The sequence below is a fragment of the Lissotriton vulgaris genome, unplaced genomic scaffold (genome assembly GCF_964263255.1).
Source record: "Lissotriton vulgaris unplaced genomic scaffold, aLisVul1.2 SCAFFOLD_792, whole genome shotgun sequence".
Taxonomy (NCBI): Eukaryota; Metazoa; Chordata; class Amphibia; order Caudata; family Salamandridae; genus Lissotriton; species Lissotriton vulgaris.
Window position 1 is genome coordinate 375,238 of NW_028253550.1, and position 72,089 is coordinate 447,326.

Sequence of the window (72,089 nt, forward strand, 5' to 3'; positions counted from 1 at the left end):
CCTCCAGCGCCCATGCAGCGGCCCTCGAGGCACACACCCCTCCAGCGCCTATGCAGAGGGGGTCTAGCTGCATCTGTGAGGGGCCGCTTGGCACCCCCCTCCTGCGCCTATGCAGAGGGCCTCTAGCTTCATCTGTGAGGGGCCTCGTGGCACACACCCCTCTAGCGCCTATGCAGAGGGCCTTGCAGGACACACCCCTCCAGTGCCTATGCAGAGGGCCTCTAGCTGCATCTGTGAGGGGCCTCGAGGCACACACCCCTCCTGCGCCTAGCAAAGGGCCTCGAGGCACACACCCCTTCAGCGCCTATGCAGAGGGCCTTGTGACACCCCACCCTCCAGTGCCTATACAGAGGGCCTCTAGCTGCATCTATGAGGGGCCTCGAGGAACACACCCCCACCGGCGCCTATGCAGAAGGCCTCGCAGCACACACCCCCTCCAGCGCCTTGGCAGAGGGCCTCTAGCTGCACCTTTGAGGGGCCTTGTGACACACACCCCTCCAGCGCGTATGCAGGTGGGCCTCTAGCTGCACCTTTGAGGGGCTTTGAGTCACACACCCCCTCCAGCGCCTATGCAGGGGGCCTCTAGCTGCATCTGTGAGGGGCCTTGTGGCACCCCCCTCTAGTGCCTATGCAGAAGGCATCTAGCTGCATCTGTGAGGGGCCTCATGGCACCACCTCCCAGCGCCTATGCCGAAGGCCTCTAGCTGCATCTGTGAGGGGCCTCATGGCACCCTCCTCCAGCGCCTATGCAGAGGGCCTTGCGGCACACACCCCCTCCAGTGACACACACCCTTCCAGCACCTATGCAGGGGGCCTCTAGCTGCATCTGTGAGGGGCCTCGAGGCACACACCCCAGCGCCTATGCAGAAGGCCTCGCGGCACACACCCCTCCAGTGCCTATGCAGAGGGCCTCGTGGCACATACCCCTGAAGTGCCTATGCAGAGGGCCTGGTGGCACACAACCCTCCCGTGCCTATTCAGAGGGCGTCGTGGCACACACCCCTCAGGTCCCTATGCAGAGCGCCTCAAGGCACAGAGTCCCTCCAGCGCCTATGCACCCCCTCCGGCGCCTGTGCAGAGGGCCTCTAGCTGCATCTGTGAGGGGTCTCGAGGCTCCAGCGCTTATGCAGAGGGCCTCGCGACACACATCCCTCTAGCGCCTATGCAGCGGCCCTCGAGGCACACACACCGCCAGCGCCTATGCAGAGGTCATCTAGCTGCATCTGTGAGGGGCCTCGTGGCACCCCCCCTCTTGCGCCTAGGCTGAGGGCCTCTAGCTGCATCTGTGAGGGGCCTCCTGGCACACACCCATCTAGCGCTTATGCAGAGGGCCTCTAGCTGCATCTGTGAGGGGCCTCGAGGCACACACCCCTCCTGCGCCTAGCAAAGGGCCTCGAGGCACACACCCCTCCAGCGCCTATGCAGAGGGCCTCGAGGCACACACCCCTCCAGTGCCTATGCAGAGGTTCTCGAGGCACACACACCCCCAGCGCCTATGCAGAGACCTTCTTCCTGCATCTGTGAGGGGCTGCGTGGCACACACCCCTACTGCGCCTATGCAGAAAGCCTCTAGCTGCATTTGTGAGAGGCTTCGAGGCACACACCCCTCCTGCGCCTATACACAGGGCCTCTAGCTGCATCTGTGAGGGGCCTCGTGGCACCCCCCTCTCCAGCGCCTATGCAGAGGGGCCTCTAGCTGCATCTGTGAGGGGCCTCGAGGCACACATCCCTCCTGCGCCTATGTAGAGGGCCTCGTGGCACACACCCCTCCAGCGTCTATGCAGAGGGCCTCGAGGCAAACACCCCTCCAGCGCCTCTGCAGAGGGCCTCTAGCTGCATCTGTGAGGGGCCTCGTGGCACACACCCATCTAGCGCCTATGCAGAGGACCTCTAGCTGCATCTGTGAGGGGCCTCGTGGCAACCCCCCTCCAGCGCCTATGCAGAGGGCCTCTAGCTGCATCTGTGAGGGGCCTAGAGGCACACACCCCTCCTGCGCCTAGTAGAGGCCCTCGAGGCACACACCCCTCCAGCACCTATGCAGAGGGCCTTGTGGCACACACCCCTCCAGCGCCTATGCAGAAAGACTCGAGGCCCACACCCCTCCAGCGCCTATGCAGAGGGCCTCTAGCTCCATCTGTGAGCGGCCTCGTGGCACACACCCCTCCATCGCCTATGCAGAGGGCCTCTAGCTCCATCTGTGAGCGGCCTCGTGGCACACACCCATCCATTGCCTATGCAGAGGGCCTCTAGCTGCATTTGTGAGGGGCCTCGAGGCACACACCCCTCCAGCGCCTATGCCAAGGGCCTCGCAGCACACACCCCTCCATTGCCTATGCAGAATGCCTCGCGGCACACAACCCTACAGCGCCTATGCAGAAAGCCTCTAGCTGCATTTGTGAGGGGCCTCGTGGCACCCCCCTCTCCAGCGCCTATGCAGAGGGGCCTCTAGCTGCATCTGTGAGGGGCCTCGAGGCACACACCCCTCCTGCGCCTATGTAGAGGCCCTTGAGGCACACACCCCTCCAGCACCTATGCAGAGGGCCTTGTGGCACACACCCCTCCAGCGCCTATGCAGAAGGACTCAAGGCCCACACCCCTCCAGCACCTATGCAGAGGGTCTCTAGCTCCATCTGTGAGCGGCCTCGTGGCACACACCCCTCCATCGCCTATGCAGAGGGCCTCTAGCTCCATCTATGAGCGGCCTCGTGGCACACACCCATCCATCGCCTATGCAGAGGGCCTCTAGATGCATTTGTGAGGGGCCTCGAGGCACACACCCCTCCAGCGCCTATGCAGAGGGCCTCGCAGCACACACCCCTCCATTGCCTATGCAGAGGGCCTCGTGGCACACACCCCTCCAGTGCCTATGCAGAGGGCCTCTAGCTGCATCTGTGAGGGGCCTCGAGGCCCCCCTCCAGCACTTATGCAAAGGGCCTCGTGACACACACACTCCAGCATCTATGCAGAGGGCCTCGCGGCACACACCCCTCCAGCGCCTATGCAGAGGGCCTCTAGCTGCATCTCTGAGGGGCCTCATGGCACCCCCCCTCCAGCGCCTATGCAGAGGGCCTCGCAGCACTCACCCCTCCAGCGCCTATGCAGAGGGCATCTAGCTGCATCTGTGAAGGACCTCGAAGCACACACCCCTCCTGCACCTATGCATAGGGCCTCGAGGCACACACCCCTCCAGCGCCTATGCAGAGGGCCTCTAGCCGCATCTGTGAGTGGCCTAGAGGCAGCCCCCCTCCAGCATCTATGCTGATGTCCTCTATTTGCATCTGTGACGGGCTCGAGGAACACACCCCCACCGGCGCCTATGCAGAATGCCTCGCGGCACACACCCCTCCAGCACCTATGCAGAGGGCCTCAAAGCACACACCCCTGCAGCGCCTATGTAGAGGGCCTCTAGCTGCACCTTTGAGGGCCCTCACTGGCACACACCCCTCCAGCGCCTATGCAGGGGGCCTCTAGTTGCACCTTTGAGGGGCCTTGTGGTACACACCCCTCCAGCGCCTATACAGAGGGCCTTGCGGGACACACCCCTCCAGTGCCTATGCAGAGGGCCTCTAGCTGCATCTGTGAGGGTCATCGAGGCCCCCCTCTAGCGCTTATGCAGAGGGCCTCGCAACACTCACCCCTCCAGAGCGTATGCAGAAGGCCTAGAGGCACACACCCCTCCAGCGCCTCTGCAGAGGGCCTCTAGCTGCATCTGTGAGGGGCCTTTGCCGAGGGCATCAAGGCACACACTCCCTCCTGCGCCTATGCACCCCCCTCCAGCGCCTCTGCAGAGGGCCTCTAGCTGCATCTATGAGGGACCTCGTGGCACCCCCCCTCCTGCGCTTATGCAGAGGGCCACTAGTTTCATCTGTGAGGGGCCTCGTGGTACACACCCCTCCAGCGCCTATACAGAGGGCCTTGCGGGACACACCCCTCCAGTGCCTATGCAGAGGGCCTCTAGCTGCATCTGTGAGGGTCATCGAGCCCCCCCTCTAGCGCTTATGCAGAGGGCCTCGCAACACTCACCCCTCCAGAGCGTATGCAGAAGGCCTAGAGGCACACACCCCTCCAGCGCCTCTGCAGAGGGCCTCTAGCTGCATCTGTGAGGGGCCTTGTGGCACCCCCCCTCCTGCGCCTATGCAGAGGGCCACTAGCTTCATCTGTGAGGGGCCTCGCGTCACACACCCCACCAGCACCTATGCAGAGGGCCTTGCGGGACACACCCCTCCAGTGCCTATGCAGAGGGCCTCTAGCTGCATCTGTGAGGGGAATCGAGGCACACACCCCTCCTGTGCCTAGCAGAAGGCCTCAAGGCACACACCCCTCCAGCGCCTATGCAGAGGGCCTCGTGGCACACACCCCTCCAGCGACTATGCAGAGGGTCTCGAAGCACACACCCCTCCAGCGCCTATGCAGAGGACCTCTACTTGCATCTGTCAGGGGCCTCGTGGCACACACCCCTCCAACGCCTATGCAGAAGGCCTCTATCTGCATTTGTGAGGGGCCTCGAAACACACACCCCTCCTGCGCCTATGCAGAGTGCCTCTAGCTGCATCTGTGAGGAGCCTCGTGCCCCCCCCCCCCTCCAGCACCTATTCAGATGGCCTCTAGCTGCATCTGTGAGGGGCCTAGAGGCACAAACCCCTCCTGCGCCTACGAGACGGCCTCGAGGCACACACCCCTCCAGCACCTATGCAGAGGGCCTCGTGGCACACACCCCTTCAGCGCCTATGTAGAGGGCCTCGTGGCACACACCCCTCCAGCACCTATGCAGAGGGCCTCGAGGCACACACCCCTCCAGCGCCTATGCAGAGGGCCTCGCGCTGCATCTGTGAGGGGCCTTGTGGCACACACCCATCTAGCGCCTATGCAGAGGGTCTCTAGCTGCATTTGTGAGGGGCCTCGAGGCACACACTCATCCTGCGCCTATGCAGAGGGCCTATAACTGCATCTGTGAGGGGCCTCGTGGCACCCCCCTCCAGCGCCTATTCAGAGGGCCTCTAGCTGCATCTGTGAGGGGCCTAGAGGCACACACCCCTCCTGCGCCTACGAGACGGCCTCGAGGCACACACCCCTCCAGCACCTATGCAGAGGGCCTCGTGGCACACACCCCTCCAGCGCCTATGTAGAGGGCCTCGAGGCACACACCCCTCCAGCACCTATGCAGAGGGCCTCGAGGCACACACCCCTCCAGCGCCTATGCAGAGGGCCTCTAGCTGCATCTGTGAGGGGCCTTGTGGCACACACCCATCTAGCGCCTATGCAGAGGGTCTCTAGCTGCATTTGTGTGGGGCCTCGAGGCACACACCCATCCTGCGCCTATGCAGAGGGCCTATAACTGCATCTGTGAGGGGCCTCGTGGCACCCCCCCTCCAGCGCCTATGCAGAGGGCCTCTAGCTGCATCTGTGAGGGGCCTAGAGGCACACACCCCTCCTGCCCCTAGCAGAGGCCCTCGAGGCACACACCCCTCCAGCACCTGTGCAGAAGGCCTTGTGGCACACACCCCTCCAGCGCCTATGCAGAAGGACTCAAGGCCCACACCCCTCCAGCGCCTATGCAGAGGGCCTCTAGCTCCATCTGTGAGCGGCCTCGTGGCACACACCCCTCCATCGCCTATGCAGAGGGCCTCTAGCTGCATTTGTGAGGGGCCTCGAGGCATACACCCCTCCTGTGCCTATGCAGAGGGCCTCTAGCTGCATCTGTGAGGAGCCTCTAGGCCCCCCCTTCCAACGCCTATGGAGAATGCCTCGCAGCACACACCGATCCAGTGTCTATGCAGAGGGCCTCGTGGCACACACCCCTCCAGTGCCTATGCAGAGGGCCTCTAGCTACATTTGTGAGGGGGCCTCGAGGCCCCCTCCTGCACTTATGCAAAGGGCCTCGTGACACACACACTCCAGCGTCTATGCAGAGGGCCTCGCGGCACAAACCCCATCCAGCGCCTATACAGCGGGCCTCTAGCTGCATCTCTGAGGGGCCTCATGGTACCCCCCTCCAGCGCCTATGCAGAGGGCCTTGCAGCACACACCCCTCCAGCGCCTATGCAGAGGGCATCTAGCTGCATCTGTGAGGGGCCTCAAAGCACACACCCCTCCTGCACCTATGCATAGGGCCTCGAGGCACACACCCCTCCAGCGCCTAAGCAGAGGGCCTCTAGCCGCATCTGTGAGGGGCCTCGAGGCACCCCCCTCCAGCGCCTATGCAAAGGGCCTCCAGCTGCATCTGTGAGGGGCCTTAAGGCACACCCCCCCACCGGCGCCTATGCAGAGGGCCTCTAGCTGTATCTGTGAGGGGCCTCAATGCACCCCCCCCTCCAGCACCTATGCAGATGTCCTCTAGCTGCATCTGTGAGGGGCCTCGAGGCACACACCCCCACCGGCCCCTATGCAGAATGCCTCGCGGCGCACCCCCCTCCAGCGCCTTTGCAGAGGGCCTCTAGCTGCATCTGTGAGGGGTCTCGAGGCCCCCCCTCTAGCGCTTATGCAGAGGGCCTCGCAACACACACCCCTCCAGCGCCTATGCAGGGGGCCTCGAGGCACACACCCCTCCAGCACCTCTGCAGAGGGCCTCTAGCTGCATCTGTGAGGGGCCTCGTGGCACCCCCCCTCCTGCGCCTATGCAGAGGGCCACTAGCTGCATCTGTGGAGGGCCTAGAGGCACACACCCCTCCTGCGCCTATGCAGAGGGCCTCGTGGCACACGCCCCTCCAGCGCCTATGTAGAGGGCCTCGTGGCACACACCCCTCCAGCACCTATGCAGAGGGCTTCGAGGCACACACCCCTCCAGCGCCTATGCAGAGGGCCTCTAGCTGCATCTGTGAGGGGCCTTGTGGCACACACCCATATAGCGCCTATGCAGAGGGTCTCTAGCTGCATTTGTGAGGGGCCTCGAGGCACACACCCATCCTGCACCTATGCAGAGGGCCTATAACTGCATCTGTGAGGGGCCTCGTGGCACCCCCCCTCCAGCGCCTATGCAGAGGGCCTCTAGCTGCATCTGTCAGGGGCCTAGAGGCACACACCCCTCCTGCCCCTAGCAGAGGCCCTCGAGGCACACACCCCTCCAGCACCTGTGCAGAAGGCCTTGTGGCACACACCCCTCCAGCGCCTATGCAGAAGGACTCAAGGCCCACACCCCTCCAGCGCCTATGTAGAGGGCCTCTAGCTCCATCTGTGAGCGGCCTCGTGGCACACACCCCTCCATCGCCTATGCAGAGGGCCTCTATCTGCATTTGTGAGGGGCCCCGAGGCATACACCCCTCCTGTGCCTATGCAGAGGGCCTCTAGCTGTATCTGTGAGGAGCCTCTAGGCCCCCCCTTCCAACGCCTATGCAGAATGCCTCGCAGCACACACCGATCCAGTGTCTATGCAGAGGGCCTCGTGGCACACACCCCTCCAGTGCCTATGCAGAGGGCCTCTAGCTGCATTTGTGAGGGGCCTCGAGGCCCCCTCCAGCACTTATGCAAAGGGCCTCGTGACACACACACTCCAGCGTCTATGCAGAGGGCCTCGCGGCACAAACCCCATCCAGCGCCTATACAGCGGGCCTCTAGCTGTCTCTGAGGGGCCTCATGGTACCCCCCTCCAGCGCCTATGCAGAGGGCCTCGCAGCACACACCCCTCCACCGCCTATGCAGAGGGCATCTAGCTTCATCTGTGAGGGGCCTCGAAGCACACACCCCTCCTGCACCTATGCATAGGGCCTCGAGGCACACACCCCTCCAGCGCCTATGCAGAGGGCCTCTAGCCGCATCTGTGAGGGGCCTCGAGGCACCCCCCTCCTGCGCCTATGCAGAGGGCCTCCAGCTGCATCTGTGAGGGGCCTTGAGGCACACACCCCCACCGGCGCCTATGCAGAGGGCCTCTAGCTGTATCTGTGAGGGGCCTTGAGGCACCCCCCCCTCCAGCACCTATGCAGATGTCCTCTAGCTGCATCTGTGAGGGGCCTCGAGGCACACCCCCCCACCGGCCCCTATGCAGAATGCCTCGCGGCGCACCCCCCTCCAGCGCCTTTGCAGAGGGCCTCTAGCTGCATCTGTGAGGGGTCTCGAGGCCCCCATCTAGCGCTTATGCAGAGGGCCTCGCAACACACAACCCTCCAGCGCCTATGCAGGGGCCTCGAGGCACACACCCCTCCAGCACCTCTGCAGAGGGCCTCTAGCTGCATCTGTGAGGGGCCTCGTGGCACCCCCCCTCCTGCGCCTATGCAGAGGGCCACTAGCTTCATCTGTGAGGGGCCTCGTGGCACACACCCCACCAGCTCCTATGCAGAGGGCCTTGTGGGACACACCCCTCCTGTGCCTATGCAGAGGGCCTCTAGCTGCATCTGGGAGGGGCATCGAGGCACACACCCCTCCTGCGTCTAGCCGAGGGCCTCGAGGCACACACCACTCCAGCGCCTATGCAGAGGGCCTCGTGGCACACACCCCTCCAGCGCCTATGCACAGGGCCTCAAGGCACACACCCCTCCAGCGCCTATGCAGAGGGCCTGTACTTGCATCTGTGAGGGGCCTCGTGGCACACACCCCTCCAACGCCTATGCAGAAGGCCTCTAGCTGCATTTATGAGGGGCCTCAAGGCACACACCCCTCCTGCGCCTATGCAGAGGGCCTCTAGCTGCATCTGTGAGGGGCCTCGTGGCACCTCCCCCTCCAGCGCCTATTCAGAGGACCTCTAGCTGCATCTGTGAGGGGCCTAGAGGCACACACCCCTCCTGCGCCTAGCAGAGGGCCTCGAGGCACACACCCTTCCAGCACCTATGCAGAGGGCCTCGTGGCACACACCCCTCCAGCGCCTTTGCAGAAGGCCTCGAGGCACACACCCCTCCATCGCCTATGCAGAGGGCCTCTAGCTGCATCAGTGAGGGGCCTCGTGGCACAAACCCCTCCAGCGCCTATGCAGAGGGCCTCTAGCTACATCAGTGTTGGACAGGCCACATGAAGGGCTCGCTCCCTCCCCGCATGACAGAGCCCGGACACCGGCTCTCCAGGTGCTACCCACAGAAGCAACCCACACTCCGTCCCCTACGGGACTCCTACCCCCGGACATCTCTATATCACGGGCCCGGGCCACCGTCAGCACCATTGCCCAGCCCGGCCGCCATCTTGGACACTGCACCACGAGGCCGCATGGCCTCAGCTCGACCCCAACCCTGGGCCTGGCCAGGCCCTGACATCCCGGCACCACCATCCACCCAGGAGGTGAACGGACCACTTGGCAGGTCAATGGGAGAAAGAAGTGTCGATGGCTCTCCCCCGCCAGGTGCCGATCGCCCCCAGCCTCCCCGGGCGCTGGCTCCACCCCCCTGCTGGGTGTCTGGACTCCCTCATCCCGGACCTCCCGACCTCCAAGTGCGAGGGTCCGGACATCAAAGGCCGCCAGACCTATAACTGGGGCAGCTCCAGAGCAGGAAGGCAGTTGTATCCTGGAGTCGAGAGACACCGAGAAGAACTCATCCTTGACGGACTGCTGGCGCTGCCGCAGCCCTGCCTTGTGAACTGTCGTCCTGCCGCTGGCGCTGCCGCGGCCCTCTGCAACATTCATCCTCGTCGGGACCTGCTGGCGCTGCCGCGGCCCGTTGTAACTACCATCTTCGTCGGGACCTGCTGGCGCTGCCGCGGACCGTTGCCATCTTCGATCTCCCTGGGACCTGCTGGCGCTGCCGCGGCCCGTCCTTAAAGAACGCCGAGCTCGAGGATTGTTAGCTACCCATCATCTCATCGCAACTACCAGACTGGTAATAAGACTGTCCCGCTACCCCCTTTCCCATCCAAGAGACTAGAATCGAGGGGACCCCTGAGTCCAGACCTCCTTGTACCATTCTACCGTACCTCAAGATTGCTTATAAAGAACGTTAAATCTTATCTTTGTGTGGTGTCCATCTGTGGGGGGGAAGTTACTTGTCTGTACGATCGCTGGAGACGGCTCTCCCCGGAGACCTCTCCCCTTGTCCTCGGCCGACCCTCCATGTCCCGTCTAACATTGGTGGCCAGCGGCGCGATCCGAACCAACGCGTAATCGTACAGAAAGCAACTCACCCCACGACTAAACCACAATGCCGGCCCAAGAGAGCGGGTCTACGGAGAAATTCCAAATGGACAAGCTGGAGGAGTACAACCATCGAGAATTAAAACAATTTTGTATGGAACTGGGCATTGCTACCACCGGTCTGAGCACAAAAGATGACTTTAAACACGCCCTAGAATCATGGGCAGAGGCAAACACCGCTGGTCCCCGGGACCAACGCATCGAAGCACCAGAGACTAGCCCCGCTCCTTCCGAAGAAAGTAGAACGGGTCTCTCCCGGGAAGAGATCCAATAGCGAGAAAAAAACAGACTGCATGAATTAGAGTTGGCACGGCTCAAAATGGATGGAGAACTAAAACTAGCGGAACAAAAATTGAACCTAGAACACTTACGGCTCCGAGAAGAGCGGGAGGAAAAACAAAGACAAAGAGAGCTTGAAGAAAAAAGACTGGCATATGAACACGAGCGCAAACTATCAGAAATAGAACTACGTAAGCAAGGCAAGGACCTGGGGGTGCCCGAGCAACCACGCACCCCAGGAACTTCAGAACCAAAGGTCCACATTCCCAAAGATGTCGTCCGAGAGTACTACCGAAACGACGACATACAGCAGTGGTTCAAGGCCTATGAGATCGCCATGTCCTCTCACCGGATCGATCGAAGTGACTGGGGAGCCGGTCTATGGGGGAGGTTCGTCAATGAAGGCCGTGATGCCCTGTTACAGCTCCCGGATCATCAAATGACGTCCTATGATCACATGAAGGCCGCCCTCCTCACTCGATATGGGCTGACACCCGAAATGTACCGCCAGAGGTTCCGCGACTGCACCCGAATCCCGGGTACAACTTGGGTGGAATATGTGAACTATTTCAGCCGAGCCCTTGAGGGATGGATCAAGGGGAGCAACGTAACGACCTACGAGCAGCTTTTTAACCTCGTTGTGTGGGAGCACCTCTCCAACAACTGCTTTGTCGAGCTCAGGCAGCACCTCCTCGACAGTAAATTGACTGATCCACGGCAGCTCGCCGCCGAGGCTGACCGATGGGAAAGCACCCGAGTGGGCCGGGGTGGCCCGAACGAGCAGAACAGGAACAACCAAGGCCATCACCGTCCCCGAGGAGGAGGAGGAGGCCAGGGCCGGGGGAAAGACACCGTCCCGGCCGCTCCCGCTACCAGCACCCCACCCCCGGCCGGCCGGGGCAACCCCCCGATGCGCCCGGGGTTCAGAGCCAATGTCACGTGTCATCGGTGCCAGCGAGTCGGTCACTACGCCAATGACCCGAACGGCCCACAGAACCAGACTCCGAGGCCCCGCCAGGTAGCTTTCGCCGCCCTAGGAGAAAAGCAAGTCTCCGAAGAGCAGGAAGAATACGAACAAGAGCAACAAGAGTGGGAACCGGCCGCCATGGTTCTGGCGTGCCTGGGGGGAAGAGACATGATCCCGCGGGCTCCCCTACCCACCAACACCAGAAAATACAGTCAGTGGGTGAACATAAATGGGCGCAAGGCCGAAGCCCTACGTGACACGAGGGCCAGTGTGACGGCCGTCCGCTGTCACCTGGTGAACCCAGAACAAATAATACCGAACGTTCTCTGCCCCGTCCGTTCAGCCGACAATTCGGAGAGCATGTGTCTGATGGCCTGCGTCCCCTTCGAGTGGGGGGGAGTATCCGGCATGCTGAAGGTGACGGTCCGCGATGATGCCCCCGTGGACTGTCTCCTGGGGAACGATCTCGAGAGTTCCCCGTGGGCCGCCGTAGAAAGAAGAGAGCACCTGGGGATGTTGGGCCTCCCGGACTGGGCGTGCGTAACCACCCGGTCCATGGCGGCCTGCGCCATCCCCCGACCAGAAGAACCCGAATGGCCAGCACCTCCTCCCCCGATCGCTCCAGTGGGGGACGCCGACCCCGCCAACCCCCCTGGACAAACCTAAGAAGAACTCGCTCAGCCCCAGGATCTCCCAGACCTGGCTCAGTGGCGTCAAGAAGGGGGACCCACCCAGGAACAATTCCGTCCAGAGCAAAAGACATGTCCCTCCCTCGAGGGACTACGACAACAAGCACTCGCCCAGAGCGCGGGAGATACTGCCGGGGCCCACTGGATCTATTGGGACAATGATCTATTGTACAGCGAACAAAGAATCGCCGAGTTGGGGGCCAGTCGAGTGTTGGTGGTGCCCCTCCGTTTTAGAGACTTCCTGTTGAACTTAGCCCACGACGTCCCCCTGGCCGGATACTTGGGTCAGGACAAAACCTACAACCGCCTGGTGACCCACTTTTACTGGCCCAAAATGAGAAATGACGTGCTCAACCACTGCCGGTCCTGTCCCACTTGTCAGGCCAGCGGGAAGAGCGGCCGCAAACTCAAGGCACCCCTGCAGCCCTTCCCGGTGGTTACCACCCCGTTCGAAAAGGTGGGAATAGACATTGTGGGGCCCCTGGACCCCCGAACAGCACAAGGGCATCGATTCATCCTGGTACTGGTGGACCACGCCACCCGCTATCCCGAGGCCATCCCCCTTCGAACTGTAACAGCACCGGTGGTCGGCCAAGACTTAATGGGGATCTTCTCCCGGGTGGGCTTCCCCCGGGAAGTCGTCAGCGACAGAGGCACGAACTTTATTTCAAAATACATGAAATCCCTCTGGCAGCAGTGCGGGGTCACCTACCGATTCACAACCCCCTATCACCCGCAAGGTAACGGACTGGTTGAGCGGTTCAACCGCACACTCAAGGGAATGATTATGGGGTTGGAAGAGCCCCTCCGCTGCCAGTGGGATGTGCTCCTCCCGTGCCTCCTCTTCGCCTACCGAGAAGTCCCTCAGAAGTCCCTCGGCTTCAGCCCCTTCGAACTCCTGTACGGACACCCTGTTCGAGGGCCCCTCAGCCTAGTCAAGGAAGGTTGGGAGATGGCCCCCCTGAAAACCCCTCCAGATGTCTACAAGTACCTCCTGACCCTCCGCAATCAGACCAGGCGGTTCAGAGAAATCGCAAAAGCCAATCTTGAAGCCAGTCAGGAGGACATGAAGAAATGGTACGATCAGAACGCCTCCTCCATAGAGTTCGTACCTGGCCAGCAAGTATGGGTGATGTCCCCCACCGAACCTTGTGCCCTACAGCATAAGTGGACGGGGCCCTTCAAAGTGATCGAGCGCAAGAGCCCCGTCACCTATCTCATCGACATGGAATCTCCCCGTAACCCCCTCCGGGTCCTCCACGCCAACAGACTGAAACCCCACTTTGTGCGCTCGGAGCTCAGCCTACTGATGGCTACAGACAGTGGAGCGGAAGAAGACTCCGAGCCCCTCCCTGACCTACTGAGGACCCGTGAGAAAGATGGTTCAGTAGACGGGGTCCGACTGTCAGATGCCCTGACCTCGGAGCAGCGCCAAGACTGTCGGGCTCTTCTGTTGCAGTTCGCAGCCCTATTTTCCCTCACCCCAGGGGTCACCCCCTGGTGCTTGCACGACGTGGACACTGGGGACAGTCCCCCCATCAGACACCGGGCGTACCGCGTGCCAGATCGGGTACGTGCCTGCATCCAAGAAGAAGTGTCAAAAATGCTCACACTCGGAGTCATCGAACCCTCGGACAGCCCCTGTGCCAGCCCAGTCGTGCTGGTCCCCAAAGCTGCTGCCCCCGGCACCAACCCTGAGCTCCGATTCTGCGTTGACTATCGGGGTCTGAACGCTGTCACCCGGACCGACGCTCACCCCATTCCCCGAGCCGATGAACTGATCGACCGCACGGGGGCTGCCCGCTACCTCAGCATCTTCGACCTGACAGCGGGCTACTGGCAGATCGGCCTCACCCCCAGGGCGCAAGAACGGTCCGCTTTCTCCACCCCAGATGGTCACTACCATTTCAAAGTGATGCCATTTGGCATGAAAAACGCTCCAGCAACCTTTCAACGCCTGGTGAACCAGGTATTGGCGGGCCTCGAAGAGTTCAGCGCCGCCTACCTGGACGATATTGCAGTTTACAGCCGCCACTGGTCAGACCACCTCCGCCACCTCCGAGAGGTCCTGCAGGCCCTCCAACAGGCCGGCCTCACAATCAAGGCCAGCAAATGCCAGATTGGCCAGGGGTCCGTGACCTACCTCGGACACCAAGTGGGGAGCGGTCTGGTGGCCCCCCTCCAACTCAAGATCGCTGCCATCCAGTCCTGGCAGCCACCCGTAACGCAAACCGAGGTCTGGGCCTTCTTGGGGCTCACCGGATACTACCGGCGGTTTGTGAAGGACTATGGCAGCATTGTGGGGCCCCTCACGGCACTTACATCTAAGAACCAGCCAAAAAGAGTCGACTGGACTCCCGACTGTCAAGCGGCCTTCGAGAAGTTGAAGGTCGCCATGTGCACCGCCCCGGTACTCCAGGCTCCCGACTACAGCCGGGAGTTCATCGTCCAGACTGATGCCTCCGACCATGGCATTGGGGCCGTCCTCTCCCAGCTGAACACCGAGGGAGTCGACCAACCAGTGGCCTTCATCAGCAGACGTCTGTTGGCCCGAGAACAGCGCTGGAGCACCATCGAGAGGGAGGCCTTCGCAGTGGTATGGGCCCTCAAGAAGCTCCGGACCTACCTCTTCGGTACCCACTTTCGGGTGCAAACAGATCATCGCCCCCTGCAATGGCTAATGCAGATGCGGGGGGAAAATCCCAAACTCTTGCGATGGTCCATCTCCCTGCAGGGGATGGACTTCACTGTTGAGCACCGCCCTAGCCAGGATCACGCCAACGCGGATGGCCTGTCCCGCTTTTTCCGCCTCGACGAGGAGAGTCCCCAAGAAGATGGGTGACTCTCCCCACCTTCAGCTGGGGGGGACGCATGTTGGACAGGCCACATGAAGGGCTCGCTCCCTCCCCGCATGACAGAGCCCGGACACCGGCTCTCCAGGTGCTACCCACAGAAGCAACCCACACTCCGTCCCCTACGGGACTCCTACCCCCGGACATCTCTATATCACGGGCCCGGGCCACCGTCAGCACCATTGCCCAGCCCGGCCGCCATCTTGGACACTGCACCACGAGGCCGCATGGCCTCAGCTCGACCCCAACCCTGGGCCTGGCCAGGCCCGACATCCCGGCACCACCATCCACCCAGGAGGTGAACGGACCACTTGGCAGGTCAATGGGAGAAAGAAGTGTCGATGGCTCTCCCCCGCCAGGTGCTGATCGCCCCCAGCCTCCCCGGGCGCTGGCTCCACCCCCCCTGCTGGGTGTCTGGACTCCCTCATCCCGGACCTCCCGACCTCCAAGTGCGAGGGTCCGGACATCAAAGGCCGCCAGACCTATAACTGGGGCAGCTCCAGAGCAGGAAGGCAGTTGTATCCTGGAGTCGAGAGACACCGAGAAGAACTCATCCTTGACGGACTACTGGCGCTGCCGTAGCCCTGCCTTGTGAACTGTCGTCCTGCCGCTGGCGCTGCCGCGGCCCTCTGCAACCTTCATCCTCGTCGGGACCTGCTGGCGCTGCCGCTGCCCATTGTAACTACCATCTTCGTCGGGACCTGCTGGCGCTGCCGCGGCCCGTCCTTCAAGAACGCCGAGCTCGAGGATTGTGAGCTACCCATCATCTCATCGCAACTACCAGATTGGTAATAAGACTGTCCCGCTACCCCCTTTCCCATCCAAGAGACTAGAATTGAGGGGACCCCTGAGTCCAGACCTCCTTGTACCATTCTACCGTACCTCAAGATTGCTTATAAAGAACGTTAAATCTTATCTTTGTGTGGTGTCCATCTGTGGGGGGGAAGTTACTTGTCTGTACGATCGCTGGAGACGACTCTCCCCGGAGACCTCTCCCCTTGTCCTCGGCCGACCCTCCAGGTCCCGTCTAACAATCAGTGAGGGGCCTTGTGGCACAAACCCCTCCAGCGCCTATGCAGAGTGCCTCTATCTGCATTTGTGAGGGGCCTCGAGGCAAACACCCCTCCTGCGCCTATGCAGAGTGCCTTGTGGCGCACACCCCTCCAGTGCCTATGCAGAGGGCCACTAGCTGCATCTGTCAGGGGCCTCGTGGCTCCCCCCTCCAGCGCCTATGCAGAGGCCATCTAGCTGCATCTGTGAGGGGCCTTGAAGCACACACTCCTCCTGCACCTATGCAGAGGGCCTCGAGGCACACTCCCTCGAGTGCCCATGCACCCCCCTCCAGCGCCTATGCAGAGGGCCTCTAGCTGCAACTGTGAGGGGCCTCGAGGCCCCCCTCCAGTGCTTATGCAGAGGGCCTCGTGACACACACACTCCAGCGTCTATGCAGAGGGCCTCGCGGCACATACCCCTCCAGCGCCTATGCAGAGGGCATCTAGCTGCATCTGTGAGGGGCCTCGAAGCACACACCCCTCCTGCACCTATGCATAGGGCCTCGAGGCACACACCCCTCCAGCGCCTATGCAGAGGGCCTCTAGCTGCATCTGTGAGGGTCCTCGAGGCACCCCCCCCTCCAGCACCTATGCAGATGTCCTCTAGCTGCATCTGTGAGGGGCCTCGAGGCACACACCCCCACGGGCGCCTATGCAGAATGCCTCGCAGCACACACCCCTCCAGCACCTATGCAGAGGGCCTCGAAGCACACACCCCTCCAGCGCCTATGCAGAGGGTCTCTAGCTGCACCTTTGAGGGGCCTCGTTGCCACACACCCCTCCAGCGCCAATGCAGGGGGCCTCTAGCTGCATCTTTGAGGGGCTTTGAGGCACACACCCCCAGCGCCGATGCAGACGGCCTAGTGGCACACAGCCCTCAAGTGCCTATGCAGAGGGCCTCATGGCACACACCCCTGCAGGGCCTATGCAGAGGGCCTCGTGGCACACACCCCTCAAGTCCCGATGCAGAGGGCATCAAGGCACACACTCCCTTCAGCGCCTATGCAGAGGGCCTTTAGCTGCATCTATGAGGGGTCTCGAGGCCCCCCTCTAGCGCTTATGCAGAGGGCCTCGCAACACACACCCCTCCAGCGCCTATGCAGAAGGCCTAGAGGCACACACCCCTCCAGCGCCTCAGCAGAGGGCCACTAGCTTCATCTGTGAGGGGCCTCGTGGCACACACCCCTCCAGCGCCTATGCGGAGGGCCTTGCGGGACACACCCCTCCAGTGCCTATGCAGTGGGCCTCTAGCTGTATCTGTGAGGGGCATCGAGGCACACACCCCTCCTGCGCCTAGCAGAGGGCCTCGAGGCACACACCCCTCCAGCGCCTATGCAGAGGGCCTCGTGGCACACACCCCTCCAGCGCCTATGCAGAGGGCCTCGAGGCACACAACCCTCCAGTGCCTATGCAGAGGGCCTCTACTTGCATCTGTCAGGGGCCTCGTGGCACACACCCCTCCAACGCCTATGCAGAAGGCCTCTAGCTGCATTTGTGAGGGGCCTCGAGGCACACACCCCTCCTGCGCCTATGCAGAGGGCCTCTAGCTGCATCTGTGAGGGGCCTCGTGGCACCCCCCTCCAGTACCTATTCAGAGGGCCTCTAGCTGCATCTGTGAGGGGCCTAGAGGCACACACCCCTCCTGCACCTAGCAGAGGGCCTCGAGGCACACACCCCTCCAGCATCTATGCAGGGGGCCTCTAGCTGCATCTTTGAGGGGCATCGAGGCACACACCCCCAGCGCCGATGCAGACGGCCTAGCGGCACACAGCCCTCCAGTGCCTATGCAGAGGGCCTCATGGCACACACCCCTGCAGGGCCTATGCAGAGGGCCTCGTGGCACACACTCTCAAGTCCCTATGCAGAGGGCATCAAGGCACACACTCCCTCCAGCGCCTATGCAGAGGGCCTTTAGCTGCATCTATGAGGGGTCTCGAGGCCCCCCTCTAGCGCTTATGCAGAGGGTCTCGCAACACACACCCCTCCAGCGCCTACGCAGAAGGCCTAGAGGCACACACCCTCCAGCGCCTCTGCAGAGGGCATCTAGCTGCATCTGTGAGGGGCCTCATGGAACCACCCCTCCAGCACCTATTCAGAGGGCCTCTAGCTGCATCTGTGAGGGGCCTAGAGGCACACACCCCTCCTGCGCCTAGCAGAGGGCCTCGAGGCACACACTCCTCCAGCACTTATGCAGGGGGCCTCTAGCTGCATCTTTGAGGGGCTTCGAGGCACACCCCCCCAGCGCCGATGCAGACGGCCTAGCGGCACACAGCCCTCCAGTGCCTATGCAGAGGGCCTCATGGCACACACCCCTGCAGGGCCTATGCAGAGGGCCTCGTGGCACACACCCCTCAAGTCCCTATGCAGAGGGCATCAAGGCACACACTCCCTCCAGCGCCTATGCAGAGCAATCAATCAATCAATCAATGACATTTATAGAGCGCACTACATACCCGTAGGGTTTCAAGGCGCTCAGAGGGCCTTTAGCTGCATCTATGAGGGGTCTCGAGGCCCCCCTCTAGCGCTTATGCAGAGAGCCTCACAACACACACCCCTCCAGCGCCTATGCAGAAGGCCTAGAGGCACACACCCCTCCAGCGCCTCTGCAGAGGGCCTCTAGCTGCATCTGTGAGGGGCCTCGTGGCACCCCCCCTCATGCGCCTATGCAGAGGGCCACTAGCTTCATCTGTGAGGGGCCTCATGGCACTCACCCCTCCAGCGCCTATGCAGAGGGCCTTGCGGGACACACCCCTCCAGTGCCTATGCAGTGGGCCTCTATCTGCATCTGTGAGGGGCATCGAGGCACACACCCCTCCTGCACCTAGCAAAGGGCCTCGAGGCACACACCCCTCCAGTGCCTATGCAGAGGGGCTCTACTTGCATCTGTCAGGGGCCTCGTGGCACACACCACTCCAACGCCTATGCAGAAGGCCTCTAGCTGCATTTGTGAGGGGCCTCGAGGCACACATCCCTCCTGCGCCTATGTAGAGGGCCTCTAGCTGCATCTGTGAGGGGCCTCGTGGCACCCCCCCTCCAGCACCTATTCAGAGGGCCTCTAGCTGCATCTGTGAGGGGCCTAGAGGCAAACACCCCTCCTGCGCCTAGCAGAGGGCCTCGAGGAACACACCCCTCCAGCGCCTATGTAGAGGGCCTCGTGGCACACACCCCTCCAGCGCCTATGTAGAGGGCCTCGTGGCACACACCCCTCTAGCGCCTATGCAGAGGGCCTCGAGGCAGACACCCCTCCAGCGCCTATGCCGAGGGCCTCTAGCTGCATCTGTGAGGGGCCTCGTGGCACACACCCATCCTGCGCCTATGCAGAGGGCCTCTAACTGCATCTGTGAGGGGCTTTGTGGCACCCCCCCTCCAGCGCCTATGCAGAGGGCCACTAGCTTCATCTGTGAGGGGCCTCGTGGCACACACCCCTCCAGCGCCTATGCAGAGGGCCTTGCGGGACACACCCCTCCAGTGCCTATGCAGTGGGCCTCTAGCTGCATCTGTGAGGGGCATCGAGGCACACACCCCTCCTGCGCCTAGCAAAGGGCCTCGAGACACACACCCCTCCAGCGCCTATGCAGAGGGCCTCGTGGCACACACCCCTCCAGCGCCTTTGCAGAGGGCCTCTACTTGCATCTGTCAGGGGCCTCGTGGCACACACCCCTCGAACGCCTATGCAGAAGGCCTCTAGCTGCATTTGTGAGGGGCCACGAGGCACACACCCCTCCTGCGCCTATGCAGAGGGCCTCTAGCTGCATCTTTGAGGGGCCTCGTGGCACCCCCCCTCCAGCATCTATTCAGAGGGCCTCTAGTTGCATCTGTGAGGGGCCTAGAGGCACACACCCCTCCTGCGCCTAGCAGAGGGCCTCGAGGTACACAGACCCTCCAGCACCTATGCAGAGGGCCTCGTGGCACACACCCCTCCAGCGCCTATGCAGAGGGCCTCGAGGCAGACACCCCTCCAGCGCCTATGCAGAGGGCCTCTAGCTGCATCTGTGAGGGGCCTCGTGGCACACACCCATCTAGCGCCTATGCAGAGGGCCTCTAGCTGCATTTGTGAGGGGCCTCGAGGCACATACCCATCCTGCACCTATGCAGAGGGCCTCTAACTGCATCTGTGAGGGGCCTCGTGGCACCCCCCCTCCAGCGCCTATGCAGAGGGCATCTAGCTGCATCTGTGAGGGGCCTAGAGGCACACACCCCTCCTGCGCCTAGCAGAGGCCCTCGAGGCACACACCCCTCCAGCACCTATGCAGAGGGCCTTGTGGCACACACCCCTCAAGCGCCTATGCAGAAGGACTCGAGGCCCACACCCCTCCAGCGCCTATGCAGGGGGCCTCTAGCTTCATCTGTGAGCGGCCTCGTGGCACACACCCCTCCATCGCCTATGCAGAGGGCCTCTAGCTGCATTTGTGAGGGGCCTCGAGGCATACACCCCTCCTGCGCCTATGCAGAGGGCCTCTAGCTGCATCTGTGAGGGGCCTCCAGGCCCCCCTCCAGCACCTATGCAGAGGGCCTCGCAGCACACACCCCTCCAGTGCCTATGCAGAGGGCCTCGTGGCACACACCCCTCCAGTGCCTATGCAGAGGGCCTCTAGCTGCATTTGTGAGGGGCCTCGAGGCCCCCCTCCAGCACTTATGTAAAGGACCTCGTGACACATACACTCCAGCATCTATGCAGTGGGTTTCTAGCGGCATCTCTGAGGGGCCTCATGGCAACCCCCCCTCCAGCGCCTATGCAGAGGGCCTCGCAGCACGCACCCCTCCAGCGCCTATGCAGAGGGCATCTAGCTGCATCTGTGAGGGGCCTCGAAGCACACACCCCTCCTGCACCTATGCATAGGGCCTTGAGGCACACACCCATCCAGCGGCTATGCAGAGGGCCTCTAGCCGCATCTGTGAGGGGCCTCGAGGCACCCCCCTCCAGCGCCTATGCAGAGGGCCTCCAGCTGCATCTGTGAGGGGCCTTGAGGCACAAACCCCCACCGGCGCCTATGCAGAGGGTCTCTAGCTGCATCTATGAGGGGCCTCGAGGCACACACCCCCACCGGCCCCTATGCAGAATGCTCGCGGCACACCCCCCTCCAGCGCCTATGCAGAGGGCCTCTAGCTGCATCTGTGAGGGGTCTCGAGGCCCCCCTCCAGCACCTATGCAGAGGGCCTCGCCGCACACACCCCTCCAGTGCCTATGCAGAGGGCCTCGGGGCACACACCCCTCCAGTGCCTATGCAGAGGGCCTCTAGCTGCATCTGTGAGGGGCCTCGAGGCCCCCCTCCAGCACTTATGCAAAGGGCCTCGTGACACACACACTCAAGCGTCTATGCAGAGGGCCTCGCGGCACACACCCCTCCAGCGCCTATGCAGAGGGCCTCTAGCTGCATCTCTGAGGGGCCTCATAGCACCCCCCCCGCCAGCGCCTATGCAGAGGGCCTCGCAGCACACACCCCTCCAGCGCCTATGCAGAGGCCATCTAGCTGCATCTGTGAAGGGCCTCGAAGCACACACCCCTCCTGCACCTATGCATAGGGCCTCGAGGCACACACCCCTCCAGCGCCTATGCAGAGGGCCTCTAGCCGCATCTGTGAGGGGGCTAGAGGCACCCCCCCTCCAGCACCTATGCAGATGTCCTCTAGCTGCATCTGTGAGGGGCCTCGAGGAACACACCCCCACCGGCACCTATGCAGAATGCCTCGCGGCACACACCCCTCCAGCACCTATGCAGAGGGCCTCAAAGCACAAACTCCTGCAGCGCCTATGCAGATGGTCTCTAGCTGCACCTTTGAGGGCCCTCGTTGGCACACACCCCTCCAGCGCCTATGCAGGGGGCCTCTAGTTGCACCTTTGAGGGGCTTCGAGGCACACACCCCCAGCACCGATGCAGACGGCCTAGCGGCACACAGCCCTCCAGTGCTTATGCAGAGGGCCTCATGGCACACACCCCTGCAGGGCCTATGCAGAGGGCCTCGTGGCACACACCCCTCAAGTTCCTATGCAGAGGGCCTCGTGGCACATAACCCTCAAGTCCCTATGCGGAGGGCATCAAGGCACACACTCCCTCCAGCGCCTATGCACCCCCCTCCAGCGCCTACGCAGAGGGCCTCTAGCTGCATCTATGAGGAGCCTTGTGGCACCCCCCCCTCCTGCGCCTATGCAGAGGGCCACTAGCTTCATCTGTGAGGGGCCTCGTGGCACACACCCCTCCAGCGCCTATGCAGAGGGCTTTGCGGGACACACCCCTCCAGTGCCTATGCAGAGGGCCTCTAGCTGCATCTGTAAGGGGCATCGAGGCCCCCTTCTAGCGCTTATGCAGAGGGCCTCGCAACACACACCCCTCCAGCGCCTATGCAGAAGGCCTAGAGGCACACACCCCTCCAGCGCCTCTGCAGAGGGCCTCTAGCTGCATCTGTGAGGGGCCTCGTGGCACCCCCCCTCCTGCGCCTATGCAGAGGGCCACTAGCTTCATCTGTGAGGGGCCTCGTGTAACACACCCCTCCAGCACCTATGCAGAGGGCCTTGCCGGACACACCCCTCCAGTGCCTATGCAGAGGGCCTCTAGCTGCATCTGTGAGGGGAATCGAGGCACACACCCCTCCTGCGCCTAGCAGAGGGCCTCAAGGCACACATCCCTCCAGCGCCTATGCAGAGGGCCTCTTGGCACACACCCCTCCAGCGCCTATGCAGAGGGCCTCGAAGCACACACCCCTCCAGCGCCTATGCAGAGGGCTCTACTTGCATCTGTCAGGTGCCTCGTGTCACACACCCCTCCAACGCCTATGCAGAAGGCCTCTAGCTGCATTTGTGAGGGGCCTCGAGGCACACACCCCTCCTGCGCTTATGCAGAGGGTCTCTAGCTGCATCTGTGAGAGGCCTAGAGGCACACACCCCTCCTGCGCCTAGCAGAGGGCCTCGAGGCACACACCCCTCCAGCACCTATGCAGAGGGCCTCGTGGCACACACCCCTCCAGCGCCTATGTAGAGGGCCTCGTGGCACACACCCCTCCAGCGCCTATGCAGAGGGCCTTGAGGCACACACCCCTCCAGCCCCTATGCAGAGGGCCTCTAGCTGCATCTGTGAGGGGCCTCGTGGCACACACCCATCTAGCGCCTATGCAGAGGGTCTCTAGCTGCATTTGTGAGGGGCCTCGAGGCACACACCCATCCCGCGCCTATGCAGAGGGCCTATAACTGCATCTGTGAGGGGCCTCGTGGCAACCCCCCTCCAGCACCTATGCAGAGGACCTCTAGCTGCATCTGTGAGGGGCCTAGAGGCACACACCCCTCCTACGCGTAGCAGAGGCCCTCGAGGCACACACCCCTCCAGCACCTATGCAGAAGGCCTTGTGGACCACACCCCTCCAGCGCCTATGCAGAAGTACTCAAGGCCCACACCCCTCCAGCGCCTATGCAGAGGGCCTCTAGCTCCATCTGTGAGCGGCCTTGTGGCACACACCCCTCCATCGCCTATGCAGAGGGCCTCTAGCTGCATTTGTGAGGGGCCTCGAGGCATACACCCCTCCTGCGCCTATGCAGAGGGCCTCTAGCTGCATCTGTGAGGGGCCTCTAGGCCCCCCCCTCCAGCGCCTATGCAGAGGGCCTCGCAGCACACACCCATCCAGTGCCTATGCAGAGGGCCTCGTGGCTCACACCCCTCCAGTGCCTATGCAGCGGGTGTTGGACAGGCCTCGTGGAGGGGCTGCTCCCTCCCCGCATATTAAGGCCCGAGCACCGGCCCTCCCGGTGTCCCCAGAAGAACCACCCCGGCAACCCACAGAAGCAACCCGCAACCCGTCCCCAACGGGACGCCTGCTCCCGAACACCTCGACATCGGCTTGCCCAGGCCTCCATCAGCAGCATTGCCCCGGCCCAGCCGCCATCTTGGACACTGCACCACGAGGCCGCGTGGGCCCAGCTCGACCCCAACCCTGGGCCTGGCCAGGCCCCGACATCGAGGCACCACCATCCACCCAGGAGGTGAAGAGACCACTTGGGGGGTCAATGGGAGAAAGGAGTGTCGATGGCTCTCCCCCGCCAGGTGCCGATCGCCCCGGTCTCCCCGGGTGCTGGCTCCACCCCCCTGCTGGGTGTCTGGACTCCCTCATCCCGGACCTCCCGACCGCCCAGCGCGAGGGTCCGGACATCAAAGGAGGCCAGACCTATAACTGGGGCAGCTCCAGTGCAGGAAGGCAGTTGTATCCTGGAGTCGAGAGACACCTTGAAGAACTCATCCTTGACGGACTGCTGGCGCTGCCGCGGCCCTCTGCAACCTACACCTTCATCGGGACCTGCTGGCGCTGCCGCGGCCCATCCTTGTGAACCATCGCTCCTGCCTGCTGGTGCTGCCGCGGCCCTCTGCAACCTACACCTTCATCAGAACCTGCTGGCGCTGCCGCGGCCCATCCTTGTGAACCATCGCTCCTGCCTGCTGGCGCTGCCGCGGCCCTCTGCAACCTACACCTTCTTCGGGACCTGCTGGTGCTGCCGCGGCCCATCCTTGTGAACCATCGCTCCTGCCTGCTGGCGCTGCCGCGGCCCTCTGCAACCTACACCTTAGTCGGGACCTGCTGGCGCTGCTGCGGCCCATCTTTGTGAACCATCGCCCTTGCCTGCTTGCGCTGCCGCGGCCCTCCTCACCGAGACTTATCATCCTAGCCTGCTGGCGCTGCCGCGGCCCGACCTTCCAGACCTCCGAGCTCGAGGATTGTGAGCTCCCCTCCTGCCACACCTGTACCGGACCGGTACCAAGACTGTCCCGCTACCCTTTCCCCTACAGAGACTAGAATTGAGAGGACCCTCGTGTCCCGACCTCACTGTATCGCTGATAACCTTGCTGCAAGAATCGTATATAAAGAGTGTTGACCTCATCCTTGTGTGGTGTCCATCTGTGGGGGGGAAGTTACTCGTCTGTACGATCGCTGGAGACGGCCCTCACTAGAGGCCTCTCCCCCTGTCCTCGGCCGACCCTCCGGGTCCCTGTCTAACAGCGGGCCTCTAGCTGCATTTGTGAAGGGCTTCGAGGCCCCCCTCCAGCACTTATGCAAAGGGCCTCGTGACACACACACTCCAGTGTCTATGCAGAGGGCCTCGCGGCACACAACCCTCCAGCGCCTATACAGAGTGCCTCTAGCTGCATCTCTGAGGGGCCTCATGGTACCCCCCCTCCAGCGCCTATGCAGAGGGCCTCGCAACACACCCCTCCAGCGCCTATGCAGAGGGCATCTAGCTGCATCTGTGAGGGGCCACGAAGCACACACCCCTCCTGCACCTATGCATAGGGCGTCGAGGCACACACCCCTCCAGCGCCTATGCAGAGGGCCTCTAGCCGCATCTGTGAGGGGCCTCGAGACATCCCCCTCCAGCGCCTATGCAGAGGGCCTCCAGCTGCATCTGTGAGGGGCCTTGAGGTACACACCCCCACCGACGCCTATGCAGAGTGCCTCTAGCTGTATCTGTGAGGGGCCTCGAGGCAACCCCCCTCCAGCACCTATGCAGATGTCCTCTAGCTGCATCTGTGAGGGGTCTCGAGGCCCCCCCTCTATCGCTGATGCAGAGGGCCTCGCAACACACACCCCTCCAGCGCCTATGCCTGGGGCCTCGAGGCACACACCCCTCCAGCACCTCTGCAGAGGGCCTCCAGCTGCACCTGTGAGGGGCCTCGTGGCACCCCCCCCTCCTGCGCCTATGCAGAGGGCCACTAGCTTCATCTGTGAGGGGCCTCCTGGCACACAACCCTCCAGCGCCTATGCAGAGGGCCTTGCGGGACACACCCCTCCAGTGCCTATGCAGAGGGCCTCTAGTTGCATCTGTGAGGGGCATCGAGGCACACACCCCTCCAGCGTCTAGCAGAGGGCCTCGAGGCACACACCCCTCCAGCGCCTATGCAGAGGGCCTCGTGGCACACACACCTCCAGCGCCTATGCACAGGGCCTCAAGGCACACACCCCTTCAGCGCCTATGCACAGGGCCTCTAGCTGCATCTATGAGGGGCCTCATGGCACCCCCCCCTCCAGCGCCTATGCAGGGGGCCTCTACTTGCACCTTTGAGGGGCTTCGAGGCACACACCCCCAGCGCCGATGCAGACGGCCTAGTGGCACACAGCCCTCCAGTGCCTATTCAGAGGGCCTCATGGCACACACCCCTGCAGGGCCTATGCAGAGGGCCTCGTGGCACACACCCCTCAAGTGCCTATGCAGAGGGCCTAGTGGCACACAACCCTCAAGTCCCTATGCGGAGGGCATCAAGGCACACACTCCCTCCAGCGCCTATGCACCCCCCTCCAGCGCCTATGCAGAGGGCCTCTAGCTGCATCTATGAGGGGCCTCGTAGCACCCCCCCTCCTGCACCTATGCAGAGGGCCACTAGCTTCATCTGTGAGGGGCCTCGTGGCACACACCCCTCCAGTGCCTATGCAGAGGGCCTTGCGGGACACACCCCTCCAGTGCCTATGCAGAGGGACTCTAGCTGCATCTGTGAGGGGCATTGAGGCCCCCCTCTAGCGCTTATGCAGAGGGCCTCACAACACACACCCCTCCAGCGCCTATGCAGAAGGCCTAGAGGCACACACCCCTCCAGCGCCTCTGCAGAGGGCCTCTAGCTGCATCTGTGAGGGGCCTCGTGGCACCCCCCCCTCCTGCACCTATGCAGAGGGCCACTAGCTTCATCTGTGAGGGGCCTCGTGTCACACACCCCTCCAGCATCTATGCAGAGGGCCTTGCGGGACACACCCCTCCAGTGCCTATGCAGAGGGACTCTAGCTGCATCTGTGAGGGGAATCGAGGCACACACCCCTCCTGCGCCTAGCAGAGGGCCTCAAGGCACACATCCCTCCAGCGCCTATGCAGAGGGCCTCGTGGCACACACCCCCCCAGTGCCTATGCAGAGGGCCTCGAAGCACACACCCCTCCAGCGCCTATGCAGAGGGCCTCTACTTGCATCTGTCAGGGGCCTCGTGGCACACACCCCTCCAACGCCTATGCAGAAGGCCTCTAGCTGCATTTGTGAGGGGCCTCGAGGCACACACCCCTCCTGCGCCTTTGCAGAGGGCCTCTAGTTGCATCTGTGAGGAGCCTCGTGGCAACCCCCCTCCAGCACCTATTCAGAGGGCCTCTAGCTGCATCTGTGAGGGGCCTAGAGGCACACACCCCTCCTGCGCCTAGCAGAGGGCCTCGAGGCACACACCCATCCAGCACCTATGCAGAGGGCCTCGTGGCACACACCCCTCCAGCGCCTATGTAGAGGGCCTCGTGGCACACACCCCTCCAGCGCCTATGCAGAGGGCCTCGAGGCACACACCCCTCCAGCGCCTATGCAGAGGGCCTCTAGCTGCATCTGTGAGGGGCCTCGTGGCACACACCCATCTAGCGCCTATGCAGAGGGTCTCTAGCTGCATTTGTGAGGGGCCTCGAGGCACACACCCATCCTGCGCCTATGCAGAGGGCCTATAACTGCATCTGTGAGGGGCCTCGTGGCACCCCCCCTCCAGCACCTATGCAGAGGGCCTCTAGCTGCATCTGTGAGGGGCCTAGAGGCACACACCCCTCCTGCGCCTAGCAGAGGCCCTCGAGGCACACACCCCTCCAGCACCTATGCAGAAGGCCTTGTGGCCCAAACCCCTCCAGCGCGTATGCAGAGGGCCTCTAGCTCCATCTGTGAGCGGCCTCGTGGCACACACCCCTCCATCGCCTATGCAGAGGGCCTCTAGCTGCATTTGTGAGGGGCCTCGAGGCATACACCCCTCCTGCGCCTATGCAGAGGGCCTCTAGCTCCATCTGTGAGGGGCCTCTAGGCCCCCCCCTCCAGTGCCTATGCAGAGGGCCTCGCAGCACACACCCATCCAGTGCCTATGCAGAGGGCCTCGTGGCACACACCCCTCCAGTGCCTATGCAGCGGGCCTCTAGCTGCATTTGTGAAGGGCCTCGAGGCCCCCCTCCAGCACTTATGCAAAGGGCCTCGTGACACACACACTCCAGCGTCTATGCAGAGGGCCTCGCGGCACACACCCCTCCAGCGCCTATACAGAGTGCCTCTAGCTGCATCTCTGAGGGGCCTCATGGTACCCCCCCTCCAGCGCCTATGCAGGGGGCCTCTACTTGCACCTTTGAGGGGCTTCGAGGCACACACCCCCAGCGCCGATGCAGACGGCCTAGTGGCACACAGCCCTCCAGTGCCTATGCAGAGGGCCTCATGGCACACACCCCTGCAGGGCCTATGCAGAGGGCCTCGTGGCACACACCCCTCAAGTGCCTATGCAGAGGGCCTAGTGGCACACAACCCTCAAGTCCCTATGCGGAGGGCATCAAGGCACACACTCCCTCCAGCGCCTATGCACCCCCCTCCAGCGCCTATGCAGAGGGCCTCTAGCTGCATCTATGAGGGGCCTCGTGGCACCCCCCCTCCTGCAGCTATGCAGAGGGCCACTAGCTTCATCTGTGAGGGGCCTCGTGGCACACACCCCTCCAGTGCCTATGCAGAGGGCCTTGCGGGACACACCCCTCCAGTGCCTATGCAGAGGGACTCTAGCTGCATCTGTGAGGGGAATCGAGGCACACACCCCTCCTGTGCCTAGCAGAAGGCCTCAAGGCACACACCCCTCCAGCGCCTATGCAGAGGGCCTCGTGGCACACACCCCTCCAGCGACTATGCAGAGGGTCTCGAAGCACACACCCCTCCAGCGCCTATGCAGAGGACCTCTACTTGCATCTGTCAGGGGCCTCGTGGCACACACCCCTCCAACGCCTATGCAGAAGGCCTCTATCTGCATTTGTGAGGGGCCTCGAAACACACACCCCTCCTGCGCCTATGCAGAGTGCCTCTAGCTGCATCTGTGAGGAGCCTCGTGCCCCCCCCCCCTCCAGCGCCTCTGCAGAGGGCCTCTAGCTGCATCTGTGAGGGGCCTCGTGGCACCCCCCCCTCCTGCACCTATGCAGAGGGCCACTAGCTTCATCTGTGAGGGGCCTCGTGTCACACACCCCTCCAGCATCTATGCAGAGGGCCTTGCGGGACACACCCCTCCAGTGCCTATGCAGAGGGACTCTAGCTGCATCTGTGAGGGGAATCGAGGCACACACCCCTCCTGCGCCTAGCAGAGGGCCTCAAGGCACACATCCCTCCAGCGCCTATGCAGAGGGCCTCGTGGCACACACCCCCCCAGTGAATATGCAGAGGGCCTCGAAGCACACACCCCTCCAGCGCCTATGCAGAGGGCCTCTACTTGCATCTTTTAGGGGCCTCGTGGCACACACCCCTCCAACGCCTATGCAGAAGGCCTCTAGCTGCATTTGTGAGGGGCCTCGAGGCACACACCCCTCCTGCGCCTTTGCAGAGGGCCTCTAGTTGCATCTGTGAGGAGCCTCGTGGCACCCCCCCTCCAGCACCTATTCAGAGGGCCTCTAGCTGCATCTGTGAGGGGCCTAGAGGCACACACCCCTCCTGCGCCTAGCAGAGGGCCTCGAGGCACACACCCATCCAGCACCTATGCAGAGGGCCTCGTGGCACACACCCCTCCAGCGCCTATGTAGAGGGCCTCGTGGCACACACCCCTCCAGCGCCTATGCAGAGGGCCTCGAGGCACACACCCCTCCAGCGCCTATGCAGAGGGCCTCTAGCTGCATCTGTGAGGGGCCTCGTGGCACACACCCATCTAGCGCCTATGCAGAGGGTCTCTAGCTGCATTTGTGAGGGGCCTCGAGGCACACACCCATCCTGCGCCTATGCAGAGGGCCTATAACTGCATCTGTGAGGGGCCTCGTGGCACCCCCCCTCCAGCACCTATGCAGAGGGCCTCTAGCTGCATCTGTGAGGGGCCTAGAGGCACACACCCCTCCTGCGCCTAGCAGAGGCCCTCGAGGCACACACCCCTCCAGCACCTATGCAGAAGGCCTTGTGGCCCACACCCCTCCAGCGCGTATGCAGAGGGCCTCTAGCTCCATCTGTGAGCGGCCTCGTGGCACACACCCCTCCATCGCCTATGCAGAGGGCCTCTAGCTGCATTTGTGAGGGGCCTCGAGGCATACACCCCTCCTGCGCCTATGCAGAGGGCCTCTACCTCCATCTGTGAGGGGCCTCTAGGCCCCCCCCTCCAGTGCCTATGCAGAGGGCCTCGTGGCACACACCCCTCCAGTGCCTATGCAGCGGGCCTCTAGCTGCATTTGTGAAGGGCCTCGAGGCCCCCCTCCAGCACTTATGCAAAGGGCCTCATGACACACACACTCCAGCGTCTATGCAGAGGGCCTCGCGGCACACACCCCTCCAGCGCCTATACAGAGTGCCTCTAGCTGCATCTCTGAGGGGCCTCATGGTACCCCCCTCCAGCGCCTATGCAGAGGGCCTCGCAGCACACACCCCTCCAGCGCCTATGCAGAGGGCATCTAGCTGCATCTGTGAGGGGCCTCGAACCACACACCCTTCCTGCACCTATGCATAGGGCCTCGAGGCACACACCCCTCCAGCCCCTATGCAGAGGGCCTCTAGCCGCATCTGTGAGGGGCCTCGAGGCATCCCCCTCCAGATCCTATGCAGAGGGCCTCCAGCTGCATCTGTGAGGGGCCTTGAGGCACACACCCCCACCGGTGCCTATGCAGAGGGCCTCTAGCTGTATCTGTGAGGGGCCTCGAGGCACCCCCCCCCTCCAGCACCTATGCAGATGTCCTCTAGCTGCATCTGTGAGGGGCCTCGAGGCACACACCCCCACCGGCCCCTATGCAGAATGCCTCGCGGTGCAACCCCCTCCAGCGCCTATGCAGAGGGCCTCTAGCTGCATCTGTGAGGGGTCTCGAGGCCCCCCTCTAGCGCTTATGCAGAGGGCCTCGCAACACACACCCCTCCAGCGCCTATGCAGGGGGCCTCGAGGCACACACCCCTCCAGCACCTCTGCAGAGGGCCTCTAGCTGCATCTGTGAAGGGCCTCGTGGCACCCCCCCCTCCTGCGCCTATGCTGAGGGCCACTAGCTTCATCTTTGAAGGGCCTCGTGGCACACACCCCTCCAGCGCCTATGCAGAGGGCCTTGCGGGACACACCCCTCCAGTGCCTATGCAGAGGGCCTCTAGCTGCATCTGTGAGGGGCATCGAGGCACACACCCCTCCTGCGTCTAGCCCAGGGCCTTGAGGCACACACCCCTCCAGCGCCTATGCAGAGGGCCTCGTGGCACACACCCCTCCAGCGCCTATGCACAGGGCCTCAAGGCACACACCCCTCCAGCGCCTATGCAGAGGGCCTCTACTTGCATCTGTGAGGGGCCTCGTGGCACACACCCCTCCAACGCCTATGCAGAAGGCCTCTAGCTGCATTTGTGAGGGGCCTCGAGGCACACACCCCTCCTGCGCCTATGCAGAGGGCCTCTAGCTGCATCTGTGAGGGGCCTCGTGGCACCTCCCCCTCCAGCGCCTATTCAGAGGGCCTCTAGCTGCATCTGTGAGGGGCCTAGAGGCACACACCCCTCCTGCGCCTAGCAGAGGGCCTCGAGGCACACACCCCTCCAGCACCTATGCAGAGGGCCTCGTGGAACACACCCCTTCAGCGCCTTTGCAGAAGGACTCGAGGCACACACCCCTCCAGCGCCTATGCAGAGGCCTCTAGCTGCATCAGTGAGGGGCCTCGTGGCACAAACCCCTCCAGCGCCTATGCAGAGGGCCTCTAGCTCCATCAGTGAGGGGCCTCGTGGCACAAACCCCTCCAGCGCCTATGCAGAGGGCCTCTAGCTGCATTTGTGAGGGGCCTCGAGGCAAACACCCCTCCTGCGCCTATGCAGAGTGCCTCGTGGCGCACACCCCTCCAGTGCCTATGCATAGGGCCTCTAGCTGCATCTGTGAGGGGCCTCGTAGCACCTCCCTCCAGCGCCTATGCAGAGTCCATCTAGCTGCATCTCTGAGGGGCCTTGAAGCACACACTCCTCCAGCACCTATGGAGAGGGCCTCGAGGCACACTCCCTCCAGTGCCTATGCACCCCCCTCCAGCGCCTATGCAGAGAGCCTCTAGCTGCAACTGTGAGGGGCCTCGAGGCCCCCCTCCAGTGCTTATACAGAGGGCATCGTGACACACACACTCCAGCGTCTATGCAGAGGGCCTCGCGGCACACACCCCTCCAGCGCCTATGCAGCGGGCATCTAGCTGCATCTGTGAGGGGCCTCGAAGCACACACCCCTCCAGCGCCTATGCAGAGGGCCTCTACTTGCATCTGTCAGGGGCCTCGTGGCACACACCCCTCCAACGCCTATGCAGAAGGCCTCTAGCTGCATTTGTGAGGGGCCTCGAGGCACACACCCCTCCAGCGCCTATGCAGAGGGCCTCTAGCTGCATCTGTGAGGGGCCTCGAGGCACCCCCCCCCCTCCAGCACCTATGCAGATGTCCTCTAGCTGCATCTGTGAGGGGCCTCGAGGCACACACACCCACGGGTGCCTATGCAGAATGCCTCGTGGCACACACCCCTCCAGCACCTATGCAGAGGGCCTTGAAGCACACACCCCTCCAGCGCCTATGCAGAGGGTCTCTAGCTGCACCTTTGAGGGCTCTCGTTGGCACACACCCCTCCAGCGCCTATGCAGGGGGCCTCTAGCTGCACCTTTGAGGGGCTTCGAGGCACTTACCCCCAGCGACGATGCAGACGGCCTAACGGCACAGAGCCCTCCAGTGCCTATGCAGAGGGCCTCATGGCACACACCCCTGCAGGGCCTATGCAGAGGGCCTCGTGGCACACACCCCTCAAGTCCCTATGCAGAGGGCATCAAGGCACACACTCCCTCCAGCGCCTATGCAGGGGGCCTTTAGCTGCATCTGTGAGGGGTCTCGAGGCCCCCCTCTAGCGCTTATGCAGAGGGCCTCGCAACACACACTCCTTCAGCGCCTATGCAGAAGGCCTAGAGGCACACACCCCTCCAGCGCCTCTGCAGAGGGCCTCTAGCTGCATCAGTGAGGGGCCTCGTGGCACCCTCCTCCTGCGCCTATGCAGAGGGCCAATAGCTTCATCTGTGAGGGGCCTCGTGGCACACACCCCTCCAGCGCCTATGCAGAGGGCCTTGCGGGACACACCCCTCCAGTGCCTATGCAGTGGGCCTCTAGCTGCATCTGTGAGGGGCATCGAGGCACACACCCCTCCTGCGCCTAGCAGAGGGCCTCGAGGCACACACCCCTCCGGCGCCTATGCAGAGGGCCTCGTGGCACACACCCCTCCAGCGCCTATGCAGAGGGCCTCGAGGCACACACCTCTCCAGTGCCTATGCAGAGGGCCTCTGCTTGCATCTGTCAGGGGCCTTGTGGCACACACCCCTCCAAAGCCTATGCAGAAGGCCTCTAGCTGCATTTGTGAGGGGCCTCGAGGCACACACACCTCCTGCGCCTATGCAGAGGGCCTCTAGCTGCATCTGTGAGGGGCCTCATGGCACCCCCCCTCCATCACCTATTCAGAGGGCCTCTAGCTGCATCTGTGAGGGGCCTAGAGGCACACACCCCTCCTGCGCCTTGCAGAGGGCCTTGAGGCTCACACCTCTCCAGCACCTATGCAGAGGGCCTCGTGGCACACACCCCTCCAGCGCCTATGTAGAGGGCCTCGTGGCACACACCCCTCCAGCGCCTATGCAGAGGGCCTCTAGCAGCATCTGTGAGGGGCCTCGTGGCACACACCGATTCTACCGCCTATGCAGAGGGCCTCTAGCTGCATTTGTGAGGGGCCTCGAGGCACATACCCATCCTGCGCCTATGCAGAGGGCCTCTAACTGCATCTTTGAGGGGCCTCGTGGCACCCCCTCTCCAGCGCCTATGCAGAGGGCCTCTAGCTGCATCTGTGAGGGGCCTAGAGGCACACACCCCTCCTGTGCCTAGCAGAGGCCCTCGAGGCACACACCCCTCCAGCACCTATGCAGAGGGCCTTGTGGCACACACCCCTCCAGCGCCTATGCAGAAGGACTCGAGGCCCACAGCCCTCCAGCGCCTATGCAGAGGGCCTCTAGCTCCTCTGTGAGCGGCCTCGTGGCACACACCCCTCCATCGCCTATGCAGAGGGCCTCTAGCTGCATTTGTGAGGGGCCTCGAGGCATACACCCCTACTGCGCCTATGCAGAGGGCCTCTAGATGCATCTGTGAGGGGCCTCTAGGTCCCCCTCCAGCACCTATGCAGAGGGCCTCGCAGCACACACCCCTCCAGTGCCTATGCAGAGGGCCTCGTGGCACACACCCCTCCAGTGCCTATGCAGAGGGCCTCTAGCTGCATTTGTGAGGGGCCTCAAGGCCCCCCTCCAGCACTTATGCAAACGGCCTCGTGACACAAACACTCCAGCATCTATGCAGTGGCCTTGCGGCACACACCCCTCCAGCGCCTATGCAGAGGGCCTCTAGCTGCATCTCTGAGGGGCCTCATGGCACCCCCCCCCCTCCAGCGCCTATGCAGAGGGCCTCGCAGCACACACCCCTCCAGCACCTATGCAGCGGGCATCTAGCTGCATCTGTGAGGGGCCTCGAAGCACACACCCCTCCTGCACCTACGCATAGGGCCTCGAGGCACACACCCCTCCAGCGCCTATGCAGAGGGCCTCTAGCCGCATCTGTGAGGGTCCTCGAGGCACCCCCCCTCCAGCCCCTATGCAGAGGGCCTCCAGCTGCATCTGTGAGGGGCCTTGAGGCACAAACACCCACCGGCGCCTATGCAGATGGCCTCTAGCTGCATCTGTGAGGGGCCTCGAGGCACCCCCCTCCAGCACCTATGCAGATGTCCTCTAGCTGCATCTGTGAGGGGCCTCGAGGCACACACCCCCACCGGCCCCTATGCAAAATGCCTCACGGCGCACCCCACTCCAGCGCCTATGCAGAGTGCCTCTAGCTGCATCTGTGAGGGGTCTCGAGGCCCCCCCTCTAGCGCTTATGCAGAGGGCCTCGCAACACACACCCCTCCAGCGCCTATGCAGGGGGCCTCGAGGCACACACCCCTCCAGCACCTGTGCAGAGGGCCTCTAGCTGCATCTGTGAGGGGCCTTGTGGCACACACCCCTCCAGCGCCTATGCAGAGGGCCTTGCGGGACACACCCCTCCAGTGCCTATGCAGAGGGCCTCTAGCTGCATCTGTGAGGGGCCTCGAGGCACACACCCCTCCAACGCCTATGCAGAAGGCCTCTAGCTGCATTTGTGAGGGGCCTCGAGGCACACACTCCTCCTGCGCCTATGCAGAGGGCCTCTAGCTGCATCTGTGAGGGGCCTCGTGGCGCCCCCCCCTCCAGCACCTATTCAGAGGGCCTCTAGCTGCATCTGTGAGGGGCCTAGAGGCACACACCCCTCCAGCACCTATGCAGAGGGTCTCGTGGCACACACCCCTCCAGAGCCTTTGCAGAAGGACTCGAGGCACACACCCCTCCAGCGCCTATGCAGAGGGCCTCTAGCTGCATCAGTGAGGGGCCTCGTGACACAAACCCCTCCAGCGCCTATGCAGAGGGCCTCTAGCTGCATCAGTGAGGGGCCTCGTGGCACAAACCCCTCCAGCGCCTATGCAGAGGGCCTCTAGCTGCATTTGTGAGGGGGCTCGAGGCAAACACCCCTCCTGCGCCTATGCAGAGGGCCTCTAAGATGCATCTGTGAGGGGCCTCTAGGCCCCCCTCCAGCACCTATGCAGAGGGCCTCGTGGCGCACACCCCTCCAGTGCCTATGCAGAGGGCCTCTAGCTGCATCTGTGAGGGGCCTCGTGGCACCCCCCTCCAATGCCTATGCAGAGGCCATCTAGCTGCATCTGTGAGGGGCCTTGAAGCACACACTCCTCCTGCACCTATGCAGAGGGCCTCGAGGCACACTCCCTCCAGTGCCTATGCACCCCCCTCCAGCGCCTATGCAGAGGGCCTCTAGCTGCATCTGTGAGGTGCCTCGAGGCCCCCCTCCAGTGCTTATACAGAGGGCCTCGTGACACACACACTCCAGCGTCTATGCAGAGGGCCTCGCGGCACACACCCCTCCTGCGCCTATGCAGAGGGCATCTAGCTGCATCTGTGAGGAGCCTCGAAGCACACACCCCTCCTGCACCTATGCATACGGCCTCGAGGCACACACCCCTCCAGCGCCTATGCAGAGGGCCTCTAGCCGCATCTGTGAGGGGCCTCGAGGCACCCTTCTCCAGCACCTATGCAAAGGGCCTCTAGCTGCATCTGTGATGGGCCTCGAGGCACACACCCCCACTGGCGCCTATGCAGAGGGCCTCTAGCTGCATCTCTGAGGGGCCTCATGGCACCCCCTCCAGCACCTATGCAGAGAGCCTCACAGCACACACCCCTCTAGCGCCTATGCAGAGGGCATCTAGCTGCATCTGTGAGGGGCCTCTAAGCACACACCCCTCCTGCACCTATACATAGGGCCTCGAGGCACACACCCCTCCAGCGCCTATGCAGAGGGCCTCTAGCCGCATCTGTGAGGGGCCTCGAGGCACCCTTCTCCAGCGCCTATGCAGAGGGCCTCTAGTTGCATCTGTGAGGGGCCTCGTGGCACCCCCTCCAGCACCTATGCAGAGGGCATCTAGCTGCATCTGTGAGGGGCCTCGAAGCACACACCCCTCGTGCGCCTAGGCAGAGGGCCGCGAGGCACACTCCCTCCAGCGCCTATGAACCCCCCTCAAGCGCCTATGCAGAGGGCCTCTAGCTGCATCTGTGAGGGGCATCGAGGCCCCCCTCCAGTGCTTATGCAGAGGGCCTCACAACACACATCCCTCCAGCACCTATGCAGAGGTCCTCGCGGCACACTCCCCTCCAGCACCTATGCAGTGGGCCTCTAGCTGCATCTGTGAGGGGCCTCATGTCACTCCCCCTCCAGCGCCTATGCAGATGGCCTCTAGCTGCATATGTGAGGGGCCTCGAAGCACACACCACTCCTGCGCCTATGCAGAGGGCCTCGAGGCACACACCCCTCCCGCGCCTATGCAGAGGGCCTCTAGCTGCATCTGTGAGGGGCCTCATGGCACCCCCCCTCCAGCGCCTATGTAGAGGGCCTTTAGCTGTTTGGATACCATCAATGTTTGTTACCTGGTATGTGGCACCAGGTAAAAGTTGATTAGAGGGGACTATACAGTCAGCCACCATGGTGATGCTAGCCCCTGTGTCTCTAAAGGCTTCAACTTTGAAACCATTGATGATGGGTTCTTGTCTATATTTGCTCAAGGTATTTGGGCAATCAGAGAAGTTGGCAAACCCCATGCCATTCTCATAAACAAGATCATTTGGTGATGGGGACCTGGATAGGCCAGGGTCCACCTGTGCTCCAAAAGTAAACCCACCCAGATTCCTGGGTGTGCTCCCACCTCCTGGGGGATTACTGCTGACAGTAACAGGAGGTGCTGGAGCTGGCTTTGGAGGTATATTCTCTTTATTGCCATTCTTGGGACAACAGCTGTCTGTTTTGTAATGCCCAACCTGTTTACAGGCATGACAATAAGGCTTTTTCTGAGTTGATGAAGTGTCTTGGGACTAAGCATGGGCGAATTTTGCGAATTCGCGATCCGCGAATTTGCAGATTTGCGAATTCGCGATCCGCAAAATTCGCGAATTGGTGCGAATTTGCGGATTTTTGTTTTTTTGCGTGTTCGCGGGGTTTTTTGCGTGTTCGAGGGGTTTTTTGCGTGTTCGCGGGGATTTTTGCGTCTTCGCGAGCCGCTTGCATAGCGAAGTTACCCATGAAGTCGTTTATGGGAGAGGGAGAGAGAGATAGATAGATAGATAGATAGATAGATAGATAGATAGATAGATAGATAGATAGATAGATAGAGAGGGAAAGAGAGAGGGAGAGAGAGAACGCGAGAAAGAAAGAGAGGCCGGATCTCTGAAGGGCCAGATTCCTGAGTTGCCCCTACAGAACATACAGCTTTTTATTTTTAGCAAAATGCGTATGAAAATTGTGCTGTAAAGGTCTCTTTTAGTTTAACCCCTCCTGACAACTCAAAATGGGTGTATTTGCCATCCTCTCCCTTCTTCCTGTTTTTTATATCTGTAAGTGCTTCCTGATGAGGTTTAATTCCTTGGACAGGTGCCTCGTTGCCTACTTGTAACTATTCTCTGACCCTGCTTCAAGGGTCAGAGCAGGGTCAGAGAATAGTTGCAAGTAGATAACGAGGCGCCAGGAAGCAATTAGCAGCAGGTGTCCAAGTTGAAGTTAATTTGTTTGTAACCCTTTTGTAAAAGGTTACAAAGAAATTAGGTTCAACTTTTGCACCTGCTGCTGTAACCCTTGCTTGGCTGAAAATTCGTCCCCGCTGATTCGCGGATTTTACCGCGATTTCGCGAGATTCGCGGATCGCGAAATCGCGGAAAATCCGCAAATTCGCCCGCGAAACGGATTTTACGCCCACCCTTACTTGGGACCCACCCTCATTCTTGGAGTTTTGGGCCCCTGGGGAAGTCTTTTCTTTACTTTTATCCCCACCCTTATCTTGAGGCTTGGTAGACTCCTTCTTCGGGTTCTTGTCCTGATTCTTAGGCCTAATCCTGGTTCTGACCCATTTATCTGCCCTCTTTCCCAATTCTTGGGGAGAGGTCAAATCAGAGTCCACCAGGTGCTGGTGTAAGAGCTGGTTCTGACAATTACTTAGGATCTGCTCCCTCATAATCAAATTATACAATCCCGTGAAGTCATGTACTTTGCTGCCATGTAGCCAACCCTCCAGAGCCTTAGTTGCACAATCTACAAAATCAGTCCAGTCATGAATCTGTGTCTTCTGGGTGTCTCTGAACTTCAACCTGTACTGTTCAGTGGTTAAGCCAAACCCATCTATTAGAGCACTCTTCAGGACTTTGTAGTTTTTAGCATCCTCATGTCTGACAGTGAGGAGCTTATCTCTCCCTTTCTCTGAAAAGGAGTACCATAAGATTGCTGCCCACTGTTCCTCTGGAACCTGCTGTAACATGCAGGCTCTCTCAAGAGCAGTTATCCACTTGTGGATGTCATCCCCTTCTGTGTAGGGGGGCACAATCTTTGACAGGTTTCTAGTATTATAGGACCTGTCTTTCTCTCTAGGAATGTTATTGCTGCCACCAGTGGCATCTAAGCCACACATTTTCTGTTCCCTTGCTAAAGCAAGTTTAGCTTGGGCCAGGGCTAACTCTTCCCTCTCTATCTGGAGTTCTACAGCTCTCATCCTGGCCTTATGCTCTCTTCTCTGGGGGGAAGTCATTCCCCTTTGAGAGTTTCTGGAGACACTAGAAATGTGAGAATCCCCTGAGGGAGTTCTTACCCTTCTATTGCCTGGAACAGTTCTGCTTTGTACTCTGGGGAGGTGCTGGCCCTCTCCATTTCCAAGTAGGTCTAAGTTGGCTTGGATAAGCCTGCCAACTACAACCTGGTTACCCTGCTGATCCTGATCAGGCTCATCTACTTCTGAGCCATCCTCCTCTTCTTCTTCCTCTTCTGGAGTTGTCTCATTCTCAGGGGTGTTCACTCCATCTCCTAAATCTAAGGCAGCTGCACTCACCTTATCTAAGTCATCCTTTTCCAGGATGGCTATCAGGGAAGGAATGGTGGGGGTTCTGCCCCTTTTTAGCCCCCTTGCAATGCACAAGGCACTCAAGTCTTTGTGGCTAAGTTTGTCATAGCTGGAAGTTGCCTTGGTAAGGTCAACTGTCACAGGGGCAGAGCCTGAAGCTCTTCCTGTGTCAGACATGACTGCTAGTGAGGTGCACGTGGTGCACTTACCTACACTAAGTGTTTACCTACTGTACCTTGCTAGTGAGTTGTAGTCAGGGTGTGCTAATCCCTTTAATCTACAACTACTAAGTTCAGTAGAACTTAAATATGCTAAGCTTTTGATTTATATGTACCTAAGGTACTTGATGTGATCTTTCAATTTGATAAAAAGATTGCAATGGTAAAACAACAGCAAGCTCAAATCTGCACCGCTGCGCACCAATGTGAGAAGTTGGCCTGATATATGATGTTTCCAATTCTGGAACCACCTTGTATCAGTACAAACAATCCCTTATGGTGTCTGGTTGTAAGTCAACCTTATAGACAAGCTATCTTAATGGTAGCATAGACTAAGCAGCCTTAAAGGCTAAACTCAAGAGGTCATGTTAAGAGAGCTGTTTTACCAATCACAATCCTGTAATACCAAATGAAAGGATACCACACAAGTTTATATTATAAAAATATATGTGTTTATTTCTAAAATAATCCCCAGTACTCTTTATGAGCAAAGGGGCACAAGCTTTAAATCAAAAGCACAGTATAACATGAAAGTTGCACAATTATGGATGAGGGCGGGTGGCCACTCAAACCATATATTAAGAAAGTGGTATAAGAGATACCAATCGAACAGTGGTTAGGCCTAGGGCCTAGGGAATTGCTGGGAGCAGTCGGGACAAGCAATGCTGAAGTCGGGAAAAGCCCGAGGGATTCGGGTGCAGCGCTTAAAGAACAGGCATGCACCAATGCAAAGTCAATGGTGCATAAAAGTTACACAAAGAGAGTTTAAGGATACTTCCGCTGAACCTAGATGGACAAAACTTTAAACACAGACCCTAGAGGTGTGTACCAGTGTGGGAACACCGGTGTTGCAATGTTACCTCACCCATAGGGTCCAAGTGGCGTCGGGTTTCGTCACGCAGGTTCTTGGTGCTTGAAGCTGAAGATGCTGCAGGCGATGTGAAGGAGGTGTCTGGTGTGATACAAGGGTGTATCAGAGTAGAAAAGTACCTGAAAGCAGAGGGGACAGAGTCTGGGTCACTCAGCAGTGACCAGGGTGGAACCAGGACGGAACCAGGCAATGTCGGGCGCAATCAGGTGGTTGTCGAGGAGCTTCTCTCCACTGCCACGTGGGCTCTGGGGCATCTGCGACGTCCAGGAGCGGGTCACGAGCTGTCCCGCGCAGGCTCTCACCGTCGACGCTATCAGCTTCAAGATCGGAGCAAACAACACTTGGCAAAAGCAATCCACGCAGGACTGGAAGATTGCTTCTCACTCGGACCAGGAGTGTCAGAGTGGGTGCTCCTTTTCAGAGGAGCTGGTGCACGTCTAGAGCAACGAGAATCACAAGTCGGTTTTAGGTTTTCGCCAGCACAGGGGCCACAAGCCAGCTGGCAAGTGACCGGGCCAACGCGTTGAGCCAAAGAAAGCAGAAGGGCCCCACGCAGCACTCGTCGAGTGTAGAGGGGTGAGCTTCGGTGCAAATAGTGGCTCAGGGTTGGGGATTCTCAGCTTTGAGGGTCACTCGTGGGCTGCACAGTCAGCGTCTTGTGGTCTTTTCAAGATGGCGTGCCCCACGCTTCCGGTCGCCTCCACGGGTCTCAGCTCGGCAGGGACTGTGGATCGGGCTGTAAGAAGGCAGGCAAGCTTGATCTCGTCGATCTCTGTTGCTCGAGTTCCGGCGGGAACTGCAACAAAGCAGACGTCGTGGTGCTGGATGGTGCCTGTTTGCACAGGGTGGTCACTCCTTGACCACAAGGGAGATTCTAAAGTCTTCTACATTGAGTAGGATGTCGAAGGGTCCAGAGTTTTGTTTCAAATGTTTCATCAGGATAATCTGAGTGCGTTGGCACTGCTCCCATTCTTATACCAATCTAGGGGGCTGGATTACCTGCTAGGTCCCCTCCTATGGGTGGGACCCAGGAAGGGGTGGATACACCCATTTCCCTTTGATCCAGGCCGCGCTGGGAAAGGGGCTGGTGTGCCCCAGAACCGGTTTGGCAAGATTATGCAAAGTGCATCCTTGTGCGCCCCAGGCAGTGTCTGGTTTCTTTCAAACCTCCCTGCTACAATCCACTATCTCCTGTCTGGGGTGGTGTAACACCTCCCTGTGAAAGGAAAACCTTTGTCCAGGCCTCCTCTGCTGATTTTCAGTCAGCAGCAGGAGGTCAGACTTGTGTCTGTGGCAGAAGCATCCATTTTGTGGTGCTGAGGCTCCTTTTAAAATCAACCGCGTTTTAGCAAAGTAACATGTCGTCCCCTCTAGAGGGGTTGAATGCTACCCCTGTTGCCAGGACTGGCGAGGGGGTAGTATTCCAAATCGTATGACACCTTACACGACATGTTTTGATAAAGCCAAACCAAAGTTAACATATAACCGCGAGTATTATAATGCACTTAATAGTATATGGTATGGCATTATCCCGGAACAGCTTAGGGAATCGGTCCCGACAGCTGCAGACAGGCTCAGCTCATGCTAGAGCACCATCTCACATAAAACCAAGCACTCTGCCTCCAGGATTGTTAAGGCCTGCCATAGGAGTGACTGATAGGTACATATGTGTCCAGATAGGTTTAGATATAGGCATACTATATCTAAGCAAGGGGTGGTTACACCACCTTGCCCCAGCTGAGTGATCAGCCAGTTGTGTCAATTTTAGATAGCCAGCCAGGGGTGACAAAAGATATGCTGCAGCCCCAGGTAGGCCTTGGATGCACCTATGCCCTGGGCACCTATGGTGCTCTGTATAGGGGCTGATAAGGTGACCCAAGCCAATCTAGTTATGCACCTAGGGTACATGGAATCCATTTTACAGAGAGAGCAGATAGCCTGGGACCCTGATTAGCAGGGAACCAGGCCAACTAAGTCGAAAACCAGCTAAACACAAGGCAACAAATCAGGGGTAACCATAGTCAGGTAGCCACCTTCCTACATTGTCAGAGCCAGTTATTGCATCAGCACTTGGTTGAATCTGATTTGACCTCTCCCCAAGAATTGGGTAAGAAGGCAGACAAATGGGTCAGAACCAGGGTGAAGCAGAAGGTACAGAGCCAAGGTGGTGATCAGAAGAAGCAAGACCAAAAGGGTTGGGAGGAAGCAAAAGACAAGAAGTCTTCTCAAGGTCCCCAAAAAGCTTCTAATGGGGCAGGGGGGGGGGGGGGGTTCCAACAATCCATAATGAAATAAGGTCCAAAGAAACCTTGGTACAAGATTTGTACAGTAAATACTCACTGGACCATTGATTGTGGCAAGGAGACAGCTCCAGCCACCATTGCCCCTAAGGCAACTGTTTCCCCTAGTTCAGCTCCAAGTGGTGGTTCTCAACAGAAGGGTGTTGTAGGGTTAACCCTGGGAACTGCGATGGATTCTGGCCTAGTCAGAATACCAACTCAAGCTGTTTTGATCTGTGATGGGGACATAGCAATGTCCTCTACTATGAGTCCCAAACACTTGGGCAAGTAAAGACAAACTCCTTTAATCAATGATAAAGTGGCTTAGGCCTACAGGGACACATGTGCCTGTATCACCATGGTGACGCCTGGCTTTGTGGACCCTGGACAGATCATACTAGGTGAGAATTACCAAGTGACCAATGCTAGCAATGTCACTACCACACACAGTATGGCAGTTGTAAATTTCCCCTGAGGAGGGGTAACTGGCCTAAAGAAAGTTGTTGTTAGCTCAGACCTCCCTGAAGAATGTTTGCTTGGCAATGACCTAGAGACTTCAGCCTGGTCAGAAGTGGAGTTTAGGACACATGCAGAAATGTTAGGCATCTCAGCACATGTGCTTGCTGTGACTAGGTCACAGGTCAGAAATTGCAACACTGAACTGGCACTGGATTCTGGAATAATGGGCCAGTAGCCTACCAGGACAAGGAGCAGTAGAGTTAAGGCCTTGCCTTCCCCCTTGCCTCAAGATGAGGATCAGCCTTCTGAGGAAGCTGATTGTGAGCCTGAAGAAGGAACTGTCCTAGAAGAGCTTGAACCTGATCAGGTTGAGTTTCTTGGGAGAGGGGGACCTTCCAGGGCAGATCTGAGGCAGGCGCAGTTGGATTGCCCTTCTCTTGAACCCCTCCGACAGCTAGCTGCTGCTGAGGCTGCAGGAAATGCTAGTGGAACCCATAAAGTTTACTGGAATGAAGGGCTCCTGTATTCAGAGGCTAGAGACCCCAAGCCTGGAGCTTCCAGGAGGTTGGTCATACCTTTGGCATTCAGGGGCTTCCTTATAACACTAGCCCATGATATTCTCCTTGCAGGACATCTTGGCCAGTACAAGACTTGGGACAGACTTGTCCCTCACTTTCACTGGCCTCACATGTCAGAAGACAGCAAGGAGTTTTATCGCTCTTGTGTCACCTGCCAAGCCAATGGCAAATCAGGTGGCACTACAAAGGCCCCCCTTATACCACTACCTGTGGTGGGGGTTCCCTTTGAACGTGTAGGGATTGACATTGTTGGACCAATGGATCCCCAAACAGCCTCTGGGCACAGGTTTATTCTGGTGGTAGAGGATCATGCCACCATATACCCAGAAGCTATTCCCCCTAGGACCACAACAGCACCTGTTGTGGCAAGAGCCCTTTTGGGGGTTTTCTCAAGAGTGGGCTTCCCTATGGAGGCTGTATCAGACAGAGGTGCAAACTTTGTCTAGTTACCTGACTGCAATGTGGAAGGAGTGTGGAGTGAACTATAAGTTCACCACACCCGATCACCCACAATGCAATGGTCTAGTTGAAAGGTTCAACAAGACCTTAAAGGGCATGATTAAGGGTCTCCCTGAAAAGCTCAGGCGGAGATGGGACATCCTACTGCCCTGTCTTGTTTGCTTATAGAGAATTCCCACAGAAGGGGGTTGGCTACAGCCCTTTTGAACTTTTGTTTGGGCATCCTCTAAGAGGACCCCTGTGTCTGGTGAAGGAGGGACTGGAGGTACCTGTTAGACCTGGCACCTTGGCGTGAGTTTCCCTTCCACTTTTTGCTGGTGAGCCTCCGATGTTTTGCTGGTTTTCCGATACTCAGGGCACTGCGCCACGGCCGACCCGTGCCGCAGTGCAAGTGCTCCCTACTGTAAATTGTACATGTGATTGATATCCATGATTGGTTCATTGGATTTACTGTTAGTCCCTAGTAAAGTGCACTAGGAGTGCCAGGGCTTGTGAATGCCAATACTGCTAGTGGGCCTGCAGCGCTGGTTGCGCCACCCACAGAAGCAGCCGTAAGATGTGTCTGGGGACTGCCACCGCAGAACCCGCGTGCAGTCTCGTACTGTCATGCTGGCTGGGCAAGTGCACCCACTTGCCAGCCCCTAAACCTCCCCTTAACTTCATATTAGTCACCCCTATGGTAGGCCTGAGGGCAGGGTGCGTTGTAAGTGTAAGGTAGGACAAGCCCTGATGTGTGTTGCATGTCCTAGTAGTGAATAACAACTAAATTCGTATTTCACTATTGTAAGGCTACCTGCTTCCGTTAGGCCAGAATGGGCTGCTGGAATTATTACACTCTATAATCCCAGCAGGCTCAGGGAGCATGGTAGAGAGTCGTGTTTAGTATGCCTAAACTCAGAATAATAAAATATTTATTTTAGTAAAGTCTATTTTAATATCCTGTGTTTGCAAATGCTACTTTTAGAAAGTTAGCATTTGCTTGCCTAACCATTTCAGCCCGCCTCTGCGGGTATGTGTATCTGACTGTCTGGGATGTGTGAGTGACAGGGCTGGGGGATGACAGGTGGTGAATGCGCAGATTACACCTTAGTGGGAGGTAGGAGTGGCTCTTGACTCGGAATCTTGCTGTGCTCTGCCACCACAATGCTGGCTCCACCCTCCTGGGGAGCGACTGATGACTCAGCCGACACCTGGCCCAGGAAGGGCGAAGCCCCATCAACAAGGTACTTCTGGCTACCCCTGTCCACACAATGCTGGCTCCACCTCCTGTGGGGCGTCTGATGCGCCTGCCCCTCACACTGAAAGCAGAAGCCGGATTACACCCACCAGAGTACTCAAGGACTGAAAGGGGCTATGCAAAAGCCCCCCTGGCCTGCGAGAACAAAAGAAATGCAGTATAAAAGAAGGAGCCTTGCTCCTTGTAAATTAGATCCTGTTTGTGCTACAGAAGGAACTCTGCCCGACGAGAAGGACCGGGAAGGACAAGGAAGAGTGCTGTCTCTTGCCTGTGTCTGGTGCCTTGCTGCAGAAGGAGAGGAAAAGAAAAGACTACAAGAAGACTTTTGCTTTGTGAAACTTTGTGCCAAACTTTGCTAAAAAGATCTCCAAGGGCTTGCTGCTGAACTTGCCTCCTGACCAGCGCCCCAGGACCAGTGGGCACTACACCCTGAAGAAAGCGACTGTGTGAGCTGCATATCGCCGCAGTACTGACAGAGGAGTCTGGGAGCGCTGGGCAATCCTGCCACGCTCCCCGTAATCCAAGGCATCGACATCCCCCCAAGCACCGTGACCGGGGCCCAAAGCAACAGCGAGAGCAACGTGAGGTCCAGCCGCCGCTGGCCCGAACACCGTGACCGCATCTGCACCGGGAGCCCGAGAGCAACGCGAAGGAGGACCCGTCCGGTCCAAGCTCCCAAATTGACTGCGCTTCGAGCCGTCAATCCACCTGCGAAGACGGACAGCCGCCCTGTGATAACCCCCCTCTGGTCGGTATCCTGCCCGACAGCTCCGCTGTGAGCGCACAGCTGCAACTGGCACTTTGGCTGGGTACGTCCTGCACTTGGGGACCGTACTGCCACTTGCCGCCACCACACAGCCGCCGCCTCCAGGGTCGGAGCGAACGACGAAGGGAGGACCCTGCCGCCACTGAACACCGCCGCCCCGGATGACCCGTGACCTGCCCGGCTGAGAGCCGCAGCGAACAGCGACCCCGGAAAAGCAACGCGACGTGTGACAGCTCCCCGGGAAGCCGCCCGCTCCACAAGAATTTGAAAGGTACTGTGTTGTATCCTCACGGTGCGAGCGTCATGCACCTCGAGCTCGCAACGCGCTATCTGCAACGCGAGCCGCCTCTGAAACCGAGGCTCGCACAGCTCCTGGTCCTCGAGGCCCGATCTCCTCTCTGAAGCGAGCAGAGACAGCGGACAGCGCATTGAGGCGCTACAAGACACTGAACCTTGCTGAACCTGGGCAGAAGGCCCAAAAGATTGCTTATTGCTAAGAAAGAACTGTGGCAACCTGAACTTGAGTAAACTGGAACCGCTATTGCAAGTTTGACAACTGTATTTACAAGCTTGCTTGAAATCTATATAAAGATATATATTTTTACAAATACAGTTTGGTGTCATTGTGTGGTGGGTTGGTTGTGAGGGTGTAATATTGCAAATGTTTAACCCTATGTGCCCCAAAGATTAGCCTAACGACTGCTTAAGCCACACTACCTAGAGGGTAAGCAGAGGTTGTCTGGAAGGTAAACCTCAGCCCTGACGAGGAAGAGAGAGCCCCTGCTTGTCGCTAGTGCTACACTGCGCCAACTAGAGCCTCCCCCTTCCTACATTGGACGCAGCGGTGAGGATTTTCGAATTTACATTTGCAGTGTCTATACCTTAACTTCTGACCATTGCACAGTGATTTCAGTCCAGTTACTTGGCCACAGGTTTTGTTGTAATTTTGCCGAGAGAAGATCCCTAGCGAAGAAACCATGCCGGGCACGAAGAGCCTGGATGGAGCGGAGTCCACGACCTCCGAGATGTTGGAGGTGGAATGGGATGCAGCAAAGCTGGATAAATACACCAGAACGGAACTGAAGTTTTTTTGCAAAAAACTCAAGGTTCCGCACGCCGGTTGCAAGAACAAGCCAGAGCTCTACAAAGCCCTGAAAGCCTGGATAGAGTCCAGAAAGGCCCCGGAGGATCAAGATGCCCTCACGGAGCAAGATGCAACTGAGGAGCAGGATGCCACTGAGGAGCAGAGGGCACCTGTGGATCTGGAGGATCTCGAAAGGCAAGACAGCGTGCACAGCTTTGGTAAAGGCCTGTCGCCAGAGGAGCTGGCAGACAGGAAGGAAACGAGGGATCATGAAAGGAAGCTGGCAGAATTAAAAATCCAACTGGAGCTTGAGACCAAAAGAATGGCGCTGGAAGAGCGAAAGCACCAAATGGATTACGAATTGAAAATGAGGGAGATGAGTCTAAAGGAGAGAAACTTGGATCATCCTCCCTCTGGTGGCAGCACAACGCCGGTGCAGGTAGAGTCAAGAGTGCACATCCCGAAGGACGTAGTCAAGGAGTTCTTTAAGGGGGATGACATAGGACAGTGGTTTAGGGCATACGAAGTAGCCATGTCCTCCCACCGGGTCCCTGACAAGGATTGGGGAGCGGGGTTGTGGGGAAGGTTCCTTAGCGAAGGGCGAGATACCCTGCTAGATTTGCCCGTTGAAAATCAGAGATCCTATTCCCACATGAAAGAAGCTTTAATGAACAGGTATGGGCTTACCCCTGAGACGTATAGACAGAAGTTTAGGGGGTGTACTAAGCGGCCTGGGAATACGTATGTGGAGTATGTGACTTATTTTTGCAGAGCACTGGATGGTTGGGTGAAGGGTTGCAAGGTGAATGATTTTCAAGTTCTCTTTGATTTAATTGCAAGGGAGCACTTGTCTGATCACTGTTTTCCTGAGTTACGCCAACACCTGATCGATAGCAAGCTGTCCAACCCGAGGAAGCTTGCTGAGGAGGCGGACCGCTGGCTCAGCACCAGGGTCCACAAGGGTCCAGTGGGAGACTCCGCCAAGGGTGGGCAGGGTCCCCAGCAGAAGAGTGGGGGGGACAAGGGAAAACAGAAAGGGTTCCAAAAAGGCCCCCAAAGTAATCCCCAAGGGGACCAGCAGAAAGGTTCTCAGCCTCCCCCACCCCCAAAGCAGAATGGGGCCCCGACAGGTAAACCTGTTCCAAAGGGGCCCTTCAATTGTTTCAAATGTGGTGAGCCGGGGCACATATCCAGTGACCCCAAGTGTCGCCTGTTTGGAAAACCCGCACCCACTGGTGCTCCGCCCCGTCAAGTGACTAGTGTTCACTTAGGAGAAGAAGTGATGGTCCCGGAGGGTGGAGATCCCGTTCACATGACCCTAGTCTCACTAGGAGACAGTGAGATGATCCCTACAAACTACCTGCCCTCTAACACTAAGAAATATGGGCAGGTGGTGATCATCAATGGTAAGGAAGCTGAGGCTCTTAGAGATACAGGAGCCAGTGTGACTGCAGTGAGGCAGCACCTGGTGTCTCAAGAGCAGGTTGTACCCCATGCCTACTGTAGGGTTATCAACGCTGATAATTCAGAAAGTCAGTGTCCGATGGCTCAAGTTCCCTTCGAGTGGGGGGGGGGGGGGTCTCTGGTACTCTGCAGGTCTGTGTGAGGAAAACCATGCCTGTTGACTGTTTGCTAGGGAATGACTTGGAGCACTCCGCTTGGGAAAAGGTGGAGAAGACGACTCACCTGAGGATGGTGGGTCTGCCTGACTGGGCGTGCGTGACCACCCGGTCGATGGCAACCAGTAGGGGTGATCAAGAGGTCCTGGGGCCTGAAGGAGAGGCCCAGGAACCGGCCTTAGGGAGAAGGCGCAGGGGGCACGGGAAACCGGCCCCTGAAGTTCCCACGGTCCAGGAGGAAGCAGACCTCGAGGGGGATGCCCTGGAGCCTACAGGGGAACAGATTGCCGAGCTGGGGGACCTGCCTGAGCTGACCCATTGGCAGCAAGAAGGAGGACCCTCCAGGGAGGAATTCTGCAGGGAGCAGAAAGAATGCCCTTCTCTCGTGGGTATGCGGCAGCAGGCTGCAGACCAGGCCAATGGTGTTCAGGCCAAAACACATTATGTGTACTGGGAGAACGACCTCCTGTATTCAGAGCCTAAGGCTGCTGAACCTGGGTCAGCCCGTGTGCTGGTGGTACCCCAGAAGTTCAGAGCCTTCCTACTGGGTCTGGCTCACGATGTGCCTTTAGCAGGACATTTGGGGATGGACAAGACCTATGACAGGCTTGTCACCCACTTTTACTGGCCCCAAATGCACAAGAGCTCAGATGCTCATTGTAGGACCTGTCCGACTTGCCAGGCAAGTGGGAAGAGCGGAGGGAAGAACAAGGCTGCCCTCCAACCCTTCCCTGTGGTCGGTACGCCATTCCAGCGAGTGGGTATTGACATTGTAGGGCCTCTGGACCCCAAGACAGCCATGGGCAACAGGTTCATCCTGGTCTTGGTGGATCATGCCACCCGGTACCCTGAAGCCATCCCTCTGAGGACAATGACGGCCCCCGTGGTGGGACGTGCACTGATGGGAATTTTCTCACGAGTAGGATTCCCTCTAGAGGTGGTGAGCGACAGGGGGACCAACTTCATATCCAAGTATATGAAGTCCCTTTGGCAAGAGTGTGGTGTAACCTACAAGTTCACCACACCTTACCATCCCCAAGGCAACGGGTTGGTTGAGAGATTTAACCGAACCCTGAAAGGCATGATCATGGGCCTGGAAGGTCCAATGAGGCGTAAGTGGGACGTCCTCTTACCATGCCTGCTCTTTGCATATCGCGAGGTACCACAGAAGTCCCTAGGGTTCAGCCCCTTTGAACTACTGTACGGTCTCCCCGTGAGAGGACCACTGAGTTTGGTAAAAGAAGGCTGGGAGCAATCTCCCAGGAAACCTCCCCAGAATGTATATAGCTACATGCTGGCCTTCAGAAACCAAACCAGGCGCTTCAGACAACTTGCCGAGGCAAATCTGGAAGCCAGCCAGGAGGAGATGAAGCGGTGGTACGACCAGAATGCCACTCTGGTTGAGCTTCAGCCTGGACAAGAGGTGTATGTCCTGGCCCCAGTGGAACCCTGTGCCCTTCAGGATAAGTGGACAGGTCCATTTGAGGTTGTGGAGCGCAAGAGCCCAGTGACATACTTGGTGGACATGAAGACGCCCAGGAACCCTTTGAGGGTCCTACATGTCAACCGCCTCAAGCCCCACTTAAGAAGGTCCGAAGTGGGCAACTGATGATGGAATGGAGGAGGAGTCGAAGCCTCTTCCTGACCTCTTAGTGGCCTGTGAGAAAGACAGGTCAGTGGATGGAGTTAACCTCCCACCCACCCTGACCCCGGAACAACAGGAAGACTGCCGCCAGTTGCTGGGGCAGTTTCCAGATCTGTTCTCCCTGGTTCCTAGTGTCACAGATTGGTGCGTCCATGATGTGGACACGGGAGACAGCTTACCTGTGAAGCATAAGGCTTACAGAGTGACTGACAGGGTCAGGGCCTGCATCAAGGAGGAGGTCTCCAAGATGCTTGCCCTTGGGGTGGTTGAGTCTTCCAGCAGTCCTTGGTCCAGCCCCGTGGTCTTGGTCCCAAAGGCTGCTGCGCCGGGAGCCACACCTGAACTCCGGTTCTGTGTGGACTACAGAGGACTCAATTCAGTCACCAAGACTGACGCGCACCCCATCCCCAGAGCTGATGAGCTCATTGATCGGCTAGGGGCTGCCCGGTTCCTCAGCACGTTTGATTTAACGTCTGGGTACTGGCAGATCGCCTTGACCGATGGGGCAAAGGAGAGGTCCGCGTTCTCTACCCCAGATGGGCATTTCCAGTTCCGGGTTATGCCATTTGGAATGAAGAATGCCCCTGCCACCTTTCAGAGATTGGTCAACCAGGTGTTGGCTGGGCTGGATGAGTTCAGTGCCGCCTACCTGGACGACATCGCGGTGTTCAGTGGCACCTGGCCAGAACACCTGCGACACCTCTGGGAAGTGTTGATGGCCCTGCGCAGAGCAGGCCTCACAATCAAGGCAAGCAAGTGCCAGATTGGGCAGGGTTCCGTGGTGTACTTGGGACACCAAGTGGGGAGTGGCAAGGTGGCACCCTTGCAACCCAAAATTGAGACCATCCTGGCTTGGGAACCCCCCAAGACCCAGACTGCAGTGAGAGCCTTCCTGGGGCTCACTGGGTATTACAGGAGGTTTGTCAAGGGCTATGGCACGATTGTGACCCCCTTGACGGAGCTGACTTCGAAGAAGCAGCCCAGGAATGTGATTTGGACTGACACCTGTCAGAAGGCTTTTGACACCCTGAAGACTGCCATGTGCACGGCGCCCGTGCTCCTGGCTCCTGACTTCTCCAAGGAATTCATAGTGCAAACAGACGCTTCAGAGCATGGTGTAGGGGCTGTTCTTTCACAGATGACTGAGGAGGGCTTTGACCAACCCGTAGCCTTCATCAGTAGGAGGTTACTTCCACGGGAAAGTAGGTGGAGTGCAATAGAGCGTGAAGCATTTGCTGTGGTCTGCGCGCTGAAGAAGCTAAGACCCTACTTGTTTGGGTCTCACTTCCGAGTTCAGACGGACCACAGGCCCCTCAGATGGTTGATGCAAATGAGGGGTGAGAACCCGAAACTGTTGAGGTGGTCCATTTCTCTACAGAGTATGGACTTCACGGTGGAACACCGCCCTGGCACAGATCACGCCAATGCTGATGGTCTGTCCAGATTTTTCCGCCTTAGTGAAGTGGAACTCCCTGGGGAAGGGTAGTTCCCCCCACATTTCAGCTGGAGGGGACACGTGTTAGACCTGGCACCTTGGCGTGAGTTTCCCTTCCACTTTTTGCTGGTGTGCCTCCGATGTTTTGCTGGTTTTCCGATACTCAGGGCACTGCGCCACGGCCGACCCGTGCGGCAGTGCAAGTGCTCCCTACTGTAAATTGTACATGTGATTGATGTCCATGATTGGTGCATTGGATTTACTGTTAGTCCCTAGTAAAGCGCACCAGGAGTGCCAGGGCTTGTAGATGCCAATACTGCGAGTGGGCCTGCAGCGCTGGTTGCGCCACCCACAGAAGCAGCCTTAAGATGTGTCTGGGGTCCGCCATTGCAGACCCCGCGTGCAGTCTCGTACTGTCATGCCGGCTGGGCAAGTGCACCCACTCGCCAGCCCCTGAACCTTCCCTTGACTGCATATTAGTCACCCCTATGGTAGGCCTGCGGGCAGGGTGCATTGTAGGTGTAAGGTAGGACAAGCCCTGATGTGTGTGGCCTGTCCTAGTAGTGAATTACAATTAAATTCGTATTTCACTATTGTAAGGCTACCTGCTTCCGTTAGGCCAGAATGGGCTGCTGGAATTATTACACTCTATAATCCCAGCAGGCTCAGGGAGCATGGTAGAGAGCCATGTTTAGTATGCCTGAACTCAGAATAATAAAATATTTCTTTTAGTAAAGTTTATTTTAATATCCTGTGTTTGCAAATGCTACTTTTAGAAAGTTAGCATTTGCTTGCCTAACCATTTCAGCCCGCCTCTGCTGGTATGTGTATCTGACTGTCTGGGATGTGTGAGTGACAGGGCTGGGGGATGACAGGTGGTGAATGCGCAGATTACACCTTAGTGGGAGGTAGGAGTGGCTCTTGACTGAATCTTGCTGTGCTCTGCCACCACAATGCTGGCTCCACCCTCCTGGGGAGCGACTGATGACTCAGCCGACACCTGGCCCAGGAAGGGCGAAGCCCCATCAACAAGGTACTTCTGGCTGCCCCTGTCCACACAATGCTGGCTCCACCTCCTGTGGGGCGTCTGATGCGCCTGCCCCTCACACTGAAAGCAGAAGCCGGATTGCACCCACCAGAGTACTCAAGGACTGAAAGTGGCGATGCAAAGGCCCCCCTGGCCTGCAAGAACAAAAGAAATGCAGTATAAAAGTAGGAGCCCTGCTCCTTGTAAATTAGATCCTGTTTGTGCTACAGAAGGAACTCTGCCCGACGAGAAGGACCTGGAAGGACAAGGCGGAGTGCTGTCTCTGGCCTGTGTCTGGTGCCTTGCTGCAGAAGGAGAGGAAAAGAAAAGACTACAAGAAAACTTTTGCTTTGTGAAACTTTGTGCCAAACTCTGCTGAGAGATCTCCAAGGGCTTGCTGCGGAACTTGCCCCCTGACCAGCGCCCCAGGACCAGTGGGCGCTACACCCTGAAGAAAGCGACTGTGTGTGCTGCTTATCGCTGCAGTACTGACGGAGGAGTCTGGGAACGCTGGGCAATCCTGCCGCGCTCCCCGTAATCCAAGGCATCGACATCCCCCCAAGCACCGTGACCGGGGCCCAACGCAACAGCGAGAGCAACGTGAGGTCCAGCCGCCGCTGGCCCGAACACCGTGACCGCCTCTGCACCAGGAGTCCGAGAGCAACGTGACGGAGGACCCGTCCGGTCCAAGCTCCCGAATTGACTGCGCTTCGAGCCGTCAATCCACCTGCGAAGACGGACAGCCGCCCTGTGATAACCCCCCTCTGGTCGGTATCCTGCCCGACAGCTCAGCTGTGAGCGCACAGCTGCAACCGGCACTTTGGCTGGGTACGTCCTGCACTGGGGGACCGTACTGCCACTTGCCGCCACCACACAGCCGCCGCCTCCAGGGTCGGAGCGAACGACAAAGTAAGGACCCTGCCGCCACTGAGCACCGCCGCCCCGGATGACCCGTGACCTGCCCGGCTGAGAGCCGCAGCGAACAGCGACCTCGGAAAAGCAACCCGATGTGGGACAGCTCCCCTGGAAGCCGCCCGCTCCACAAGAATTTGAAAGGTACTGTGTTGTATCCTCACGGTGCGAGCGTCCTGCAACTCGAGCTCGCACCGCGCTATCTGCTCCCAACGCGAGCCGCCACTGAAACCAAGGCTCGCACGGCTCCTGGTCCTCGGAGCCCACGCGGGAAGCGTGAACTCCGGCCGGCCGGGCCCGATCTCCTCTCTGAAGCGAGCGGAGACAGCGGAAAGCGTATTGAGGCGCTACAAGACACTGAACCTTGTTGAACCTGGGCAGAAGGCCCAAAAGATTGCTTATTGCTAAGAAAGAACTGTGGCAACCTGAAATTAAGTAACCTGGAACCGCTATTGAAAGTTTGACAACTGTATTTACAAGCTTGCTTGAAATTTATATAAAGATATATATTTTTACAAATACAGTTTGGTGTCATTGTGTGGTGGGTTGGTTGTGACGGTGTAATATTGCAAATGTTTAACCCTATGTGCCCCAGAGATTAGCCTAAGACTGCTTAAGCCACACTACCTAGAGGGTAAGCAGAGGTTGTCTTGAAGGTAACCCTCAGCCCTGACGAGGAAGAGAGAGTCCCTGCTTGTCGCTAGTGTTGCACTGCGCCAACTAGAGACTCCCCCTTCCTACAGCCCCGATACTGTATTCAATGCGGCAGCACAGTATGGTTGTCCTCAGTCCCGGGCAACATCTACTATAGTTCCTGTTTTTCAAAAAGGCGACATAAATAGTACCCACGGTTATAGACCCATCTCACTAATAGACTCGGTGGTAAAGGTGGTAGGTAGGGTCCTTCTTGAGAGATCATCCTGGGCAGGAGGATGACACGATTCTGTTGGAAGTCCAGTATGGTTTTCAAAGGCGACGGTCTACTGTAGCTCAAGGTCTTAATTTATTTCCGATTTTGAGCAAGTATACTGTTGCATGAACTGGGACCATTCGCCTTGGCTTCATGGATTGGTCATCGGCATTTGATTGTGTCAATAGGAATAGGCTCTGGCAATCCATGAGGGCAATGGGAGTGGAGACCAGTGTTAGTTTTCTGGAGGACATGCTCAAGTCCACTAAAGCCAATGTCCGGTTCTCACAGGATCTGTGTGTTACGAGGGATTTTAATATTAAAAGGGAGTCCGGCAAGTGGGGTGTTCGGGCAAGAAGAACTTCCAATTTAGAGTGGGAGATTCTAAGAATCCCCGTACGAATGTGTTTTCCTACTTAGGGGTCTTCTTTGTTGACAAGCTTATCTGGGGCCCTTTACTGCAGAAACCAAAAGGGGACCTGGTTAGGGCAAATTCAGCAATCTTCAATTTTGCATCCAAATTAGGGAATAAGCCCACAGGAGCTATGCTGCAAGTGTACCAGGCGTAAAGCTTGGCCATAGCTTCGTATGGCAGCGAAATATGGAGATCTAATGCTGGTCATACCCTCCAGGTATCGGAAAACGACTTTCTGAAACACATGTGTCCCGCGGGGTACATCCTATTTAGTGGTCCATGAAGAGTTGGGGTCCCTTATGTAAACGATGTACTCTTTGCCACCCTTGACCTGTTGCTAAAAGGTTATTTGAATACAGACCTCCCCCCCCCCCGATCATAAGAGATTGCATGGCCCTTGATAACTCGGCTCACGTTCCGTGGCTGAGCTATGTGAAGAAAAGCTTTGGAAGGCTAGGTCGGGGGACCGATTTACCAATCCCGAATGCATTATTAAGAGGGATGTGGAGGTAATCAAGATAGCCTTTAGCAGAAAGGACCATGGAAAGGGAAGCCAAGGAGGAACAGAAACCTAGCGTGCTTAAAACAACCCCTAGGGCAGAGCCATACCTCATGGGGTCTTTGTCCTCACATAAAATGTGTTTATTAACTAGGTTTCAGCTGATCCTTTCTCACCTTCAGCTTGCCAGACCCACATGTTTTTACTAGAGGCAAAGAGGCAGCTCCCTGCAGCTGCGACGGACAGTCTCTGCAGGATATGTTGCATTTTATGTTCTTATGTAAATTTTATGATTTCCCTCGTAAACGCTATTTGGTTCCTATTTTAAAAAGAATGAATTTTAGACAGGTTCGTCCTGCATTGGTGTATTTGCAATTATTGAAAGAGGACAGTTTATTTTTTATAGTGGGTTTTTTTTAAAAGCTATTGTTAACTCCAGGAACTACATGGATCACTAAGGAGTGTTTTCCTCAGGTTTTAAATGTATTAATTTTCTATTGCCGTGTTGGTTGTCATCATAATATAACTACTGTCATTTAAACTGTTTATGTTGTGCTACTTTTATGGTTTGAACAAACCGAATAACGTTTTTTTAACTGAACTGAGTGCAGTGAAATTATGTAGCATATAATTATGTGCACTGAGTGGTATTGTGTGGAGTGTATGTTTTATTGAGTCAAGTGTAATTAAGTGGCATGTAATTGTGGCGCTAAGTGCTATTATTGGAGTGTATGTTGCATTGAGTGCAGTGTAATTATGTAGCATGCAATAATGTGGTAATTATTGTGATACCCCAAAGCGCACTACATCAATGCATGCACCAAGGATCTGGGGACAACACCCTTAATTCTGCTTGAGTTTAGCATAGTGTTGAACACGTCGCCTTCAAAAATGACTACATCACAACGTAGTAACACTAGACATCTGCTCCCTGAAGCCAGACACCCCTCCTTTGCCCGTGTATAGTGCTCGGCTGCCTTTAGGGTAGGTTTGCGATCTAAAGATACCACATATGTACATAAATATTGTACCAAAGCCATGAGGGAGGTTGAGTGCTAGGTATGTTATACGCACGTGCACTGAGTGCATTTCACTTGTGCGCAGCCTCTCGTCGGGAGGATGCGGTGACTACGTCACTGTTGCGGAGTTTATTTCATTTACTAAACGGACTACCTGTTCCTACAGAACACCATCCCTGGTGTGGGACTCCTTCTGCGGCACAGAAGGACTGAATCGATTCATTTGACTCGATTTACAGTGAATTCAAACCAAATGCATCTAATTAGTAAATGTGTGAACTTGAGAGAGAGGGGGGCTTAGTTCAAATAAAGGACAAGAGATGGGAAGAGATAATAGACGATTTTAAGGAACACAGAATAGCAGGTTTAAGGAACAGGGTGGAAGAAAGGGTGAAAGCAGGATAAGAAAGGTCACCCCGAGCATCAGTTTCAGGAGAAAACTCAGAACTTTTGGAAGCTGCAGCGTCCCGCGAGTGGTGCGCACGCTCTCGTGTGAAATCTGACACAAATAGATGGCACTATGCGCACCGCTGCTCATAACCGCAAGCCCTAGGCCTCTTCATAAGCATGTGAAAAGTCCAGAGCGATGTCAAGAGGTTGTTTTGCTCTAGGCTCGACCTAATGGCGCTAATTGGTCGAACTTCGAACTCATGTCGGAAATTGAAGTCTTCAAAATAGTTGCAAGCTTAAAGCCTGCTTCCCACACTATGGACCCCCCTCCCATCCACACTAGCAAAAAAAAAAAAAACTCAACCACATGATTACCCCTTTCTGGACAAAAATCATCAACTCCTCTCCCACTTCAGGTCGTGTCCCAGACTCCCATCAGCTATGACAAATCACACCTATACTCCAGAAACCAGCGGCTGACGCCAACGAGCTCAACAACCTCAGACCCATTTCCAACTTTCCGTTCTTAGCTAAAACATTGGAGAAGTGCGTTCTCCAACAACTTAACATATGGATTACTTCAACCTCCTCAACACCTTTCATTCGGGTTTCAGGAAAGGTTGTAGCACCGGAACAGCGATGCACAATATTGCAGATAACAGCCACAGAGCCTCAAATGAAGGTGAAGCCTACCTCCTCATCCTTATTGACTTAGCAGCATACAATCAACCACTGAGCTCTACTTGAGTCTCTAAAGAGGCGCGCTGGCATTGACAGTATTAGAATGGTTCACTTCCTTCTTGCAGCACCGTCCGCACCAGATTAAAATCAACTCCTGCCTCTGTACCAACATGAGTCAAACTTGTAGTCCCGCAAGGATCGATCCTCTCACCATCCCTCTTCAATATCTTGATTGCACCTCTTGCAATTATTCTGAAACAATCAGGGGTTCAATACCACGTATATGCAGATGACACACAAATCTACTACAAAATCTATCACCCAGTGACGTCTGACACCTAAATGTCACCCTAACCCAGATGCAAACCCGGCTTAATGTAAACTACTTGAAACTGAACCCAGACAAAACAGAACTAATACTTTTCTCTTTCTGAAAAGTAGCCACCGACCATTTCAAGACTGGCTCAAGGAGCTGGATGCTCTAAACTGCTCCCTCGTCCTATCCGACTCGGTAAAGTCACTTGGCATTACCCTGGATAAGAACTTGTCAACGAAGGACCACAACGGGAACTCTGCAAAAAGTGCGCTTTACCTTTCATATCTCAAGACAATCTTCTAATCATTAGTCTTTTCTAAACTGGACTATGGGAACGCTGTTAGAGGGAGATTTATTACAGGGCAAAAGGGCAAGGGGCTGAACTGCAGAACTCTGAGAGCCTGCAGGGAGTGACTGAGGGAGTGAGCTAGGGACAAAAGGGGTACCTTAATTTGTACCGGGGTGTGCAGGAACGCTTGCTCTAAAAATAGAGAAAACAGATATGTGAACCATGGAAACTGAAGCTGAAAGTTTAACAGATTTATTTAGAAGATACAACTTCAAGAAACTTCAATATAAAGGCATAAAAGTCACATTAGTTCTGAATCCAGGGCTCCGCATTCTCAGGTAGCCACTTGGATCAAATTGCATTTACTGAATAGTTGCTTTTGAACAGTTAGAGAGTCTAAACCATAAAGACTTAGACACATTTATAAGTTGAGGTAAAATACATTCAATAAGAAAAGCACATTTCATCTGGGAATACTCACATCTGCCTATAAGTGAGAAATCCTGAAAATACAATATAAACACTTCTAAATGTAATAAAGGGAAACAGCAAGGTTACAGAGTACATAGCAAGTATAACATTTCATATTGCAGAGTATAAAATAGAGCAGCACATTTAAAATACATGAACAAAGGCTGTCAAAATAGCCCTTCGGAAAAACTCAGTTTGACATTTATGTACAGACGAGGAGTAGTTCAAAGATGTGTTTGTGGACCTTCTCTTTTATATTCTTTAAGGCGGTGAGAAGTCTATGGTAACGTCATCTCACGCCACCCCATGCCACTTCTACCTGCGTCCCTTATGGGATTGTGCTTCTTACTTCTTTTCCCATACATCTGTGCCGCCCTTCCTGTAACTGTGGCACGTAAGCTGGGCTAAAGGTCATGCCTCTTAGACTGGAAGTCTGTCGTAAATTTGCATCGGACAGCAGAAAAATGTGTTATTGGGTAAAGGGATGTTATGTATATACCAAACTGTACGTCCTGTTGCCACATCCATCACTCCAGCTTGACGTAGCTGCGGGGGGGAAGTTCCCCTTTTCTCATGCACAGTCTTAGGATGTGGTCCATTGTATGTCGAAAGAACAGGGGGGATGTTGAACTTTAACGTTCGTGAACTTAGCACACAAGTAGGGTGGGGGCTCAAACAGGAGCGAGCAGCCTCACAGACAGTGGAGCTGAATAAAATCTTGATCAGACATGCCTTTAGTTTGCTAAACAGAAAGATGGCAGTACTCTGGCCAATCTAACCAAGGCCTACATTTTAAACAGAAGGGCCTACACAGGGGTTCATGCTGGCTAAGTGATAACAATGTCTCAGGATATCATGTGGCAAAATCAGTCCCTCACATTTCCCCCTTTTTGTTCACTTTTTGAACCGCATATTTAGCTGGCGCCGGGGGCAGTGGCCAAGGGGAGTCATGAAGAAACGGCTCTTCGGGGCTTTTGTTCAGGGCAGCTCCTAAGTCTTCAAGCAGTCCCCCCGATTGGTCACACATTGTCTCATAAGGATGTACCAAGTCTCTAAACAAGGGGAGTGGGGGCCACTATGCACCTGGGCTTGTTAGTGTATATCAAGAGGAACCTGCAATGTGCGAGAGTCAGGGATGGTGAGTTTTACTATATTTAACATTGCTTATTCTTCCCCAATCCCGTGCGTATTCCTGTGTATACTCCTGAGTCTGCATAATTCATACCAACTACCTTAGCGCTGAATCTCTTAATACAGTACAGTATTATCTGTGCCCCGAAACACAACAGCAACACACAAAATATAGGCATAATAAATTTTTGTACAGCAGACAGCCATGAAGGCATCCAGTCCAAGTTGAACCAATTAGGTAAAGCGTCTGCTTCTGCACCTCCCTCCTCATGCATCTGTCTTCCCAGATTGTCCAAGTCTTCAATGGCCTTTGTAAGTGTTCCATTGTCCGCATCATTGGCCAAAACGAAAGTACAGCAGAACCTCCCCACTTTGGCGCATACACCACCATTCATCGCAGTTAACTGGTCTAGAACATATCTGTGCTCCAGAACCATAAGTCGCAAAGGTCGTAGTTCTTTCATGAAGTTGAACCCATAACAGGTGTTGTTGATGAGCTGCATTAGCTCATACCTAGTGACTTGAAGCCAGCGAGCATTGGCTTTGGTCTAGAACAGGGGGATAACGCCCCCGAAGAAAAGTTCAGCATCGTTGAAAAGGCGGAATTCTTGTGGAATCTCTTGAAATGGGCCATCTGAGAAATAATTCTTGACTTCCCTGTTTCGGTGGAGTAGCAGGGTGACATCACCTGTCATTGGGTGGGTATGAATGTGGGAAAGGTTCGCTGCTGGAACAACCAGATGCAATTCATGCATGTGACGATGGAACAGAGTCCTTGCCATTGGGGAGGCAGCTGCAGGTAGATGTGCTCCCTGCAGGCCCAATAGATGTCCATGAGGCTGGAGGTGCCGTACTGAGGGTCCGAATTAAAAAGTGTTGCTGCAATTCGTGTTTCGACCCACAGGAACTGTTCCGTTACCTAGGAAGCAAAGGAGAGGAGACTTTAGCTTGTAAGCTCTTTTTGGTTTGTATGTTGTACCCTCATTGAAAGTGTACTTTCTAGTTTCCTGTGCCCATATCTCAGCACACTCCCTCCCAATATCCTCATTGACATAATGTTTTGTGCTCTTGTCCTACAATTGGGCTCCTAAGGAGGCTGCCTTACATATCAAGTCATGTGGGCCATTCCACTTGCTGTTGAAATAAATATTAGCCTTCAGGCGCAGAGTTGGTGTCCACTGACAAGGGCATGTGTCATGGGTATGGTTGGCTCGCTGATTGGCGGGTGAGTGGCATTTTGATGGGGGCGTTGGGAAGGTGAAGTAACCTAGTATCATAAAGATATTCCCAAACTTGCATTATGTTGGCAGGCACTTTCATATTAAGGTAAACCTCCATTCCCCTACCGTAAATGTAATATACTTGTCATCCCCCTCTGTGGCGTTTACAAATGCCTCATTTATCTCGGCTGACTGCAGCTGTATCTGACCATGTATGCGGCAAAGAAACAGGTGTAGGAGACATTGGGCGGTGGGTGGCGGAACTTCTTTGGGAAAGATCAATTTATCTGCGCCTACAGCATGAGGAATGTGTGAACACACAAAGCAGGACTCATTTGTGACCGTTCTTCCAACCTCCCTCATGTCTCTGTACCACATGTTGTCTAATAGTGCGTTGTAAACCCCATTATCGTCTGCCGGCTTACTAGGGCGCTGGGAGTGGAAATCAGGCATAGAGTGCTGGTCAAAAGTGTAAACAACTGTTTGAGATTACTGACCCAGTCTGAAATTTGCATAGCCTGTTCTTCCTTACGTTGGGTACGCGATGTATCTGACTGGCACTCACTTGCGACCCATTTTATTTCTGATACTTAGTTTATTTTGTCGGGAATGTTTAGGGGTACCTGGCACAGGGGGATTCAAGGTGAGATAGAGTACCAGGTCCCATTCTGTGGGGTCGGCATGGGGTATGGAAGGTGTCAAGGTGGGCGGCATATGGGTGTCATAGCTACTGCTGGTGCTTATCCCAGTTTGCTTTTTACCAGGAAGTGTCTTGGACATGGGGTGCCCTGTGGTGGTGGTAGTTCTAATATTGCTAGCAACACCTCTCTCTCTCTGCACTCACTGCAAACCATTGGAATACAGCTATTGAAGCAACATACATAACACAGAAAATAATGGTGACTGTACATATCTTTCAGTGACATCTTGGTACGAGGGGTGGGTCTGTTACTGTGTCTCAGTCCATAGACCACCATACGATCTCCATGCTCATGTTCTTGGATAGTCCGTGGAAATACGATGCCCTCCTCTTGGTCAATATTCAGATCTCGGATGGTGCCGGGTGGGTCCTCACGTGGCTTTGATGTATCCATTCCTATTTGGCTACTCAGACAGCTGTGGGTGAAGACTCAATGATTTGAAAGTGTCCGTTGAATTTGGGGTCTTTCCACTTCTGGACTTCTTCCTTTACAAAGATGTGTGTCCCAAGGCAGATAGCCGAAAGTTAATCAGAAATGGGACCCTTGTTCTTTGTCTTTGATATCTGAATGGAAAGGAACTTTGAAGCATGCATTAGGGCACATAAATAATTAAACAATTCAACTTTTAAAATCTCAGAAAACCTTTCAGTGTACTTTAGGTCTGGTGGAGAGAACAACCACACTCATTGATCTCTCAGTGACAAGCTGGTGAGGTGTGAGGTGATGATCAGAGCTGGGAGTGTTTTGAGTGTAAACAGAGTGATGGTAAGGCAATAGTGTCATTTCTTTTCAATTGGGCACTTATCTTACTGATCTTGGTTTTGAGCAGACCGTTGAGGCGCTCACAAATACCATTGCTTTGGGGGTGATAGGAGTAAAACATAAGTTGCCGTCAGCCTAACATTGTGGCAATTGTGTCAAAAATGGCATTTGAAAAATGGCTGCCATGGTCACTGCGAATGGCATCCGGTAATCCCCAGCGACATATGACCTCACGAAGCAGGAAGGTAGCTCCGGCCTTTGGGTCACAATGGACACATGGTCCAGCTTCAATCCACTGTGAGAAAGGACACACCACTATGAGGTATCGGTAGTTCTGGCACCTGTCAATCATGTCTACATAGTCAATGTGGAGCTCTCTAAAAGGACCCTTGGGCCTTGGTATTGTTGGTGCGACTGTTTCATAGCTTGATTAGGGGAATACTGTTGACAAATGAGGCATTGATGAACAAAGAGTTGTATCTGATCATATGCATTGGGGATGAACCACTCGGTCTGCAAAGTGGTGGACATGATATCACGAGGGACATGTGTAGGAAGGTGCAACTGAGTGAGTGCTATTTGCAATAGTGCCTGTGGCATGACAGGCTTTCCTGCCATTGTCTGTAAATGAAATTTGCAGCACCCTGCTGTACTCCTCTTCTTCCACAGCTCTTTCTTCAGGTGGGGCACTCATGTATCTCGGAGGTGCAGTTGTGCTATGAGATCATATTGCTGTGTATCATCGATGGTGTATGGAAGTGTTGGGTCAGGGGTATCTGAGAGTGGCGACTCACTTGTGTCATCAACTGTATTATGTGTACCTTCCTGCACTGCTGAGGGTGCACCTTGGATGAGCAGAAGGGGGGCACAGTCATTTTGTGCTGAGGATAGAGATGGTACAGGTCGTGCCCCTCTTGCTGCTGCTTTTGCAGCTCAATCTGCCGTGGCATTTCTTCTGGACACGAAATTTTGGCCATTTGTGTGTGCAGCACATGTTACTACAGCTACTTCGGCTGGCAATGTCACTGAATCTATTAGTTCTTCAAGTAACTGTGTGCATCACAGGTGTGCCGTCTGTTTTGAGAAATCCAGTCCTTTTTCATCTCAAGATGCTGGAATGTGTTGTTGTGGTGACATATTCAGAATCAGAGTACACAGTAATTCTTTCATCAGCTCCATGTTTGAGGGCTGCAATCAGTGCCACCAACTCTGCTGCCTGTGCCGAGTAATGTGATGGCAATGCTATCTGCTGTACAATGTCTAGAGAGTCTGAGGAGTTATTCTGCTGTGCTCCGACTACTGCAGCTCCTGTGCATCTTATCCCCGTCTCATGATCAATGGTAGAAGAACCATCAGCAAAGTAGACTGTACTGTCTGTAAGGGGAACTTTTGGGTGAGGACTGCCGTCATGACCTGTCCATTACAGCGAGTGAAGAAATAGAATTATTTTGTGTAGTCAGGAGAGCCTAACACTGGTGCAGTTTAATCTCATCTTTCAATTTTACAAAGGGTGATGTCATTTCAGGTGTCCAGTCAGTCTTGTTGTGCCTGTCTTTAGCCATTTTGACAGCTTTAGGAGTGGTGCAGTGACAGTAGAATAGTCAAAGACCCACTGTCTGACGTAGTTCACTAGTCCTAGGAACATTTGCATGTCTTTGACTGTCTGAGGTTCTGGAGTGTTCCTCATTACCTCTACTCTCCCTGGGGTAACTCTTCTCCCTGATGCTGAAATCATCTGATCTAGGCACTGCACTTCTTGACAGTATTGCAGTTTGTCTACTTTGTATCCTCTTTGTGCTAGTGTTGTAAGCCGAGCTATTGTATCCTGTCGGCACTCTTGCTCTGTTGTGCTCCAGAGGAGTATGTCATTGACATATTGTAACAGAGTGCGGTCACATTGGAAATTGACAAATCATCTTTGACAACGGTTGATCACACTGGGCTCACAGTAGTGTGGAGGTAACCTTCGATATGTGAACTGCCTATTTCTGAATGAAAATGGGAATAAATACTGGCTGTCAGCGTGCAATGGGACCCTGAAGAGGGCATTCTTCAGGCCTACGATCGAGAAATACTGTATATCTTGAGGAATTTGTTTGACAGCCATCATTCTGGTCGGTGGTGTATCAGGAATGGAGAAAGTCATTGTGCCATTCTCACTGAAATGTTTTCTCATATTTAATTTGGCCATGAGATCACGTCCCAAGAGATTTACTGGGGACTGTGTTGTGTAAAGTAGATGCTGCTGAAAACATTTACCTCCTATTTCTATTGGTACTGGCTCGGTGAAAGGGACCCTTGTTATTGCCCCAGAGAAATCCAGTGTGTTTGTGCTCTGGTTTGAGATGGGCAGTGCCCCCTCCCTGATACAGGAGAATGTAGCTCCTGTGTCAATCAAGAAACTATACGTGTTAATCGTGACATGTACAACTGGGTCCTCCCTAATATTTGTGAAACACGACAACGCAGGACACACTAGAGTCGTCTGTGGGCTGTCCTAACTTGAATATCCTCCTGGATGGTGCCCTGTGAAAACGAATTGGAGGGCAGGACTGTTGCTCCCTGTGGAACAAGGGCTTGAGTCTGGGGCACCATTTGGTACACAGGCATTTGTTGCTGAGGTAGCTGTGGCTGTATGTGTTGTGACCGGTGTTTAACCTCCTAGTTCATTTAAGGCACTTTGTGAAAAATTAGTGGCAGCAGTCACTTGACTCACTGGTGTAGCTACCATGACTGCTTCAAGAGCCTCTTTCCTTTAGTTTTTGCAGTACTAATTTAGCAGATGCGTTTTCAATTGCCAATTGCCTTGTTTGTGACAGAGATCCAATGTCTGGGACATCGGAAAACTTCCGGCGCAGTTCATTCCATAGCGCTGATCTTATTTTATTGAAAGGATCACCATCTAATTCTGCATTAGTGGTGAAAAGTCTTGTGTCGCTGCATGTAAACATATCCTTTGCATCCTCTCCAATCAGGGAGGTGAGCAGACTTTTCACATCCCAAATAGCCAATGGCACCTGTAGTGTGCTCTTCAAAGGCTCGTATCCCCTTTCCCGCACCCTCTGAGAGGTGGGAGTTCCTCCTTCAAATATTCTTTGTCCATAAGGGACCAAGAGTCATACATGGGGGTTCATTTACACTTTTGAACAGCAGCAGCTGGTGTTAGCTCTGTAGGTCTTGTGTGACCCTACCTGCGTGCGTATTTCTGACAGACTCTTAGGCCTTGGTGCATGTACTCGTAGTTCCAATCGTTATCTCCTGCCTCCTGCAAGATACATTCTTCAGCAGTGGCCATTTCTTCAGCCTCAAAAGATCCTTCTAGGGCCAGACAGTCATTTGAGGTGCATTAGCTTCTGTCAAGCCTGCCAAGTTATCGGAGAATGGATTGACATAGTAGTCAGACCCTTCTCAAAGTATTACTATCTCATTTGGCGTCAGACCATTGGTCAATGGCTGTCTTGACCTGTTAAGGGCCGTGCGGTGCAGTCCTCTAGATCTGGCGGTGTGCAGGCGTGCTGTACCTGATACATCATATTCCGGTGGGATGTCATCAGGCCGCTCATCGCTACCTAACACTAATATTTTCTATCTCTGTTCTTTCCCGCCTTCTCCATCTATTTTCTGCCCGTACAGAGCACGTTTGGCCGGTCCAAATTATCTAGGTCTAGCTGTGGTGTTTCTGGCCTGCGTGGTGTAACTACTGGAAGTGAGGCCTGAGGTACAGGCGTAGGTGGTGGTGTCACCTGAGGGTTATAATTAATGACTGTAGGCAGAGCTTGGGGGTACACTTAAGTTGGCTGTAAGAGAAGCTGCTGTGTTGCTCTGTGCTGTGGCTACACTTTGGGCCTCCTGATGTAAGTCTATCCATGGCCCTTGCTGTGGCATGATGGTTGGGACCCCACCACTGTGTGACCCTGCTAGGCTTGCAGCACCCGCTAATTCATTGAGTGTTGGGTGTTTCTTTTTACTAAATTGGCCCAAGCCACCCGTCAATTCGGTCATTCTATCCTCTACCCTGCCTACTTGTAATGGCAGTGAGTTAACAATGGGGTATACCCTAAGAACTCTCTGACCTGGGTCAGTGAACTGAAGTACGTAAAAAAGTGGTCAGGTTCTATGGATTATAGATAGGGAATTAATCACAGATTACTTTTTACAAAACGAAATTATTTACCATGAGATCCCCAGGTATAGTACGCAAAACACATTTATTGCAACATTATTGTAGTGTCATGGTTACCACAAAAGCATTAGACAACATGTAGCTAAAGATAAACCAATTGCTTCATTGGGTCAAAGGAGGACCAAAGGACATAGGTCTCAAATCATCTCTTCTATAGCGACATTATATGCGGACAAATGTTAAACATACAGTATATCAGAAATATTTACATTGTGCGCTCAAAGTGACATGGAAAAAGGAGACAGTTAGATAGGTTGGGGGTGAATGGGTAGAGGTGAGGACTGGGTAAAGGGTGTTGTGATCTTAAAACAATCACAGTGGATTGGAAGAATATCCTTTACAGACTGATTTAGTTCAACAGTTCCATTGATTTCTTTAACATAGGGTAAGTGTTGCTCAAAGGTTAGCTTCCTATGTTAAGAAGGTCGGTTGAAAGTACGTCTACGTTTCGACCCCTATTGGTTGGGTTGGTTGAAACCTCGGGCTGGGGTCTTCTTCAGGACGGGTGAGAACAGGAGCGCCTACAGGTTAAAGAAATCTCTTTAGAAGGGGAATTGTATCTGTGTATTCACAGCAAATCTCATAAATACCAAGGGCTCAAATAGTAGAAATGGGCTTCTTACTTCAGATAAGGCCGTCCAGTGGCCTATTGAGAGTGGACCTGCGTCGGTTCCATAGTGGTGTAAGAAGCCTGGAATTGTGTTACAAATAGAAATTTTAGAAACTGGGTCTTGAGCATGAATGCTCTGAAGAGACAAACATTGGTGGACACTTACAAGGGCATAGATATCAATTCAATCCAAAAACTGCACGATTTCAGAGCAAGTAGCGTCCGGGTATGGTGATATTAATCTGTGGATGGAAAAGGACAGGAGTATGTATAAGTTGCCCTGTTGGTATGGCACTGGGAGGTGGTATCACCATTGCAATTATAAACTCGGTATCTATGTGTTCACAAACTACGCTGGAAAATTACAGTGTCAGGGTAGTTGTGAGTGAGATCTATGGACATATAATGAGTCAGAGCAAGGTCAGAAGACTCTCGGTTAACTCGTATATCCTCGTGTGGAAGTTAGCTTATTATCGTGAAATGGAAACGTGTCAGTTACCTTCTCTGTATTTGAATTTTGCAAGAGGTCCTCGGAGCTGCCTCGAGTAGGTACCTCGCTGCAGCGCTGCCCAGTCGCGAGTGAAGCCGCGAGGTGCCGGCGCTGGATGCTAGTCGGAGGCTCAGCGGGATCCACCAATCAGGTGGCTGCCTGAGCCTGCCTGCTAGGGAGCGTCTAAAAACAACCCTCTCTAAGCGAGCAGTGTACAGCGTCTCTAGGCATATTAAGGGAACAGATGCGTGGGAGGCGCTCTGTATTATAGTATTCAACACAGTATTCATTCAAGGCATGGCAAAGCTGCGTAAAACAGAATGTGCGTCGACCTAGTCAATATAAATACTGACAGATGAATTAATGCACGATTAATCAGCCCACCTTCTATATATAAACGCTGATTGCAACATATGAGAGTGGAACAAATCACTATGTATTGCATTGTCTATGATGAAAAAATGGTACATATTGCATATAGAAACATATGGAAAACATGACGGGGTAAGTCTGGAGCCCGTGTACATGTACTATCACAATTGCATAGCATCTATGGGTGCATCATACATAGATAGGTCATGTCATATCCATTAAATGTTCTTACGTAAAAGCAGTGTAATGGCAGTCGCTGGATTGTTGCTGTATTGCCAGTGACATTTCTTGTGTACTGTTCTTGTGACATGTCCCCTGCTTCTCTACCCATTCTTTGGTACGAGTCGTGCTCTGTCCTCCTCCGCCTCCAGCTAATATGTCCCTCAGGGGGATACTGCTCGATGTCCCTATTTTCTTCATTTAACTGTAGCAGGTGTACTTCCTCTCGCTTGGGACCAGTGTTAAGGGGTTGCCATCCTTTATAGTGTGTGTGTGTTTTGTAATGCTGCTGGCTAGGGGACCGGAATGGACCATAATGTCTAGTTCTTGCCCCCCCCCCGAGGGATTATGATCCTCAGTGAGGGATGTGGGGGCTGGGTGGTTAGGTCTGGGGAGTGGCATGTGGGAACTGTGCTGTGAACCGCTAGAGACCCAATTGCTCCAGCTGTCATGTTCCTGCAGAGTTGGATGCAGACGTCATCTCTATTGCAAATAGCTCGTCAATCTGACCTGTCAATCCTGATGTTGCACCCTGCATCCCTGGGCTTTGGGAGCTTAGGGATAGCTGGCCCAGTGTACTCTGGTCTACTGTCTCGTGAATCATCTGAGATATCTGGGGCAGAGAGATAGTCATGGTCTATGGCTGCCTAGGTATTTGATAAGAGACCAGTTCTGGGTACATACCACCTGCGTCATAGGCTGGTGGAGGTGCGGTGGGTGTTGGGGCTGGTGTGTCACTGTCCTTAAAGATGCTCCACATAGCAAGGGTGTGGTTTCTTTTTTTGGAGTTTGCTACCAGAGTACTTTCCTTCCAGGAATGTTGCAGTGCAATCTAGCACCTTTTATCAAATGTACCTTCTTTTGGCCAGGGGTGTAGCATTTTGTGTGAGCTCGTGCAGCTTGCTACAATGTTTTATGATACTCTTTTCCGGAGCTGTGAAATTTTATCACGTGTTTCAGTGGTGTTGCCATTATTCCACAGTGTTGTGTGTAGAAAGGGGCAAGGGTGTAACTCTACTGGGTGTTATGGTCAGCCTCACCTGCTGCAGGTCTGTTGTCAATTCCCAGGGCTGAGATTAGTGTCAAGATGACTGTACACGTTAGTGGTGAGACCTGAACAGAGGATGGCGTTGTATCCTCAGAAAGGGCAACACAGCCGTTCTCTATGTGTACCATGATCTCTAGTCTTTGGTATTGTGTGGGCTGTCTACTCATCCCCTAGAGTTATCTTTGAGGTGGCAATGGGTGGCAGTGAATTTGACAACACTATTCTCCTTGTAACTGGCGGTTTTGTAAATATGCCCACAATAATGGATAGTGCGTTGTGGAAGGGTGTCTTTGCAACCGCTCTAGGATACTTGGTGAGGGCTGCTGCTGCAGCTGCTCATGCAGTAGCTGGGCATGATGTTCACAGACCAGGGGCCAGTTGGGGTCGTGGAGTGCCTGCAGAAATAATGCGTGATGTTCACAGTCTAGTGGGGGTGCGAGTATCTTGTGAATCTCCCTGCTTCTCCTGGCAGTTGATGCTTGAAGGAGATGATGTCAGTGAGTGCGGATGGGTGAGATCAGGGCTCTCGCTACTTACTACACTTCCCACTGACAGGATTGATTCTGTGGAGGACTCTTCAGTAGTATGTGACATTGATGAGGACACCAGTGGCAGTTGCAATGGAGTATCATGAGTGTCCCCCACAGGGGGGGAGCTCAGTGAATACTGTGGCCCCTCAAGTGTAGGGTGTGGTTTCGGGGTAGCGGGTTTACAGGCTGACACTGGGAGGCACAGTTGCACCAGATGCAGTGTAGATAATCTTACCCCAGTGCCCCGTGTGAGTGTGACTCCCTACAAGTTCTACGCTTTAGATATCAAGGCACTTTGGCGTTTGTCAATTTGTCAGAGTTTGTGCGCTAGTATTGTGTACTGCTATTCTGTTGTCTAGTATGTGCAGAACTACTTCCAGTGGTTGCTGCCCACTGTGGCTCATCTGTGTCTCCTAGCGAAGAGGGAATATATATATATATATTCAATGAAAAAACCATAGGTTATAGACCATATATAGTTAGGAATTCGCATTTACAAAACCTTATTTTACTCGCACAAAACCATTGAAATTCCATATATAGTTAGTTGCACTAACTATATATCGCGCACCCGCAATCCACTGCTGATGATGTCACATATTACATCATTCATGACATGGTCAGTGACATCACTGATGACATCACTGATGACATCTCAAATGACATCACTGATGACATCACTGATGACAACATCCAGTGACTGTATGTTTCTGTAAAGTTAAAATATGTCTTACATATTGAAGAATGAGTGGATGTATAAGTGTCTGGATGAAGGATTTAGTAGGTGCATGACTGACTGTATGAGTGAGTGATTAAATGTGTCTCACTGAGTGCATGGGTTAGTGACTAAACTGTCTTAATTTGTGCATCATTATGTCTGTTCTGTAAACTGTTGCATGTGTTGATAAGTAGCTATATGAGTAACTATATGGGTTATTGATTGGTTGCCCAAGTATTTGTATGGGAGACTGAGTGTGTGTGTGGGTGGCTGGGAGGTGTATGACTCTGTGCATAGATGTGAGAGCAGTTGATTCACTAGATGTATGGTTTCAAAAGTGCATGTGGAAACAGCTGTATGGGCGGTTGACTGTGTGCATGAGTGTATTGGTGAGTGAATGGATATCTCAGTGCTACATGTCAAAGTAAGTACATATGTAAAACACAGTACATGTGAGAGTTGACATATATAAATAACTGTGCATAAGAGCCAGTGAATGTGTGAGTGGCTGTATGGATCATTGTGAACTTAGATCAGAAATGGTATAAGAGAGTAAATATGTGTTAGTACATGTTTGAATAAGTAAAGTTTGTATAACTGTATAGTTGAAGAAATGGAGGTGTGATTGATTCTTTGCAAGACTGACTAGGTGTGTGAGTAACTCCATGGATGTGTGACAGTCTGTGAGTGTCTGTTTACACTGATTGTATCTAAGGTTATATTAGAGTCTAAAGATGTTCATCGTATTATCACATGAATGATATCATCAGTGATGTGTTCAGTAATGTCAAATGAGATGTCATCAGTGATGTCATCAGCGATGTCATGTGAGATGCCATCAGTGATGTCATCAGTGATGTCATTTGAGATGTCATCAGTGATGTCATCAGTGATGTCACTGACCATGTCATGAATGATGTAATATGTGACATCATCAGCAGAGGATTGCGGGTGCGCGATATATAGTTAGTGCAACTAACTATATATGGAATTTCAATGGTTTTGTGCGAGTAAAATAAGGTTTTGTAAATGCGAATTCCTAACTATATATGGTCTATAACCTATGGTTTTTTCATTGAATTTCAATGGTTTTTTAAATGCAAATTTCTAACTATATATGGTCTATAACCTATGCTTTTTTCAGTGAATTTCATTGCTTTTTTTAAAGCTAACATCTGTAGCTGTAAAATGTATTATTCTTTAAATCCCAAAATAT